A 62,427-nucleotide genomic window follows, 5' to 3' on the forward strand; every position below is an offset into this window, starting at 1 on the left:
ATTAAAATCATATCACTAATTTCTCTATCAGAACCAAGGTGGTAGAAGATATGTTAAGTTGTTAGACTCATGAAGAGGAGTGTGATAACAAAATAGGCTCTTCCTTTTTTTTCCTTTTTTTTCTTTTTTTCTTCTCTCTTTTTTTATTTTTTTTTTCTAAAATTAAAGTTGAAAATCTTTGAAGAAAATTTTGTTTCACATTTTTTTTATTTTTCATTAACTAAAAAACTTTTTTTTAAATAAATTTATTTACCCGGACGAAATTGGGTGTTGACAGCTGCCCCTCTTTACTTAGATTTTACTAGATAATATGAAAATTTGACTTTTCATATTATCGTAGTAAAAGATAAGTAAAGATAAAAACACTAATTTCGTTCGGGTTTCAAAAGAAGACAAATTTTAAGACAAACTTGACCATACCAAGTAGAGGGTCTCGATTTTTACTTTTATTTTTTGAAAAAACCAAGTTAGACCAATCCCTAGGAGAGGGTCTAGATCCAAAGGACTCAGCGACCATTAACATGTAGAGGGTCACAATCTGACAAATCACTTTGTTCTATTATTTTCTTTTCTGACTTTTTGAAAAAACGTATTAGACCAATCCCGAGGAGAGGGTCTATATCGAAAGGAAAGAAATCAATGACCATTGCCTCGCATAAGGTCTTGATGTAAAGAGATCGATGACCATTGCCTCGCAGAGGGCCTCAATGTGACATAAGAAAATCAATGACCATTGATTTGCAGAGGGTCTTAATGTAAAGAGATCGATGACCATTGCCTCGTAGAGGGCCTCAATGTGACATAAGAAATCAATGACCATTGCCTCGTAGAGGGTCTCGATGTAAAGATATCGATGACCATTGCCTTGTAGAGGGCCTCAATGTGACATATGAAATCAATGACCATTGCCTCACAGAGGGTTTTGATGTAAAGAGATCGATGACCATTGCCTCGCAGAGGGCCTCAATGTAAAGAAAGAAAATCTATAACCATTGCCTTGCAGAAGGTCTTGATGTAAACATAAGGAAATCAATGACCATTACCTTGCAGAGGGTCCTGATATATAAAAGGAGAACCTGAAATTTGCTTTTGAAGTGTCGACAAACACCGAGTGAATGTCAAACATTGGTGAGACTTACACAAAAAAATATCATTGTTGACTTTTTTTTAAATGATTTTCACTGATTTTGTGGAGTATGATGGATGATTTGATGATGCGTGAGATGTTATGATTTTCTTTTTGAACCTATATGATGATGCATACATGAATGCGTGGATGCATGGGTGGAATTTGCTTTTTTTCATTTTTCATTTTTCCTTTATTTTAATTTGAGAGCAAGGAAAACTAGGCTTAGAGGCTAGAAAAAAAAAACTGTGAGGCCAGACAAAACTGGATTTAGGGGCCAATGTGGAAACTAGGCTTGAGGTTAGTGTGAAATTTGGGCTTAGGAACTAGTGTAAGAATTGGACTTAGGGGCCAGTGGAAATTGGACTTAGGGTATATTGGTCATTCATATGAATTAAGAGGACCATAAATTTGAGAAACATCATAAAGACAAATTTGGGTATTTTTTTTTTTAATTTTCTTCCTTCTAAAATGAAAGGATTCAATAACTATTCATATGAGTGAAGAGGAATTCGATTGAAAAGGTGAAAAATATTTTATTCAAAAAGATGGATGACACATGTATGCATGACTTAGTATGATGTATGAAAAACCTTATGTGTGATATTCTTTTGCATTTTTTTTAAAACAAATTCGAATTGTTCCCCATTGCATTGTTATTTCGAATTCATGGAATCATTCTACTTTGATATTTTTTTACTTTTTCAAATCATTTCTTTGGTCTAATCAATTTACTAACGAACATTTTTTTTAATCATTTCTTTTAAAACACTATTTGAATGACATCCATGAAATTGCCAAGGGCTTGAAAAGGCTTAGATGAGGTGATGAAGATTAACTAGAGAGTTGCCCCAATTTGAATTGGTCTTAGGGTACAAAATGTGTTTGGGCTTTCCCAGTTATTGATGGTATGAAGAAAATGATGGGGATTTCAAAAAAAAAATAATAATAATATTTTGCTCCTAGTGTGAGAGCCTAAGATGGTCTTAGGGTGCAAAAGCATGTTTGACTTTTCCCAATTTAGGAGATTGAAGAATGACGAGGTCTTCACAAGTAGCCCTTAATGTGATCACAGTCTTTGATGTAAATAAATGCCCCAATTCAGAATGAATTATGGGAATAAACAAAGTGACTGCCCCAATTTGGGTTTGGGATTGATAAAGATGGACTATTGTAAGGTTGGTAAAGGTTTAGGCTTAGAGTGGGGTTATTGTTGGAGCAAGGAGTTTCATGAAGAATGAATTGAAAGAGGACAACCCAAATTTAGCTTAATTATCTGATTGCCCATGCTAATTTTGAAGCTTTGGAAATATGTCATCCAAAATAAACTGCCCCAGTATTTAAAAGCAAATCCATGAACACACTTTTTTAATTTTCTTTTAAATTTTTGTAGAACAAACTTGTTAGCAAATCAAAATTTTCCTTTAAATTAAAAACTTCGAAAGATAACAACGAATCTTTGATCTGTGCGGACTTTAATAGGTTTGTATTGTGGCCAAGGCTAGGGGTATGGAAGTAAATGATAGTAAAGGTCCAAACAAGTGATGTGAGGATTTTTTCAACAAGGATCTTTGAATAATGTTTCATTCATAATTTGTTTGACTTCTTCTTGTTCACCTTTTTTTCTTTCTATATTTTGACCTTTTATTCTCATTCTTCAAACTTTTGCTTTTTTTTTCTTTAATCATATCATTTCTTTCTTTTTCTTTTTTTTTTTTTTTGGATATTTTTGTATTGGTGAACTACCATTCGGATGAAACAAATGCAAACATTATGTCAACCCTTAGTGTGAGGTAATCCTTATTTAAGGTAATTTGAAAGAAATTTTTTGGAAGGCTCAAATTGGGTAGCAAAGGATAATTACTTTTGTTTTTTTTTTTTGGGATAAAGACTCATGGCCACACATAATTTCAAATCATGGTTGTTTTTTTCAACAAAAGCTTTAATTCAAAGGAAAATAATTTATTTCATCTTACAGGATGCCCCTTGTTTGGTTCTCTTTTTTCACTTTTTTTTTGTCTTATTTTTTGCCTAGACTGTCCTTCAAAGTTGTTAGTCTAGCGAACTTTTCTTCCCTTTGTATTTTTTTTTGTGTTTAGAGAATTTATGGTAATCCTTTTTAAGGTATGTGTTCCCTTTATAATGATCCTCTATGGAAATAAAAACAAGGTTTATGGTGAAAGAGGGATGGATAGGAAAATAGATCTGAGCAATTTCATGCATGCAAAATTAGATAAGTACATCAAAAGAAATGATAATAAACAATATTTTATTTCTTAATTAAATCCACTGATTTGACCAAAGAATATTTTATTATTTTCTCATTTTTTATAAGAAAGATTCCGAGAATTTGGTGACAAGCAAAATGGGAAACAATTTGAATTTATTGTAGTGCAATATTTTTTTGTTTATTTTTTTTTTAAATTAGGCATATGCATGTTGAAACTATGAACATGATACCATGGATGACCACAGAATGTGAATGCAAATGCATGTTTGTGCATCGTAGAGCACTTATTCATGTCATATGTTAATGAAATGTATGCTTATGCCTAAGGAGGTATTTTTTTATTTTTTTTATAATGGTGTGATTGTGATGAATTTATTATTATATACAAGGAAGAAAGGTGAGGGTAAAGGACGAAAATATTCTCCCTTTTTTGTCTTAATTTAACATGGGTTCGATGCTTAAATTTATAATAGAAAGTATATGTGCTTACAAGGATAGTTCCCTAATACCTAAAGATCAAGGTCACTAGAGCTATCACCCACTTCATGGCATTTCCCACGACAGTTGGTAAACAACAAGAAGTGGGAGTACCAATGAAGCAAAGAAACTCTAGCTGGGGTTCTCACAATGACCACTTGGGAAGTACATCCACTGTGATATTACAACACAATCCCCTCTAATTCTAAGCAACTCAAACCCGGGTATAGGGCCACGCTCATGTAATGAAGAAAATATGTGTGTGTGAAGGGAGAATACAATGTATACCCAAACCCACACCTGAAAATTATTCCAAATACCAAAATAACAAAGAATGTACACATACAATTATTCCAAATATAAAAAGAGATAAAATACACATACCCAAACAGAAAAAATGAGAAAGAAAAAATATGAAGAAAAACCACATCAATTTTGCACATCCAAATAAATGGTATAACTCTCTAGGGTCCCCAATGGAGTCGCCATTTGTCGCAACCGAAATCGCGATGGGACAACGAACCAAAAATTAAAATTTGTAAAAATAGAGTTTTGAGTTGCCACCATAGTTTATTTTGGAAAACTAAGGAAAAACAAAAAAAAAATAAAACAAGGTCTGCGAAAAACCAGATTATGGGTCCGGGCGTCGGTTACGCGTGGGGAAGGTATTAGCACCCCACAACGTCCGTCCTAAGATGACACCTTTAATTAAATGTACAAAATGATGTAGTTTTCAAAATATTTATTTTTCCCCGAAAATAATAATAAATGAATTTACAAAAGAAACAAAAATATTTTTTTTTGGTTGTTTGGGCCCGACGAGGTTTAATCCCCACTCCTACGTATCTCCATCTCCATGTGAATGGAGAATCAGGGTTACGTAGTTATTTATGAGAAACTATTTGGAAAAATATTTGAAAAATGATTTAATTTTTTTTACAATTTTGAAAACCTTTTTATTTAAATATTTAGTATTATGTTAATATTAGTGTCACGCGACGCGAGCGGCCAAACAGACACTAAAAATAAATTCTTTTTTTTAATCTTTGATTATTTTTTTTCTTTTTAATCTTTTATAATTTTTCATTTTTTTAAAATTATTTAAAAGTGGATGTAAATGTCACTGCGACGTGAGCACCCAGATAGATATTAAAGAGTAAACAAAGAAAACTATTTTTGATTCTTTGATTGATATATATTTTTTAGAAAAATAAGGAACGAAATTCTAGAATGGGTGTCATGCGACGCGCGAGCGGTGGAACAGACACCAAAGAAATGAGAATTTTTTTTAATGATTTAAAAGAAATAATAAAAATTTATAAAAATAAATCAAAAGAAAAAAAAAGTAACTGGTAGTGACGTACCTTCAAAAATGTTCAATATCTCCTCACCTTTTCTCTTTTTTTATTCTTTGTCTCCTTTTCTAATATTTTTCTGTTTTTTTTTCAGAGAGAAAAAATGAGATGGGTATGTATAGGTGGTAATGAGAGAGAAAGAGAGAGTGTAGAGATTGTTTTCTTTTTTTCTACCTCCTTCAATATGTTTTTTTTTAAAGAGAGATAAAAAATTAGGTGTGTATTTGGGAGTGGTGATGGGAAAGAATTAAAGAAGTGTAGAGAATATCTTTTGGTCTTTTTCATATGACAGACTACGTATTTATATTCACATATTGCAATCTCAATGCAATCCTAGGCCTTAATTGTAATGAACAATATAAGAAAATAATTGGTCATGATAGTAGTACATTATTGGGATCAAATCATAGCAAATAAGAGTACAAAATCAATCAAGATCAGTAATATTGATTCTAATTATATGAAGAGATATTACTTTTAATTATCAAAATCATATCACTAATTACTCTATTAGAACCAAGGTGGTAGAAGATATGTTGAGTTGTTAGACTCATGAAGAGGAGTGTGATAACAAAATAGGCTTTTCCTTTTTTTTTCCTTTTTTTCTTCTCTCTTTTTTTCTTTTTTTTTTCTAAAATTAAAGTTGAAAATCTTTGAAGAAAATTTTGTTTGACATTTTTTTATTATTTTTCATTAACTAAAAAGTTTTTTTTTAAAAAATAAATTTATTCACCCGGACGAAATTGGGTGTTGACAGTATTGCATATTTATATACTTACAAAAGTATAATATAAAAATAATATTTTTCAATAAAAAATATTTTTTTCAATTATTTTTTATTTTAAAAAATAAATAAAAATGGGCTAGCAGTCTAAATAGGTCGGCTCAAAAGAGGCTGACGGGCCCAACCCAATTTATAACCCATAATTATAATGTTATGTAAAGATTGTATACAAGTAGATGAAAACCTTTTATATGATTTGACTAGATAGGTAAATATTGACCCAATTACTTTTTTTTGGAGAAAACTTGAAGGGAAATGGTATTTTAGGATTTATAGAGGGTTTAAAATAATGATATTCAATTATTTTAATGTTAAAAAGTTAAAGTATAAATAGAAATTGTACAAATGAGTTTCATTATTTATATGCACATTATCTCTCTAAAAACCTTTTTTCATAATGCTCTCTCATATCTTTATAAGATTTCTCATCCTGTGTTTATCTTTTTGAATTTTGAATGTTAGAGATTACTGAGGTGATCCTTGTAGTGAGTTTGTCACTTTTATCCAATCAATTTCTCCAATTGAGTAAGTTGGTTTTTTACCTTTTCATGGTCAATTGTTCTTCATGTTGCATGTGAGTAATTCTAACTCGCATGTGACATTTGAGTAATCTTTATGAGTCTCTATTGATCAATGGTTCTAATAGTATGTTCTGATCATGTTTGTATTGTTCTTAGGTTCTTAGGTTGAGTTTGTGCATCCTGTTAGCTTAAAGGGGGTTTGATACTCTTTTAGCTATATGAGATCTTTTACAAGCAAGGGAAGTTAATTATAGTGTTTTTAAGTAATAGGAATGTTGAATTGGTAGATTTTATGATCATACTATGAATTGTTTGAGTTCGATCTATGGAATAATACATGATTATGTGAAATTGATGTTTTAAACTTGGGGTTGTTTACATGTGAATAGCAATTTAATTGGTTTTGTAGTGGAGAGTAATTGACACTAGTGTTTGTGGTTAATTTGAGCTTGGTATGTGTTTGGCATTTGTTAAGGTTTTTTAGTTGCTTAGATTTGATTGGGAATGCATAATTATGCAAAATCATGTTCAACAGAATTATGCAGACTCGTTGGTCGTTGAGCGAGAATTTACTCACTGAGTGAACCTAAAGTAAGGGGCTCACTGACTTGGAAGTCGTAGGTCGAGTACCTACTCGCTCAACGAATCCAAAGTCAGAGCGAATCCAAAGTCAGAAAATTTATTGACTTTGTAGTCGTTGGTTGAGAACACCCTTGCTAAGTGAATTTTATAAAGATTTTCCTCATGCAATCTCAATAATACAATCATGGGTGAGTCATCTAGTAGCTTGACAAGTGAACATTTATGAATTTTTCACCTAGTGAGAAAATGATTTTGCTGAGAGAGTGAATTAGAGTCTAAGTAGATGTTAGATGATCGATTGTAAAGGTTTTATGATTTTTGTGAATTAATTGTCTAATAAATTATTTGTATATGAGATGTAATTAAGATTTGTTGATACTAGTGGTGATTTGTAGTAGTGTATGCATTGATGTAGGGATTCAGTTGAAAGTTATCCTAACGCTTTAATAATCATCCAATTCTCAAGTATAGAAGAGTGAGGTATGTGGTGAAAAGAGCAAGAGGTCCTAGTATAAGGACTTTACCTTGGCCAATGGCGTTAACAGACTAATATTGTGTGTGGTAGAGTTAAACCTTTTGTCCATGGCTCTGTAGAGCGTTGGATGTCACCACAATTGTATAGCTTACGAGTGTCTAATATGAATGCATATATTTAGATAATTGAGTTTTGTTTAGGTCCTTGTATGAAATAGGATGACTGATTATGATTTAAGTGATTGTATTCTTTCATGACTAAATCTTTATATACATTAGCTTACCTTTTTTTTGTCTTGTCTTGTTTTCTTTTGATATGATCACATGATTGGAGTGAGTAGATGAAAAAGTTATAGCTGAATCAATTGAAGATCAAGAAGATGCAGTTGTCTAGACAATATTTTAAAACCCTGGTGTGCATATATCTTTTGGAAAACTTTAGTTTTCTTAGTATAATTGTGCAATGAAATATATTTCAGTATATTAGTTCTGGATGACTATAATATTGTAAATACATTTTAGTACTTTATGCTTGTGATTATCAATATGAAAATATTTTTGTTTAATATTTATGCTATTAAGTATGATGTTACAGTCATTTGAAAAATAAAATTATGCTCTTGATATCATGTATGTACAGCCGTCAAAACTAAATAATAGTTCTAAATGAAAGAAAATGTCGTGATGTAAGAAATCAGACGAAAGAGAGATTTAATAAAAGCAAAGGAACTTTATATTATTTGTTTAAGAGATAGAACATATGTATATATAATAGAGAAGATAAATAATGAAAAGAACACATAAAAGACATACAAGCATACACATTGAAGGTACACAACTACACACGTAAACCATGATAATAGTGTTTATATCATGAGACTCCAATTTCTTTTTATTGATTTTTAAATCAACTTGATTTTATCTACAATTTTTTATTGCATCACTACAAGAAAGTTACGTATTAACGAGGGAATAATCCCTAGCTAATCCCTCGCTAATCCCCTGCAAAACGATTTAGCGAAGAATTAGCGAGGAAATAACGAAGACACTATGTCGTAGCTAAAATATAGGTAACTAAGTAGCTAGAGAACCACTTTGTCGCTAATCCCTAGCAAACTAATTGTAGCTAATCCCTAACTAATCCCTAGAAAACTGATTGTAGCTAATCCATAGTTAATTCCTAACAAAGAGGTTATAGCTAATCCCTAGCAAAGATGTTGTAGCTAATCCCTAGCTAATCCCTAGCAAATTGGTTCTAGCTAATCCTTAGATAATCCCTATCAAAGTAGGTGTAGCTAATCCCTAACAAATAGGTTGTAGCTAATCCCTAGCTAATCCTTAGCAAACAGGTTGTAGCTAATCCTAGCTAATCCCTAACAAACGGGTTGTAGCTAATCCCTAGCAAACAGGTTGTATCTAATCCCTAGCTAATCCTTAGAAAATAGATTGTAGCTAATACCTAGCTAATCCCTAGCAAAATGGTTGTAGCTATTCCCTAGCTAATCCCTCGCCAATTGAATAATTTATCTCTAGCTAATCCCTACCAGAATTGTAGCAAATTGCATCAGTCCAAAATATTCCATCTTTTTTTACTTGTACCTTATGGAATGCATTTTAACATAAATATAACATAAAGTAATAAATCTTGCCAAACATTTTATATGAAACATGTCAAATATTATCACATTCAAAATAATAAAAGTAATGAACATAATGAAAGTAGTCTTCACAATTGTCAACATACATCATTAAGTTTAAAAACAAAACAAAACATCATCATCTTCGTATTTTGTTCTCACCATGTTTCTTGACAAATGGTGGTGATGATATCTTTAATGCAAGAAATATTTGTGTCTTGAAAAACTCCATCTGTGTTTGCATTTTCATATGCATTTGTTGTTGTAAAAGTTTTTGCATTTCTATTTGTGCTTGTATTTGTGCTTGGAATTGTCCTTGAAATTGTGCATGCAATCTGCTTGTGCTTTTAACTGAGGTTGCACGTGTTGTGCATGTGCCTCTATTTGTGCTTGTAACTCTATTTGTAGTTGCTTTTGAGATTCAATTTGTAAATCTAATTGTGTCTGCATCTGTTGTTGCATTTGAGACATTTGTGTAGCTATTGCAGTGATTTCTTCTGTTGGAGATGCATGATTTGGATTTGTGGAAGGACCTACAACTGATGAAGATGAACCATTCACACTGATGATGGCAAGTTCCAAGCTACGACCAATACCGTGAATTCTACCTTTCTTATTTTCATCTCCCATTTTCATCCATACTTCAAAATCAACTTTAGGATGCTTTGATACATCTTCTCCATATTTTTCTACCATAGCACTTTAATATGATTCCTGTATGTAGTAAATCAATCATTTTGTAATATAAGATTAAATAAGTAAATAAATTATCTTATTACATGTATACTTACAATGAAATTTTTTGCTTTATTGGAGACATATTGACCGTCTTTTCTTTTATGAACTTTGTTGTATAGTTCACCATAAGAAACAAACCCATTACGCTCCACCTCCTATAAAATAATATGTAACTCTACAAAATTAATACTATAAAAATCAATATGTATTTATGTATATGATTGATACACTAATGATATCCACCAAATCTATACAATATATAAGTATTATTAGAAAGTCATAGATATTACTAGAAAATGAGAAAATGAATACCATCTTTTTCAAGTGTTGTCCAAAACTTATTGACCCTCCAGTGTGCACCATAGCCTCTAGCTTGGCAGCTCTATTGTTTTTACCAGCAATAGATTTCTTTTTCCAGTCTTTTTCATCCATGTGTCAATTAAAGCATCCCACATCTCAGTCCTTATTTCCCTTGGCCCAAAACCTTTTAAGTCTTCTATATTATCTGAGTTTGCTCTTTCTCTTGTCTTTTTTCTTGCCTTAGCTAAAGAGTCAGAATAGCGGTCCATGCATGTTAAATTCCAAACCTTTCTTGCCATGCTACGGTCATAATCTGATGCAAACTGGTACTTATTCTACACCAATACAGATTTATCAAAATTAATGATAAGTAAATGTAATATAAAGATAAAAGATTATAGTAACTTGCCTTAGAATCATTGAATAAGATTTCTTTCACATCAACAAAATAAGTTTTCCATTTCTCAGCTGGATTAGGCATTCTCATCAATACTTCAAATATTATATCTCGAGTCACAAAATCGGGAACAAACCTTCTTCTGCATGTTCAAATAATCATTTTACAAACCAAACATTAACAACATTGAATTGAATGTTTGATTGGATGTACTTACGATCTGCTAACTTTTTATACATATATGACAAGTCTCCTAATATTAATATCAATGAGTATTTAAAAAAAATATTTTAATATCAATATTTAAATATTAAACGAATTTTAAGTGTTTAATTAAATTAAGTTACATATTCATATTTTATAAATAAAATACATACATACAATTTATTTTTATTTATAATGTATCATAAATAATTTATTTCATATTTAAAATTTTTTTAAAAATAAAACATACTGTACCATAAATATAATAATATATAATAATATGTAACAATATAAATTAATTAAATATTTAATAATTCTTTTATTCAAATAAATTAATATAAAATATAAAAAAATAACGTAAGAAATAATAAATAATTATCAAAATAATAACTAATTATTTCATTTTCAATATAATTAATAAAAATGATTTTAATACCTTTATAATAATATTTAAATGGAAAAAGATATTGTATTAGTTAAATGTTAGTTATTATTTTAATATATATATATATATATATATATATATATAATAAACATAATTAATTTACAAATAAGAGATTAATTTATATAATAATAAAATATATTTTTGATAATTTTTTAATATATTTATAGTTTTTAAAAATTTCTTTAATAAATTTATTTTTTAAAGAATAATTTTATAGTTAAAACCATAACTAATGAGATTCAACTTAACTATCATATTATATTGTATCTAATCATTAACTAATTAGCTACAATTTAACTACCATATATTATTTTGCGTCTAATCCCTAGTTAATTAGCTTTAAATTAGCTATCATATCATGTTGTGTCTAATCCTTAACTAATTAACTACAACTTAGCTACAATATTTATGTTGTGTATAATCCCTAACTAATTAGCTACAACGTTTAGCTACCATATTTATGTTGTGTTTAATTTTTAACTAATTAGCTACAACTTAACTACCATATTTATGTTGTATTTAATCCCTAACTAACAAGTTACAACTTAGTTACCATATCTATGTTATGTCTAATCCCTACCTAGTTAGCTACAACTTAACTACTATATTTATGTTGTGTTTAATCCCTAACTAATTAGCTACAACTTAGCAACTATATTATGTTGTGTCTAGTCCCTCCCTAATTAGCTACAACTTTATTATAATATTTGTTTGTCGCTAACTTATCTCTAATTAGTGAGGGATTAGCAAGTAAAATATTTCCTCGCTAATTTTCCTTGCAGATCAACAAATTTCTTGTAGTGCATAACTGTTTTTTACTTTTGGATGCATATATACATGAGTTTTTTTTTTGTACGAATTGTTCTTATTTATAAATATATGCATGTTTTATGATTCGATGTTATGCGGAATACTTTTAACTACTTTTTGTTGTTTATGATATTTTAGGAGACTAATGTTCTTTATGATATGTGAAATTGTGAGGTGAGACATTGATGTATTAGTAAAATTGCTTAGCTAACCAATATTTATAATTATATCATTGTTAGAAATGAGTTGTTTTTGGAACTAGAAAGTATTCTAAAATCAAAACCTACACAGTACCTCCAGCTTTAATCTTAAAGATTTCATATTATATATATATATATATATATATATATATATATATATATATATATATATATATATAATTTACCGTAAATACTCACTTTAAATATATTTTCTTTTATATTTTATCATTTCATATATAAAATAAAATATGATTTCTTTTGTTAATGTACAATTTTCTCCCGTCTTAATAGGTCACATACACATATTCTTGTCCACAAAATACATTAAACACGTACAAAGATGATAATTCATGGAATAGTTTGTTGGGAAAAATATAAAAGAATCACCCTATTTACAAATAAATAAGATAAAAACAAAAAACATGAATATGACATGAAAATCTCCAAAATCAGAGAAAAATCATAACACTAGAGAATAATTATTGTGTGCAAATTTATACAACATACAGAAAACACCCTCAACCATTTGACTCAAGTACACCCACTCCTTCTATAGCAAGAATTTCACTACACCTCACAACACTCTATTATAAATAAGATAATAAGAAAAGTGAAACACTACCTCAAAGTGTCTTTGACTTCAGACAAATAACATCATGGATTTAGAGTCCATTATATAGCCACTAACACCCACACCCTAGGTTATCTTAGGTGATGTGAGCTTTTCAAGATGTGTTATTTTCATTAACCCAACATTCTCCACCCTGATTAAAATAAACACATCCTCATTGCCTATACCAACAATCATACTCCAATATAAAGAGTATCACTTAGAATCAAGTCGTCCCGAGAATTTTCACTTGGAATCAAATTATCCAAAAAATTTCCACTTGGAATCAAACCATCCTAAGAATTTTCACTTGGAATCAAACCATCTCAAGAATTTTCACTCAGAATCAAACCATCCCAAGAATTTCCATTTGGAATTAAACCATTCGAAGAATTTTCACTTAGAATCAAACCATCCCAAGAATTTGCACTTGGAATCAAACCATCCAAAGAATTTCCATTCGAAATCAAACAATCCTAAGAATTTCCATTCGGAATCAAACCATCCCAAGAATTCCACTTCAAATTAAGTCATCCCAAGAATTTCTATGCACTCTGCATCAATGCTAATCAATGCCTGTGTATATCACCACACACATTGCATAAGTATTAGTCAATGCTCGCGCATAAACACTATACACCCTTCATTAGAACCATGTCGCCACCACCGACGCAAAAACACCGAACATTGTGAAAAGCCCCAAATCGAACATCCGCACTTCGCAGCCACCATGTTGTCTGACTCCCTCGTCGGAGAGGCATTACCCGTCGACATAACACATGTTGACATAGCACCACAAGGGCACCACGACATCCCACCGCCAATAAAGCACCAACAATTATCCTTCCATCAAATTTTTCATTACAACTTCAACAACTAAGGAAGATTCTCCAACAACAAGGAATCAATATTTTCTGATGTGGAAGTTCAGACTACGCTGCAACCATAAAGCATACTAAGAGAAAAACCTACCAAACCTGACTCTAATACCACTGTTGGGAAAAAACCCCGAGAATCACCCTATTAACATATAAATAAGATAAAAAAAATGAACATAAAAATATAACGTGGAAACCCCCAAAATCGGAGAAAAAGAGAAAAACCACGACCACCAAAGAATGTTCACTATATACAAATTTATACAATACACAAAAATCACTCTCAACCCTTTGACCCCAAGTACACCCACACCTTCCAAAGAGCAGAAATTTCGCTGCACCTCACAACGCTCTATTACAAGACAATAAAAAAAGTCAAACACTAGCTCAAAGTATCTTTGACTTAGGATAAAAAACGTCATAAACTTAAAGCCCGTTATATAATCACTAAACACTCATTCCTAAATTATCCTAAAGGATGTAGGCTTTTCAAGATGTGTTATTTTTATCATCCCAAGATAGTTGATCGTATGAAATAATCATATGAAATTATATTTAATATGATTAATGCAAAATATAGGATTACAATCTTAAAATTATGAATACGCTGTCCATTTTTGTATTCAAATTTATTAACTAAATTCCCAGAAGGCAAGTATAATAATTTAATTTACTTATACAAATATAACGAAAAATTTCATAAAAACTAAACTTGTAATAAGTTATTTAGTTTTAAACTTAAATAAGTGAAGTTATAAGCATACTTATTTTAGTAAATATGAATTTAAAATAGAATAATACAATTATCTTTTTAATTAAGATATATAAAATCGAAACTAGTTTATATATATATATATATATATATATATATATATATAATTTCAATTCAATTGTTTAGATTTAGATTGAATTTGAATTTAATTCAATTTTAATTATTTAGACCTGGATAACATACATTGTAATTTTAAAAGAATGTCATAATTTATTTATATAAACATGATTCACAATTAATTTTTAATAATAAACAATCACTTAAGAACAAAAATGTAAAATATGAGAAGTTACAGCTTCTTCTATCAATTATTTTTCTTAACAACTATTTTAAGTATTCTAAATACTTAAATGTTTTCATTCAAAATATGTAGTACTTAAATCATACTTGTAACCAGTAATACAACTTAATTTACTTTTATTAAAATACACATAAGAAGTAAATAGAAAATATACTATAATGAAGAAATACAACAAATTACATTAAAAACTTTGTAATGTAGTATTATCTTATAAACAAACAATATACAAAAAAATCATTGAAATAATATTGAGGCATGAAAATAATTAAAAATTTCTAAAAGAGTTACAATGTAAGTATTATTTTTAAATATTTCAAAAATAATATTTAAAATTAAACTTTTTCAATCAAATTTTCAATTATATTTTTAAATACCAAATGTAAAACCCTCTTTTTCTGCCCTAAAATTTAAAGGGGCCTAGCCCTATCTGTTGGGCCTAAGGACTGGTCCATAGGGTGTCCAAAGCCCCTAAGGCAGCCTAATTCCTCTCATTTTTGTCATTCTTGCGAAAACAATACCTTACTCTCTCCCTTTCCCCATCAACAGAAGCTCTGCTAGGGTTTGGTCCCCTCTTGTTCGTGTTAGCTCAAAAGCTCACCTTGTCTCACGTAAGTTGGTCCTTGAACCGTACTCCCTCCTTTCTAAATTTGTTTTTGTGGTTTCTGTTAGGATTCACCGTAGTAACCCTGTTATTCTCTTTGTGCTGCTGTTTGAGTTCGTAAACCTGTTCTTGGAGCTGCTGGGTTCATTGGCTTAAGGGTCACAGTCTGTTATTAACCTCCTTCCAAGTAAGGGAAGCTAGATCCTTTTGTATATTCTGTGAGATCTACTTGTTGTACGTTTATTTCATGATTAAATAGACTGTGTGTGAATATGAGTTGCTGGAATACATGTTTGCACTGTTTGGAGCGTGTTTGGGTGACTGTTGCACGAGAGAACAGTGGTGAGCACTGGTTTTCTCGCCCAAGCGAGTATGTCTCCCCTAGGCGAGACTAACAGAGGCTCGCCCATGCCATTTCATGCGAGTTGTCGCTCAGGCGACTAACCACGCTTTGAGCGAGCGAGTGTCTCGCTCAGGCGAGGGAAGTCTCGCTTAAGCGAGAAGGAGCTGAAGGTCACTGTTCCTGATGTCGAGCTCTCGCCTAGGCGAAAGGAGCTCGCCTGAGCGAGAGTCCCTCTCGCCTGAGCGAGGCCTTTCTGCCTGAGTGAGAAGCTGGGCGAGAATGCAGGCTGTTTGGTTGTTTCTTGGTTCTGAATTGTTGGCTCTATGTTTGTGTTGATCTTGCTCTTAAAGTATGAATTGGGTGATTATGTATGAATGAGATAATCTATAGTTTGTAATGGATGAGTTCAATATGATTTAGGCATGTTACATGTATGGTTGGTTTCATGGATTGAATACGATGAGTTGGGTATGGATTTGATATGAGATATGGAAAGATTCATGGATAAGAAATGATGACTCTTGACATGGTATCGGCATGAGGTACAATTCTATATTCGTAGTTTGGGAAGGATGAGTTATTATTGATTCAACATGGAATATGGATGAGGAATGGGTACAAAGGTTGGCATGAGATTTAAATGCATGATTAATATTATTTGGTTGTTTGAATATATGTAGTATGTGGTCAGTACGTAAATCCATAAGTCTCTAGGTGAGACTTCTGGGTTGTGCTTCAGTGGTCGGGACGTAATTCCATGACCCATGTTAGTGGGAGTCCATGGTGGTGCCCCATCTATATAACTTGGTAAGGATTCAAGGTAAGGATTGCATCCTGACACTCTAAGGAGTCAGTTAGTCTCACTTAGAGCATACTAACTCCTGTGGTGAGAGTAGCAGGAGGCCTGAAACTCGTTAAGTGCTAACCTTGTGCGTGAGGGAAATTGATTCATTGTAACACTTGTAACACATAGCTTGGGGGTGAGCAGCTCGAGGGTGAGCAGAGGTATCCACCACAAGTGCAAGCATCCACTGAATCCGACCAAGTTATATGTATCCGGATGAGTCGAGTCGAATCTTAGTGTATTGATTGAAAGCTCATAACATGTTTGGATGATATATGTATATGAGACTGTGAAGGTATATTTGATTGCATGATAAAAATCTTGTGGGCTCTAGCTTACCCTTTGCTTGTTTGATTGCTGTGTATGTCGTTCTTTTGCGATGATCATCAATTTATTGATGGGAGCAGATGCTAGAGGTACTCGTGGTCAACAGGGGAGAGATGATTTCTCGGGCTGGACTTCCTGTCCTTTTGGGGCTTTCTTTAGGACTACGACCCATGTACTGGTCCGCCTTTAAATTTCTACTTAATTCTAGTAAACTTGATAACTTATTTCTTTTTGGGCATCGTGACGTGCCTTGGATTGTAAGGAGTTAGGTTTAAGTTGCTACTTTATTCAAACGTTTCTTAATTATGCTTATCAATTTTTATTTAAAATTTTTCTAGAACTGTATACATATCAACTAAAAAGTATTACTAATAAAATAAAAATAATATAGGAATAATATTAAAATAAATTATAAAAACAATTTATCATTAGTAATTATAATTCAAATATTTTTAATTTAATAAATTAATATAAAAAAAAAACGCAAAAAAGAGAAAAGGAAAGGACCCTGCAGAGCACGGTCTCAAGCTAGTTTTATTAGGAAATTTAGTTTTACATTTTTCATATATAAAGTATTAATTAAAATATTATCTAATAAGAGAAACCCAAATCGTTTGAGTCGCGTAACCCAAATCTCTGAACCTCGAAACCACGATTCTTGTATCAGTGACTTCAAGCTTCTAGCCCTAGTTGCTGTCACCAATTTTCTCTCATCTGGTACTTTTCTTCTCAAAATCATTCTCCTTTAACTTCATCAGTTTCATTTATCAAAACCATTTCGGTTAAGCTTTTTGGTGTATTAAGTAATGTCTAGGTTTTAATAATTTGTGTGGAAGCTGAGAAGGATAGCATGAAACACTATTTGTGAACAGTTTATCACACATTGAAGCTCAATGTGAAATATTTCTTTTTGAATTGCTTTGTGTTGTGTTTTTTTACTCTGCTTTTGTGGTTTTAGAGTGAATCGTCAAATGGGTTGGAAAGCTGCTGAAAAACTCATTAGGCACTGGAAAGTTGTCAGAGGGGATAATGTAAGCCAAGCCAAGCCAAATTCTCCACCATATATATATTGTTGCTTGTTCTTTCCACTTCCATTTTTTTTTTTTGAAATGATAACGATTATTATTATACAGTCATTCATTTATTCATTTATAACAGGTTATGATAATAAGAGGCAAAGATAAGGGTGAGACTGGGACTATTAAGCGTGTTATTCGCTCTCAGAATCGTGTCATTGTTGAGGGTAAAAATCTGGTGAGGGATGAACACAACTCTCACCATAACAATTTGGGTATTCCTTGTCGAATTTTTGATGAAGTGTTGCTTTTTCAATTCAATTACCGATGTTTCGAATATTAAATACTTTGTTAATTGTCTAATTGAGATTTGGACATTGTTATTGTGTAAATTTGCCTGACTGGTTTCTATTTCCAATGCCGATTGACTTTCTCTTTGCAGGTGAAGAAGCATATTAAGCAAGGGCAAGGTCATGAAGGGGGAATCTTTGCAGTCGAAGCCCCACTCCATGCCTCCAACGTGCAAGTTCTTGACCCAGTAACGGGGTATGCACATTTGTTAAAGAGCATAGCTTGTGATTGCATCTTCTGGGTTTGAGGATAACATATACTGAATTAACAAAGTTTTACTTTTTCAGGAAGCCTTGCAAAGTTGGAGTTAAATATCTTGAAGATGGTACTAAAGTCAGAGTATCGAGAGGAATAGGAGCATCTGGGTCTATAATCCCTCGTCCTGAGATCTTAAAGATACGAACTACCCCAAGACCTACTGTCCGTAAGTATCCCAAAGGCTAATACATGTTTCTTGTCTGAGCTGTTAATAAAAATGGCAAGAACTAAAAGATAATTGACTGAAAGTGAGAAACTGGCTATGCCGAATGTGTGTGAACAAGCTAATGAAATGGCTACCAGAGAAAGAGAGAGACAATAATTACTAAACAAGATTATAACAATTTTTATGTGGAAACAGATCATAATCTCTAAAAATAGTCCAATCTGAACATTTAGATTACTTATTAAATTAAGAAACCTGTGGTGGTGATAGTAGCTGATATTTCTCTTTCAATTCTCTTGATGTACCTCTGCTCTTTTGGGCTACGATTCTGTTAGTCTGCTAGCACATGTGATTATCCATAAGCTTGTTATTATACTTGCCCTTGAAGGGGAGCTTCCTTGCACATTACATTCTTTAAACTGGTCCTTTTTTTTTTGTTGAAGTCCGATATTATGCTAGGATTAGATGAGAGTAGAAGTGCCTTAGAGAAAAATGCTTGAGAGTGTGGGCTCTCATAAGATCTATTTTTATATATGTTAACAGAAATATAAATAGGCTGACTGAAAACCTACACCTAGGACCCTGTATGATTGACAACCACAGCCAAAGCAACTTTAACATAATAACCGAGAAGACAAGAGAAAGCGTTTTTTTCTAACAGTGTTAATAGTCTTTTAGTCAGCATAAGAGCAACAAAAATCCTAAATTCCCCCTCTAATGTAGTAGAGTGGCAACCTAGGTGTCAATCCAAGGAAACTCCAATCTTAGTAACTATATTGTGTTATGTTAATCATGAGAACTGAAAATAATGATGGGGGAAATATAAAATATGCAAACTAGTCTTAAATGATGAATGAAACTAACGCAAAAAGGCTAAAATGATGCAAAATGTATATGCTGTAAACATGACAGTGTTTGTGTGACTAAATGAATGTGAAAATGGTGGATTCAATGGTCAAATGATGTTGGAATGGTGTAACATAGATGGTTTAGATGCAAGACAGCAAGAATTTATGATTGCAATGTGCTCTGAGTCCTAATTCTACCTATAACAGTGTAAAAATGCAGAATCTAAAACTGTTTGTGAAAGTCCCCTAGTTTTCACTAAGTGTTTGATGAAATGCCTAAACAAAGTAAAAATGTAGAATGTGCAAAACTGAAGTATGGATCATGTTTCAATGGATATATGTGTGCATGAGATGTGTTTGAAATTTGCCAAAATGCCCAGAATTCTCAAATTCACCAATCAAACCAAGATTTGACAGCAAAGTGACTAAACCAGTTTTGACAGCAAATGGTTTTTATGCAGATATGGGTTTGAATAAAATGCAATGCATGAATGTGTTATTTTATCATCTAAGCATGTTTGATATGATGCTAATTAACTTCTAAAACAGTGAATTGATCAAAAGAATCAATGAAAAGATGAAATGCCTAATTCTACCTAAGCTTATGAAACCTAACTTCTAAACATGGTTAAAAATCTGTAAAATGCATATAGAGCTGTAATTCTCAATACCAACATGTTCAGAACACTAAACAAACAATTTATGATGCTCATACCTCCTGGAATCACAGAATCACAAAATCAATGGTAAAACCAAAGATAGTAAAAGTAACTATATTACCTAACTTTCAAGAAACTAGAGATTTTAATTTCTAAACCTAAAACTAATGATTGAAACACATCAAAGATCATGAAAATAGATTAAAGACATCAAGAATCAGTATAAACAAAGATCAAAAACTGAAATGTTGAGTTATGAAAACAGAACAATGGATTTTGAGACAAAACCAAGAACTTGAATCTTGATCAATTTGGTTTTCAACCTGACACCAATCAATTCAATGAGAATTATTGAATTGAATTAGTGACATTGCACTACTTAGAAGTTGATCCTGAATCCAGAAATCGATTCTAGAAAAAAAATAAATAAAGGTTGGAACCAATTAATCAAGCTTCAGGAACAAATTTTGACAGCAAAACTGACAAATGGTTTTGGATAACATTGTAATGAGACTTTAGACTTAGAAGAATTCATGAATGAAAGCTATAAATTGCAAGAAACACAAATGGCAACTAAAAGTAGATCCAAAAGCAGTAAATCAATGAAAAACAGTAAAGAGAAAGATAAAATGCTACATTGAATTGAGAATTGAATACAAAAAAAGGTCAAAATCACAATTACTATGGGATAGTTGTAAAAACTCTGCTCACATTGTAGTCTGGTCTCCAACTTCCTTCCAGCAAAAAGCTCTCCAAAACTCCAGAAATCTAAAACTTAGGAACTGCTCTATGCTTGTACGTAAAAACTAAAGTGTGGTATATGATGTTGTTTTTCTTCTATCTACTCTAATCTATTTAAAGAAAAAGAATACAGATAATGAAGAACTAAAAACTCTTTCTCTATACAATGTATATCCTGACCAACTAAGCTCCTCTTTGACCAATCTTTTTGACTTCCTAACTTCTTGATGCCAATTCCATGAATCTATCCAAGTCAGTTTGATGCTTTGTCCATGCTTGCTGCCACCTAGAATTTGTGATGTTGACACTTAAACTTTGGTTTGACAGCTTCTATTCATTGCTCGGCCAGCTTTCTAGGCTTCATTATTCAAATCTCATCTTAGATCCACTGAAAAATACAAATTTACCTCAAGTTAGTCAAGTCAAGAAGGTTAAATGAAAAATAAAATCAAGTTACAACTACACTAAGCTAATTCTAAAGACTCAAAACTTACTAAACCAAAATTTACTCTAAAAACACCCTATTTAACACATTTTCACTAAAACTAGGATTTTTACTAAAAAGAATGAAAATGACCTAAAATCAGAAAATAAAAACAAGAAAACACCCAAAAGAAGTGCTCTAAACTACTAAAAATATGCCTATTTTGAAAATTAACAAACAGCAGTAAGCACTAGAACATAAAAGAAAGCCTTTGGGAAAGGGTGTTGGATGGAGGATGTTAATCATAAAGATTCGGGATTCATAAAGCGCCTTCCATTTCCTTAAAATCATGTTTCTATGTTGTGTGCTTTTGTTAGTTGATCCCCGCTCCTTCATATTGACCCTCTAACATGGTTTTATATGCAGAAGGGTAAGTAAACGCACATTTGTATGGTATAACACTGTAATTTATTGACAGAGTAATTTGGATTGATGGAATAATTCTTCTGTTATATTTGAGTCAGAAGCAAGGTTTAACGTAGTATAGTAAGTGGCACGAGCTCATTCTCCTGGTCATCCTCCATAACTATATTATTAACGTAGTATTGTTAGAAACTACTTATTCCAGTTGTCATAAATATGCAAAATTTGTATGGATATATGGAATTAGAATTCAGTGTGAAACCTATGCCTTTTCAATTCTCAGTCATTTCAAAGATACGTTATAACACATTTTTCTTAAATCCAAAATATTATCCTTTGTTATTTATTTTTGGCAGTTGGTCCTAAAGATACTCCAATGGATCTTGTGCTAGAGAAGACTTACGATGCTAAAACAGGAAGGGGAATGCCTGAGCTTTAAGGATATTATGTACCTTATTCAAATTAGTGAGTTGCTATCACGATGAAAAAGATATGGAAAGAGTTTGTCACATGTTTTGTTTACCGTGATTTTGTGGAATTGCTTTCAAATTTTACTGGTTTAGCCTGTGATTTACTGATAGCTAAAAACCATTAATAATTATTTTATTCTTTTCTATTCAATGGATGTTAGCTTTTCTAAGGATAGTCACATAACTTTCACTCCACAATTGTTAAAGTGAGTGAAACAAAGAATCCCTTTGATAGTTATGGTTATAGTGAGTGAAATTAATTGATTCCATCCATTATTGTTTGATTTGATCTCCTCCCAAAGGCCTCACATTCTATAAGGTGGAACTCATTCACCCAGTTTCTTCGAACCCTATTGTTCAAAATCAGGTTGCATGAAACTGGTAAAACAATTCTGAGGATTGCTAATTTAGAAGACTAACTTATTGGCCAACTTGTTTATTCTGATGACCTTATTTTTACCTTTTGTTGTAAATACTGTTGATTTTTCTGGTGTTAATATATTATATTTGAGAAAACCTTCAATTTGATATTCCAAAGTGACACATGGCACGCCTTAAACCTTGGTCACAGACCAAATTGGACTGACAAAATTTAAATAATTATATTTGTCCTCCAAAGATCGTCAGTAAATTATTCCATGAAGGATTCAATTGGTCAAATTAGTCCCTTAGATACTATATTACCACATTGGTCCTTATATAGGATGACAATGATGACAAAAAGAATCATTAAAACTGTGTTGAGATAAAGCATTTGAAGAGAACAATGTAATTTCACTGTTGACTGGAATTTCATTGCTTCTATTAAATTACTCTGCATTTCAAAATCTGACACTATAAAGCACTTAATCCAAAATGTAAGGGACTAATTTGATGACCAAATTTTTGGAAGATCAATATCGTAGTTTATGTGACGAACAGATAAAACCATTGTTTGCTGTTTACGTGTTTCGGAGAAGGAAGCATGCATCTAAACAAACACATGCCATTAATGTGGGGTAAGATCTAAAGATTAAAAAATGCGAGAAAAAGAAGAAAAATGATAGATCCACAAAGACATAATACGGACATAATTTGATGAAATGCATGGCATCGTATATGTTTGGCTACAGCTATAGCAATAGGAAAAAAAGATAAATTTCAGTTTATTGAGCTTGAAACAAGAATGACTAAACTTAAAAGTCTTAGCTTACGGTAAGCTGGAGAGTTTCATTACACACTGAGATTTTTAAGATACTTTCGATTTTAGAATGGAAGTTAGCTTCTGAAATTAGTATATTAATTTAATTTAATTTAATGTAGGTGGATTTGCTTATGATTGAATAATAAAGTCCAAATAACGCAATAACGCACAGTTTCATTACAGTGAATCTCACTTAACTTTTGACGTTGAAAAATACAGTCCATGAACCATATGACGACATTGGAAATATTCAGACAAATACACAAGGTTTGAATAAAAGGTTGTAATTGATGATTCTACTGTGCAATATTATTGTAGACATTGCATAAAAGGTTGTATTTTTTTTAAATAAAAAAAATACAATCCAAATTATAATTCCGAAGTAAAATTTAGATTTGAGATTAGCAATTTAAAATGCAAGAATTTATGAGGGTGCATGAAGAAAATTTTGGAGGTGCAGGAAGAAAGTGCATTTGATTGACATGGACCATATATTATATATGTATGTTACAGGAGTGATTTTAATTTAGTGGCTGAAGAAGAGAGATATTGGCACAGAAAAAATGGTTGGTGAAGGAGACAGAGGAAAGGCAGTGATAGTGGGAGGAAGCATAGCAGGTTTATCATGTGCACATGCTCTTACCTTAGCCGGTTGGAATGTCCTTGTGCTTGAGAAAACACCTTCACCTCCAACCGGAAGCCCCACTGGTGCTGGTCTTGGACTCAACTCTCTCTCCCAACAAATCATTCAATCATGGCTTCCACACTCACAACAACAACTCCTACTCAACACCACTCTGCCTCTGACCATTGATCAGGTCTTTCATCACTTTTATTAATCTTTTGTCAAATTTTTAACGGATAAATATCATTTTAGTCACTAAATTTTGAATGATTTTACACGAAATTGAATATAGAAATCAATTGTTGATGTGTCAAATGGATTTTATATTAACATGTGAGTTTTTACATCATTGATGCATTCTCGTTTCATTTAACGTTTAATATAATCTCAATTTCTTTTTTGGTGATTTCTTTCAATTTTAAATTTCTTTCATTTTCAATTTCCTGTCAAGATTCTGGAATTAAAAACATATTTAATCTTTTTTAATATTGTGTTTTCGCTTGATAATTTCTTTCTTTTGCCGGATTGTGGTGTACCAAATTTATGTATTAATTATGAGTGATTAGATAAATCAATAAAAGGATCCTTTTGATCTTGATGTATGATTCTGCTAAGAGAAAGTTTTATATGCATAATAGAAAAAGTTATTGTTCTTGTTATGATTTTCTTGTTTGCCTGAGCAGAACTGTGTAACTGACAGTGAGAGGAAGGTTCACAGTACATTGACAAGGGATGAGAGTTTGAATTTCAGAGCAGCACATTGGGCAGACCTTCATGGCCTTCTGTACAATGCACTGCCATCAGATATATTTTTATGGGGTCATCTTTTTCTCTCTTTCCATGTTCTACATGATAAGGGTTCTGTCATAGTAAAGGCCAAGGTTCTACAAACTGGTGAGGTTGTAGAGATACAAGGGGATTTGCTTGTTGCAGCAGATGGTTGTCTCTCTTCCATCCGTCAGAAATATCTCCCTGACTTTAAACTCAGGTTTGTATTTCAACCCAGTGGGATAAGACTTTTGCTGTCGTTTGTATTTCAAAATGCTTGATTTTCTCTATCCTTCAATCTGAAAATGTAAATGATATTTGTACAATAAATTTAATGCACAAATTTACAACTTATAAGAAAAACAAGACCCTGAAATATTGAATCTTAAGATTTTATGTTGGAGTTAGTCTCAGGTTTATTATATGAGCAACTCAGACATCACATGTGGTCAATTTTTCCAGTCCCAGTAAGAAAAAAAATCTAACACAACTAATAGAAGAAAAAGAGATATAATAAATTGTATGAGAGAGATGGACACAGAATTGTGTATAAATAATTGCTGTACGAGTTGTAATATGAACAATACATCTAATCTTGAAAAGGTCATTAATAAGATCTTGTATCTTTTACAGATATTCAGGCTATTGTGCATGGAGAGGAGTTCTTGATTTTTCAAAAATTGAGAATTCAGAAACAATGACTGGTATCAGAAAGGCATACCCTGATCTAGGAAAATGCTTGTACTTTGACTTGGCCTCAGGTTCACACACTGTGCTGTATGAGCTGCACAGAAAAAGACTCAATTGGGTTTGGCTTGTGAATCAGCCTGAGCCTGAAGTGAAGGTAACTTTGTTGCTCATCCTTTTACTTACAATATTAAAAACCTGATTGCTAAAATCCTGAAATGATTTTTCTGTCATTGTTGATGCTTCCATTTGTTGGCACTTTTTCAGGGGACATCAGTGACAATGAAGGTAAATAGTGAGATGATCCAGAAGATGCAGGAAGAAGCAGAAAAGGTTTTGATTCCTGAAATGGTAAAGGTGATAAAAGAAACAAGGGAACCTTTCTTGAATTTCATATATGATAGTGATCCCTTGGAGAAGATGGTTTGGGAGAGAGTGGTGTTGGTAGGTGATGCAGCTCACCCCACCACTCCTCACTGTGTTAGAAGCACAAACATGTCCATATTAGATGCAGCTGTGTTAGGAAAATGCATGGAGAAGTGGGGACTACAAAAGCTTGAATCAGCTTTGGAAGAGTATGAGTTGATTAGGCTACCTGTGACCTCGAAGCAAGTTCTGCATGCAAGGCGTCTTGGTCGGTTGAAACAAGGGTTGGTTCTACCTGATAGAGAACCTTTTGACCCAAAGTTGGTTAGGCCAGAGGATCATCAGGAGCTTCTAGTGAGGAACACACCATTTTTTAATGATGGGCCTTTATCACTTGGTTTAATACCATCTGATTGCTTGTAGAATTATCATTCAAAATGACATCTTCACAGTTGGTTCGCTGTTTAAAATGTTCGTTTAGTTAAATCTCTACAAAGACTCAGTCACCACAGTGTTTTCGAAAATAAACGAATAATAAGTAAAAGTGGTGACGTTAATTATCATTTAAGAATGTTATTCCGACAATCATTCGTAAAAATTGTATCACCCAACATTCATAATGCCACTCCCAATCACAAGTAAATTTCAATCCCAAATTTAACATGAACATTATCTTAACCCACATTTCAACAAAACTGCTTGTTGAGTTTATTCACAAGCCCAAATAAATTCAATTTTATTATTGATTAATAAAAGATTTGGTCCTCCAAAAATATTGAAATTCAACCAACAGACTGACATATCTGATGATACACAAGACCTTCTAACAACTCATGGGTAAATAATACAGCCTACAGTTGTAATGGAGGCAAACTATTAACTGGATTTTACATTTCTACCAACAGGAAACAGAGAAAACTTAAATCCCGGGCAGTACAGAAGATATATAGAGCTCTACCATAATTGCTTTCCACACCACATTCTGACACAGTGGAAACTAAACTTTTGTTGGCCATGTTGCTTGTGCTGACATAATAATTCCAACGATCACTCCAAATAGCCCAAGCGCGCTACCAAAGATCTCAATCACAAGAATTTTCACGAAGAGGGAGGAATTCTGAGCATCAGATAAAGCACAGCTGCTTCCAATGATTCCTACACACAACCTGCAAGAGAGGGCAAAATTGAATATGTAACAACAGCATGGAAAAGGCCCCCTGCATTGGGAGATTTTCCTGCATAAATATGAGAGGTAGGTAACAAAGAATACACACCCACAAACAAGATTTGCGAAGCCCACGATTAATCCAGAAGCAAAGATAGCATATCCAGCCCTAAGAGACTCTGGGTCGTAGATATTTGCTGCTGGAACGCTTTCTAATTTTGTTTGAAGAATAATAGCCACAATAACACCATATATAGCCACAGCTTCACAAAAGATTACACTGAAATACAATAAACATCACCAACCATAATGTCAAGATGGCACAAATGTTTATATTTGAAACTATATCAGCCATACCGAGATATACTATTATTCCAATACTACATGCAAAATGAACATTAACATTCACAGCACTCAAATAGAACCGTCTTGAGTTCAGAGTGAAAGTTTTGATATTCACATTAAAAACAGGGTTTAACAATTTATTTTAAATTGTAATTTGGGTCAATCAATCATTATAATATGATTAAGTGCGAATTAGTTTATTATGTATTCAAAACAGCTTATAATCAAACATCTTATTGATAGAGGTAGTAAAACTAAAATCTCTACATAATTGAGACAAAAGATAACTAAAAGCCGAAAGATAACATTTTGAGCTCAACTGTAACTGCAATTCCAAGCCCTAATATTAGGCAAACTAACTTTTAAGATCCTTACTTGAGCTGGCACAATAATCCCAAGAATAAACAAAACACAAAAACAGAGGTCCAGAGAAACTGTGAACAGAAGTTGACATAGAAACAAAATATTTTCTACCCCAGCTACAATGCCAGAGTGTGGTATGCCATGCTCGACCAAACACGACAATATTGAAGGTTGCATTGAAGTTGAGCAGTTAGAGTGTTCATTCCAGATTGACTTGAAAAAGGGTAAGCAATCTCGACCCAAAAAACCAGGCAGAATATGCACATGAGAATTTTTACCTTGTCAAGAAAAAATAAACTTAAAAGCATTCTCTTTATTTGAAATTAAAATATCAGTATTAATCTTTCAGCTTTTGCATCTGACCTCGGACAAAAAGTAGATGGATTTTGAAATGGAGAATAAAATTCAGTGCAAGAAGCTCTCTAGATCTTCATTTTTTTTTTCATGTATTAGATAGTTATTCAATAACCCAGTAGGTTTCAGACCATACGATCACTTACCCCCTATTATGAAGAAAAATTATCAGTGCTTATTATGTGGGGGGCGAGACTAATGCCCAATACCCAGTAAAAGCACCTTACACTCAAAGTTAAATCACGGTTATCATAATTTTAATACCTATAAATCGCTATTTACCAGAGAAACGAGCATTAAGCCACCAATAAAGTAACATCGTTTAATAAAGATCCACTGGAAGTCACCAACAGAAGAGGACTTATAGACAGATTACTCAATCTTCCAATCCGACCTAAGTCTATCCGTCAGCATCACTAGGAACAACCATCGCGTTCCTGAGATATTGTTTACTTTGAAGCATGAAACTCAGTCACGATTTTGTCCTTAAAAGACACATCAGAGGGTGGTTAAACTGCACTTGACCACTCCTATGCAATGTGGGACTTATTGGGTGTACCGGAACACACAACATCAAATACTTCAATTTACCATAACAATTCTCTTTTCCTTTCACAAGTATTAAAACAAAAAAAAAAAAAAAAACCTTTGTCGATCACTGTTTTCGTGTGTGAAAGCTGCGAACCGCCACTGTGCAATTGTGATTTATAAACTTGTAATACTGCAATAGGTATGCACTCACACCTTCCTCCCTCACCAGCACACTCAGTGCCACTCGCTCAGAACTTCTCATTATTCTATAAAAACTATAACAAGAAACCTATATATAATTTTGGCTAACTACACAGCAGAATTTTTTTTTATTCTGTTTTGAAACAGTTGTTACAAAACTCTAACACAAACTGCCACAATTCTCTCCTATTTAGCAACTTAATCTCCTAATCTAAACCGAATGAATCCAACTTAGAACTACATAAATCAAGGTAAAATCAACAGAAACATAGACTTCCAATACCGTAAAATTTCTCATCAACCTAATTCAGAACAAAAAATTACTGAAAAAAAAAAAGAGAGTAGGAAACGCCTAAAGTAAACATCCGTAGTCCAATTAAAAAAAAAAACAGTGGAAACAAAATTGCAATTAGTTTTACCTAATGAGATTTTTGGAAGTGATTCGAGGAGCCTTAATTGCAGCGCCGATCAAGCTACTACCGGTGATGTAGATCCCCCTGCAAGCGTGGGCGAAGCGATTCCAGAACTGAGAACAACGGAAACGGAAGCTGAAAAACGGATATCGAAGGTTTACCAAGCGGCGCCGAGGACGGAGACGCCGATTGCGACCGCGATACCGATGGCGGAGAAGGTGTAGGGCGAGATCGCGACAAGAGCCCTGCTCCAAGAACTCGAATGCGCCACAATCGTCGAAGACATTGTGAACGTGTTGCCAACGGAAGGGAATGGATGATTGTTTGTGATTGGATCTCTGAGTTGTACTGTTAACCACGGAGCCACAATGGAAGGGACCAAATGCACTGTCGTTTAGATGCTATTGAATTATTGAATCTCAAAAAAACAAAAATTTTATGAAAAATATAAAATATTTATTTCTAATTGTCGAATATGTAACCTTATACATAACATTTTACTTATATAATTTTTTAAATGATAGCTCTAAAAGTAAATTTAATTTATTATTAATTATCTGATAAACTCATTGATATTATCTTTGCTCTGTTTTGGATAGAATTAACACATTAGTTACTCTGTTGTTTACTCTGTTGCGTGTTTCTTTAGTTTAGAGATATTGCGTATTTATTATTGTTAAATGTGTTATTCAGTCTAATAGTGTATTTATTATTTTTAATAAATAAGATGATCAAATTTTTTTACAATCTGTTTTAATTTTAATATATTATATATTTAAACTTGTATTGCTTTTAATATTGTTTTTAATTTTTAATTTTTTTTTTCGTGACCATGTCATTACTAAACTAAATAGAATTAATAATTAATAATAAAAGCTAAAACAATAAAAAAAGTAGAAAAAAATAAAAAATTGAGGAACTATCAATGTCTTATCAAAGAGAATGTCCCATAAACAAAAAAGTAAAAATGTAGAAAACTTTGAAGAATATTTAACATGTCTTATAATATTTAAAAGTTTGAAATGACCTGATTGATCGAATGAAGGTGAATAAAATTTAGTAGATGGCACATAAAAATTTCAAGTATACATTTATTGAGAAAATGCATGGTATGTTTATAGTTAAATAAGCATACATATAAATAACATAATATTGATAGACTAATATGATACTGTCTTACCGGAAAACTACTCACTCAAACCAGGTGTATGAAAAAAAAACTTCTTTCAAAACTAACAGTTAAAAAAAACTTAACACATTAGTACATGTTTTCACTAATAATTTATATATAAATTGCCAAAATTATGATTAGAACACTCTCATATTTTTTAAAATATTTTTACGGATACAAAATGTAACATCCTATTTAATAGTTTTTACACTATTAAATAAAATATTATATCATGATCAAGCAAAGCAGATAGTCAGAATTAAGTCAATATGGAGTGTTGATACAATCATCCAAAATAACCATATAAGTCACTAACTATATGTGCAACCTACACTAGAAAAGAGTTAACTTGAACATCCAAAACTCTAGTACAAAACATGAACAAAAACAACTACGGCTGGATATCCCAAGCCACGGTCAACTCCTGTCCAAGAGGGGAGTGTCTTCGCTTAGATCTTTCTCTGCTCACACCAATAGCAGGTGATCATTGCAAAGGAGAAAAACACACAAGGAGAACAAACACAAGCACGAAAAGTAAGCTAACATAATTAAGAGAAATCATGCAGTTCAATTATGAATGTTAAGCAAGAACTTTTCACATTCATCAAAATTACTCACACTACCGCAACATAGCACAAATACATTACTCTAGACTCAATATCCAGATTATGTAAGTGACATTGGATCTCTTGGTGGTGTGCACCTGTGAAGGTTCCCAAACTCTGCACAGTTTGGGCTCAAGGGGTTATCACCCAACCACTCCCAGGGTAAGTCCCCTTCGCATCTAAGACTGATCAGGTCCAAAGACTAGGACCTCATGCTACTCCTCACGACATAATCCATTATACTCTACATGAGCCTTAATGGTTATTGGAGCGTCAGGATACTAACCAAAACTAAGTCCTTATGTCCTTACATATACTAAAACATTCCCCTTAGAATTTCCCTTGAAATCCTAGTTCAACCACATCTTCTCATATTCCAACTTCATACAATTTCACCACTATGTCATTAGTAACAACAATGCAAGCATATGATAGGCTAATTGCACATTTTCTCATTCAAACATATAATTTCATCCATTAAAACAGAGAATTCAACACTCAGTTGCAGTGGTTGTCGCTCAAGTTAGAAGATCTAGCCTAGGTGAGAGGCTATCTCGCTTAGGTGGGTCATTCTCGCCTAAGCGAGGCTCCAAACAGTGGGCAATTAAAAATCTGAACGAATTCTCGCTCAAGCTAATTTGTTTCGCTTAGACGAGAGTGTCTCTCGCTTAAGCGAGACCAGCTCGCTTAGGCGACAATTCGCACAGGAACAGGGGTGGGTTTTCTGGCGTTTTCACTCAGGCAAGAGTTGCTCGCCTAGGCGAAAATACTAGATTTCCAATCTGTTCCCACATGCAGGAACCTAGAATTTTTGCACAAATCAATCACACACCCAATTATACAGTCCAAACACCAATTCAACACTCAATCATGCAATCCAGAGCCATCAGAATAGATTTCTATACGAAAATTAAGAAAATGGTTAGTTTCCCTTACCTTTTTTTGATTTTAAACTTGGCAAGACACCACCTCAACAGTGAGGGCACATAACCTCAATTCGACCTAAAGAATTTCGTCGCTAGAACACAGGGAGAGGAAAAACCTATGATTAAATCCAGAACAGAGGCAAAATTTCGAATTCAAAGCTAAAAAGTATCAAACATGGGAGGATTGACTTACTTTGAGGAAGGAAGTTGGAAGTGGAATCAATTGGGAGCTTTGAACATTTGATTTCATTTGCATTCTTACAATTTTATAATTTCAAATAGATTTCATTCAAAGGTAAAGAATAATTTGAGAAGGATGAACTAGAGAAAGGCTTTATGAAAATATATAATAACAAAACTGATATTCCTATAATTTTTCTATTCTATTTATGTAAATTTTTTATGAAGTATTTTTTAATTAATCATTTTATGAAATATTATTTTAAAAGTCATATTCTACATTAATTGAAATTAAATAGTTAATACAAATATCTAACGAGAGTTATGATTGAAATAAAATTGTTGTTATAGTTATTAGACAAGGACACCTAAGTCAATACCTAGATATATCAGCCAATTCCACCTAAGGATCATAAGACTTTCAACTAGAATTTTTCGATCCAAAAGGCTAATATACTAGTGAGTCAAGCAAGAAGACACCTCGTCATGCATGTCCACATAAGTCAAGGAGGAGGACGTTCCAGCCTACACTATAGTGTAATGGTTGGACTAGGACACCTAGGTCAATACCAATGCACATTGAAGACCCAAAGACAAGTACACCTCAACCTGTACCAAGAAGCCAAAGTCATGTATGTCACAACTACGGTATGAATTCACCTAGGCAAAAGGAGAAATCACAGAGTGATTAAGGACATATAGACACATGAAGAAACCCTAAGACGAGTTAAACTTGCAAACCTTAGGCCCAACAAGGAGGGCCTATCCAAGTAATATAAATAATATTGTAATGAGATAAGTCAATGATTTCATTTATTGCAATCTCACAATTACTGTTAGTAACTAATTTGAGCATCCTGAGTGTCTTAATAGGCTCCCCGTCGAGGTCACACCACCTTCATCAAAAAGGAACATCTCGACAAGAGTAATAAGTAAGGCTCGTGATCAGGAGGATATAAAGAAGAGTGGTCTTGACCGAAGTAATGAGCAAGACTTGTGATCAAAATGATAGGAAAAAAAAGTGATCAACTAAAAAGCACAAAAAGAAGTATACACTAAAACTATCTGATACGTCTCGACATAAATAAAATATTTGTGTTCCTTTGGATACATTTGGCCAGCAGGAACAATTTTGTTGACATACTATTTCCTCGCTAGAAGAAAAATATTAAAATGATGTTACGTATAAGAGAAAGAAAAAAAAATTATATAATATATAGTTAATCTAAAGCTATATTTTCTAACATACACTTTGTTTAATGGTAATTTTGTTCTAAATTAAGTGATATTTCCTCGTTATTTTTTTTACTTTTTTTTTGTTGCTGATGACATCCGTTTCAGAAAATCGTGAAACTGATTTCAATACCTGTTTTATTTTATTTTTTTTTTGCTTGTTTTCGTGTTTTGATCGTGTTGTGTGTGTGTGTGGTGATGGAATTGAGTAGCGGGAGATGAGGCGGTGCAGAGAGTGATGAAGCGCTGGCTGGAGCGCGAGCGAGGGCGGAGGGAGGCCACCGCGAATGTTGAACCGGAGATGGAGGAGCTCATGACCGTATTTGAGAGGAAGTATCGACCTCACTTGGTCATGGCGATTGCTATCCCACTTTTTCAGCAGCTTACGGGCATCAACATTGTCGCATTCTACTCCCCTAATCTTTTTCAGTCCGTGGGATTGGGACACAATGCAACTTTACTTTCTAGCGTAGTCCTTGGACTTGTCAACCTTGTTTCCATCATCGTCTCATTTTTTTTTGTTGATGAGTTTGGTAGAAGGTTCTTATTCATTTGTCATGCTTGTCTGTCAGGTAAGTAAATATATATCAAGCATTAAATGAATGAGTTTACAACCTTTTTTTGTTCATTTACTCTGCTTTGGAAATGTGTCAGAAGAGCTAGTGAAGCAGCCCTCAAAGAGATTACACCTCATTCTCATAAGGCAATTAAGAAACCTCAGAGGGCCATTGGGATGCTAGGTGTGAGAAAAAAAGGCTTATCAGAATGCAAATTACTTTGTACATTGAATTCTATAATTTCTAATTTGTGTTCATATTTAAGTCAATGACTTAAACTAGGTGTGGAGGAACAATTCTTGGTCACTAAAAATACAAATTAACAAGGCCATAATTAGAGGGACTAATAACACACTTAATCCATCAGAAAACACAAGCAGAACATTCAAATGAACACATTGATGAAGAAAAGGTTTATTGGCTGAAGTAAAACATGCATTAAAATGGTAATATACTTAATCCACAAAAAACACCAATAGGGCATTCTAATAAACTGTCATTAATAAGTGAACTAGAACATGCATTAAACGGCTTATCTTCATCAAAGCATAGAGTTGTAATTTCATTATTATGGTCAAGTTTGCCGAAGAGGAGAATTTTTTTTTACAAACACACACCATCAGAAGAAAAAAAGTTTACCTATACCTATTACTGTGGCCAAGGAGAGTATCTATCATATAATCAGAAAACAATCACTTCAGGCAAAATTTTCATTCCAAGTCATGAATATTTAGGTTTGAGTCCCTACAGTAGTAAACTGCTCGTTACTAGTAAGGAATTCATTCCTTGTAAACATTATATATGTAGAAAACAGAAGATAAATTTGATTTCCCTATACCTAATACTCTCATCTTTAAGTAGCTTTTTGTAGATTCTTGCGTTGACTTTGAAAAGTATCATCCATGCAAAAGAATTCATCACAATTATGGGGTTTTTCCCTTATAGGCAATTCACTCTGCATTATTACGGAACTAGGCAGTTTTTAAAAAAATTACGGAAATGGACAAATCGTTTGGGGGAGCACATTTTCGTATGAAGAAATCGTGTAGCCCCCAAACATTGTGGTCAAAATTTGTCAGCAGGCAAAATCGTGTGGGGGTGAACGATCTTTAAAGAAAATCGTTGTGGGGCTGTACGTTTTTGCATGAAATCGTGCAAGGGGGTAACGTTTTTCATGCAGTAATCGATTATCGTATGCTGTAATCGATTACTGCATGTGTTACAGTTTTCTGGGTGTAATGTAATCGATTACAGACGAAGTGTAATCGATTACATGGTTAATGCATTATGTCCAGGTGAAATGTAATCGATTACAAAGGTATTGTAATCGATTACAGTCCCAATTTTTTTTTAAAAAAAAGTGATTAAATTAGAATTGGATACAGAGGCAAGCATAATAATTTGTAATGATTTTATAGAGTTTTTTGGTCCATCAAAGAATAAAGTATTTCAAATTATAGTTGATGAAGGCATAAGAAATATTAATGTTCATAAAAAATTGTCTTAGTTTTGACGTTGTAGAAAGAAGAAAAAAACATTGAAAAGTAAATTAATTGAAATAAAAAATGTACAAATTATTGGCGAAATAGACATTGTCCCCTATGATGACCCTCAATGCGACAATAAAAGAATTTTTTTGGCTTATCCGTAACGGAATGATCCATTTCGTTATGGATCCTAGTCGTTGGGGGTCTGGATTGAAATTAGGACATGTATATGTTGACCAATAGTCCTCATTTCGCAGGGGGTGGAATTGGACTTGATAAGCCTTATTTATGTAATCAAGGCTGTAAACTGGATCGATAAAATTTGAAAGTGGCATATGACCAAAAGAACAAACAACCATGACGTGAGGACAGGGTAACCGACTAGCTTGGAAGTGACCACAATCACACCCCCCAATCATTTAATCTGATAGTGAATGAGATTGGTTTTGACCGATATTGATGGGGGCTCGATATCTCTTGCACCTCGAATTCTGAATTATCTCGATCGTAGCGTTGAACATGACAATATGCAGATTTCTGGTGATTTTGTTGTTGCAAGGCAGTGACATCTTCTGGATATTGATGACCAGCTCTTAACATAGAGTCTGCCTTTAAGCCGCGTTCAACAAACCAAACATTTATATTTTGAAATGTAATTTTCAATAGTGCACAAATAGGTAATGACCGAGCCCCCTTAAGCACAAAGTTCATGCACTCCGCTAAGTTTGTTGTCATGTGCGTGTACCTGCGCCCCCCATCATAAGCCTGAGACCACTCATGTAAGGGGATTTTATCAATCTAAGCTACTGCTTGTGGGAATTGGGACCTCATAGCTGAAAGTGTTTCTTGCATGGTAGGTTGTTTGACTTCGTAAGCTGTGAGAAAGAAATATAAAATGAAATGAAAAAATATTATGTTTAAAGGAAATATTTTGTGCATGTGGAATGTAAAGTTAGGAAAATGTCGTACCCAAGTTAATGAATTGTTTCTTGAGATCGACATTTTTGAAGTGGTTGTTGAAGTTGGAACCCAGATAACGTATGCAGTAGACAGAGTGAAGATTGTCTGATTCTCAGTCAATTTCTTCCGATCGTAGGGCGGACAAAATGCCCTTGCCTCTATCAGTAATTAGGCATAGATTTGGTTGAAGAGTAACATGCTCTCGTAGTAGTTGAAAAAACCAAATCAATGCCTCTTTTGTCTTACCTTCTACTATTGCAAATGCCAAAGGAAATATGTTTCTATTTTCATCATGAGAAATTGCAATTAGCAAGGTGGCATGATATCTGCCTGTTAAAAAGGTTCCATCCACTTGAACAACAGGTTTACAATACTTAAAGCCTTCAATGCATGGTCCAAATGCCCAGAAGCAACGTTTCATAATGTATGTGGATGTCCCATCCTCAACCTCAACATTAATTGGAGGACCGGAAAGTTAAAAAATTGTCCCAAGATTGGTTTGTTGGGCAGCTAGTAACCATCTGGGAACTTCATTATAAGATTGGTCCCAATCACCATACTCCATTATAATTGCTTTTTCCTTCGCAATCCATGCTCTTCTATATGTGACCGTGTATCCGTAACGACTTTTTATGTCAACGACTAAGCTTTTGATGCGAATGCTTGGATTTGTGCAGACCAAATGAAAAACAATGGAAACAATTTGGGTGGAATCCAGATTGTAGTGATCTTGTGAAATTAATGTAGAGAAACAAGTATGTGTACCATGTATGGATTTGATTTCCCAATGATGTCTGATTTTACTATAACTAGCTCTCAGACGCCATTGACATCCATTGTTGTAATTGATGCATCGTGCAACATAAAGATGTGGTTTTGATTCTACCACATTGAAGTTGTATCCATTGGTGATGTGATAATGTTTGATGGCAGACACCGTTGCCTCTTTTGAATCGAATTGCATGCGTTCTTGTAGTTTGACTTCCCCATATGGATTGTAATCCATAGTAGGAACCGGAACAATTTCTTGATCGTCTGTATTGTCTTCATAAAAATCATCGGAAGTAAACTCTTCGACAATGTCTGGAATGACAGGTTCGTCTTCGATTGGATTAGACGAAGAAGATCCTCCATAATTCCATGAACTCATTATGAACACGTTGGTATGGAAATATAGATTAGAAGATTTGAGATGTGAAGCTTGGTATGCAGAGAAGTATTGATAGAGGAACCAATGGTAGTGTGCATGGATATATAAGCGTTTCAGTTTCCAGAATCGAAAGGAGTGGGTTGGGGGTGCGAAAAGAAAAAAAATTGGTTTTAAAGAAAACGTGCACCCCCATACGTTTTCTTAAAGAAAACGTCTACCCCCCCACATGTTTTTTCTAATAGAAAACGTGTACCCCCCCATACACTTTCTATTTAGAAAACGTGCACCCCTTACACTTTCAATTTAAAAACGTTTGTCCCCATGACGTTTTCTTCTTACACCTTTTGATTTCCCCGCTTCACCGTGATTCCTGGACTACTGCACCTGTCATAATACTATTTCAACTTCACGCTTCTGCACTCACAATAATTCACGCTTTTGCAAATGCTATTAAAAATAATGCATGCTTTCTCTTCTGCACAATACTATTCACAATAATGGTGTGAGAGAGAATCTTTCATGCACCTACAACTTTGAAAAATGGTGTGAGAATCTTTCAGAAGGTTATTATTATTGAAGAGAAAGGTGTGTGTGGTGAATAGAAGAAGCCATGTGGTGGTGTGCATAGAGGTATAGGACAATAGGCTGCCATTGGTGAGACAACTCATTTGGTACGTGAGAGAGAGAAATATGAAAAGGGAGGCATGTGAATGAATAGTATAATGATGTATTTTAAATAGGCATGTTAGGTGCAAGAGTTATTTCACATCACAGAATACTTCATAGCTTTGCTATTGTAGTTGGATTTGCAACATATCAAAATTAATTTCTCATCCGTTAATCTAACAGGTTCGGTCATTTTTTTGATTTTCTTTTTGTGTTTTTTTTGTTATTCATCAACTTTAAATGATATTCTGGTAATCTTTTCATATATTTTTACGTAGTTTATTATGGCTCAGAACAACAACTTGTCAGCAAACTTTTCCGTATTGCGTCATCAAGACGATCACATCACCAACCAGATTTGGGAAGGAAACGAGAGGGTCCTCCGGCCATGACGCCATTCTATATGGATTTTAAAACATACAGATCTTATTGACCCTAGGGTCAGAATGTTAATTGATGCAGCTGGTTTTGGTCACGTTTTGAAAATGAGTAATGTGGAGATTAACCACCTCATGGTAATAACATTATATGAAAGGTGGAGGACTGAAACTCATACCTTCCATATGCCACTAGGAGAAATAACTGTTACCCTACAAGATGTTTCACTACAATTGGGGGTGCCAATTGATGGTGAATCCGTCACCGGTGGAAGTTTCGAAAACCTGCTGCAATTGTGTTAAGATTTATTGGAGGATATTCCACCCGAAAATATAATCACAGGGAACCGCATAAAGCTATCATGGCTAAATAGCAGATTCCGAGAATTATCGGATGACGTAAACCTGACAACAGTTTGACAGTATGCACGAGCACACATCCTCATACTGATTGGCAGCATGTTGATGCTAGATACATCAGCCAGTCTCGTGCATTTTATGTTCTTGCCATTGTTAAGAGAATTGGATCATATTTCAAATTTTAGTTGGGGGTCCGCAGTATTGGCATGCATGTATCGTGCACTAGATCACAACACAAAATTCCAACAAGACAATATTGTTGGAGACATGTTATTGCTGCAATGTTGGGTGTGGGAGAGATTCACATGTATCTCTCCAGAAATACAACCAGTCACAGAGGATGAGATTGTGGCTGGCCTTGCGTTACACTTAAGTGTGAGGTGGTGTCGGCAAACACATTTCGTCTTCCATGACCAAACTACTGTGGTGGAGTTTCGAAAAAAATTTGATCATATTCAACCAAAGCAGGTTCATTATCACCAATGCTCTACTACTTTGTTTGTTGAAATTTCCTTTGTTTTTTTTATGTTTAACATTAACCTTAATTTTTGCAGTTTTTATGAACATCATATCGACAACCCCATGTTAGTCGCATGATAATCATAAATGTTTCTCCCATAAGTCGGGCATTGGTTCCTCTTATATGTTTTGCGACTGTTGAATTTCACCAAGTCGACCGGGTAGTCAGACAGTTTGGTTGGCGACAGAGCATCCCAGCTGACCCGATGAACTTGGATGAGGTTCACCGAATTGATCCCCGAGGAAGGGGGAAATTAATTGGAGGCAATATCACCATCAGTTTATAATGCTATGGAATAATCGTCATAATTCCATTGTTTAGGGCGAATCTTTCACCAAAAGTGGTCATCTGCGTGATAACTCGCCCTACATGCAATGGTACATAAATCATACCATTCGTTATATCTCGGCTATTGCGCAATGATCCGATGATGAAGTGAGAATCATTTATTTCATGCACAACATTTAAATTAAACTTTTTATTATTATTGATTTTCAAACATATCAATTAATTATTAATTTTCTTTTAGTATGACATGCTCGAGCAATATCAGAATCCGCCTTCACATGAGCAGCTTCGTCCGGATAGACCCTTTTCAGGCTTCCTTCACTCAAAAAATCTAACTCCGGGTTTTGGGAATTGGCATCAAAGAATGCATCCTCCATCGTCATCTCAGCAGGTCCCGACTTCATATGGTTTTTTCCCACCGCCATCAAACTTTGGAGCGGGTCCATCCCAATATTATGGTGGTTCATCTGGCCCATAATTTTCCAGCTATGGGGGTGTTCCATCACAAATGTTTGGGACATCATCACTGACTCCACCATCGGCATACCGAGGCCCGTCATCTTCACAACAATACTACAGATCTGAAATTCCATTTAATGTTTCAGAAGAAGGTTCTCAATCTGTGGAAGTGGAAGATACTGATGACGAAAGTGAGTCACCCCCTCCTCCCCCACAACCTGAGAGACGACCTCTACGACCCACACGGAAGCCACCATGCGGCACAGGCAACCATCGTTGAACAATGTTATTGTCAAATAAAATAATCACATTATGGGAGAATATTGTACTATGTATTTGTACTATTTGAATATGACAATTGCATATGTACGTAATGAATTGAAGCTCTATAATTTTTTCTTTGTTTATTCACTCAATAATGGTGCAACTACTATGCTTATAAATACCACATCCCTACACTACATGAAATGCAAACTTTCAAGTGTCCAACACATCTATTGCTTGGTATCTCCTTCTACCTTTTCTTTCTTAATTGAAAACCGTAAGATGGAACATTTTCCCCCTGAAATGTTTGGCATCATAGAGTCTCAGGATTTCACCAATTCTTACATAGTTGCCTTATACATAAACAGTGAAATGAAACTCTGTGAGGATGGTGTGAAGTTCATATGTCAGAGTCCCCAGATATTTCGCATTCCATACAACTGCACATACAACATGCTCAACCAAAGAGTTTGTGCAGCCATTCCATGCTAATCAAACACATCCATAAACAACCTATACTTTAGACGACCCACCATGACTTCTGAAGGAAATATTGTCTATGACGCATTTGAATTAAAGACAGATAAACATGTTTTTCAAATGTTGCAATGTATGTCTTCTTTCCCTTTCAACACAATGATTGAATTGTATGTCACCTTCACAAGATCACCTGAAGAAATCATTTCTCTTTTAACTACAAACACCCCATCATCATTATCCTCAAACTCTGTCCAAACTTCACCAATTATTCTTTATTATGGTGGACCTTTAAGGGGTGCTGGTATCACAGAGAGTCCATCTGCTTTTGGTCTTGAGTTTGGTTCGGATGCCACAAAAACCTTCTCCATCAGACATGATTGCACTTACAATGAATTATTAGAAACCGTAACTCAATTAGTCGGGTGTGGTGATCGTAGAGTTGTCAAACAAATTGATTATCGTCGCCCTTCAACAATACGCAACAGGCGACTATTTCATGACACCGCAGAAATCAAATGGGACTTTGATGTGTCACAGATGATCAGTCGTTGGAAACACGTACAAAGTCTAGACTAATCTGTCAAAAAACCGCGTATCTCTTCCTATATCGAGATTTTCATCCAAACTAGAGACATCAGACCACCAACATCTGCCGAAGAATACAAAGATATCAATTATGTATGGTTTGTGGATCACCGGGGGAGAAGAAGATACAGATGGTTGTCGTAATTCATTTAGTTTATTTTCTTTGCTTTCCATTTTAAGTTATGTGCAACTTGTTAATCATTTTATTTTTCTTTAATTAGTGGAATATTTTAAACTTTTTTATTAATGGAGTAGAAATGCTATAAAAAAATGTTATGCTGTGATCAATTATATGGACCATGTTATCCATCACCACAATTAATTTGGTGTAAAAATGTGTACTGTAAAGTGTAATCGATTACCATCAACAAAATTTGGACATCAGATGCGAAGGTAATCGATTACAAAGTAAGTTAATCGATTATGTGTGACCTTAATCGATTAAATAATCGATTACACAAGTCTAAAATTGTAAAATGTAATCGATTACACAAAGCCTGTAATTGATTACTGAACTAACATGAGCCCCCCAGAAAATGAATCCTAACTTGGTAATCGATTACAAAAGCGCTGTAATCGATTAACGAACTAACAGGAGCCCCTGGAAAATAATTTATTGCTTCGTAATCGATTACAGAAACTATGTAATCGATTACGAACTAACAGGAGCCCTGGAAAATTATTCCTAGCTTCGTAATCGATTACAGAAACCCGGTAATCGATTAACGAACTACCACGAGCCCTGGAAAATAATTTCTAGCTTCGTAATCGATTACCGAAATCTTGTAATCGATTAACGAACTAACAGGAGCCCTTGGAAAATAATTTCAGCCTTGGTAATCGATTATAAAAATCCTATAATCGATTACACCTCTAACAGGAGCCCCTGGAAAATAATTTCTGCCTTGGTAATCGATTACAGAAATCCTATAACCTCTATCAGAAGCCCTTGGAAAATTATTTTTAACTTGGTAATCGATTACAGAAACCCTGTAATCAATTACACCTCGTCTTCCACTATAAATACAACATTTTCTCTCTTCGCCGCTGCACACCAAATACCCAACTCGCGCCCCCTTTGCCTCCTTCGTGTTTTCACCATTGTGCCTTCATTTCTTAACCAAATCACCTCCCATTCATTGCAATCTTTCTCATTTTCAATTCTCTACAAAACCCACCGATTAAAATCTTCAAAAACACCCAAAAATGGTTGAATCTTCAAGGAAACACAAGACTTAAACCGATGCTCACCGCCGCCGTGGTGCCACCGTCAACGAACCTGAAGAAATAATTGCACCTTCACAACCACAAAGACTCTTCTCTTTCGTAGCACAATATGAAAGGTATACTTAAAAATTTTCTAGCAGAGATATTATTGAACCCAGATATCCTGATGATTTTATTGCTGAGCAAAACTTTGAGTGCTATGATATACTGCACAACTTGGGATTATTACCTTTTTTTACTAATCGTCAATGTTATTATCCGGAGTTAGTTAGAGTATTTTATTCTAACTTACAAATTACTGATGAAGGGGTTATTCTTAGTGAAGTTAAGCATGTCAAGATTAGAATGGATATAAATATGTTTTATCATATAACCCAGTTGGGCACTCAAAGGATCTGTTTTGAGGGAAACATGATGGAGGAATGGAGAGATGATTATTCGAGTCACAATGCAAAAGTAATGATTTGTCGTGACAATGTAAATATTGGAGGAAGAATACTGACAGACCAAATGAAAGTGGAAACACGTATCCTGCACTACATCTTATGTCGATGCCTGGTGCCCCGATCAACTAACCTTGCCCAAGCTACTGAAGAAGACATTATCTTAATGTGGGCAATGCTGACCGGAAGGCAACTTAACTGGGGTCATCTGGTTAGATATCGCATGAAAAAGGCATTAAGAGACCATGCCCCTTTACCATATGCAAATCACATTATTGACATTTTAATTAAGTTTAATGTTCCTCTAGAAGATGAACCATTTGAGGAGGTTAATTGGAGAACAGGTCCAATTGGTGTTGAAGTTATTCATTCCTTTGGTTTTGTAGAAAACCAAAATGGTGAATGGATTCATAAACGTGATATGCAGGATGCACCTATTCATGATGACCGCGCACCATCTCCACCACCTCAACCTACCCAGGATGCATCTGCTGCTATGCTTAATGATATTATCCACGAAATTCGCAATCTCCGGGCTTTTGTTGGTTCAAGGTTTGACAGTATAGATACTCGGGTTGGTCAACTTGAGGAAGACATGGCTTATGTGCGGCGCCAATTTCCTCCTTCTTAGATGCATTTTGATGTTTATTTCATTCAAAAACTTTGTATTTGTTTAATGCACTTTTACATTGACATTATTATGTTAGTACTTTAATTGATTGTAATGTTTTTTTTTTCATTATTATCATTGTGTTTAGTTTCATATTCAACTATATCATATGTCATTGCTTTCCTATCCAATAAAATGTTTGTTAACGTTTTTTTTCAAAAAATTACGCATGTAATCGATTATAGTTCGTGCGTAATCGATTACATAACACCCAGAAAACTGTAAAGCATGCAGTAATCGATTACAGCATACGGTAATCGATTACTGCTTCAAAAATGTTACCCCTGCACGATTACAACATGCAGTAATCGATTACAGCATACGGTAATCGATTACTGCATGAAAAACGTTCACCTCCCACACGATTTCGCCTGCTGACTGACTTTGACCACAAAAACGTTTGGGGGCTACACGATTTCTTCATACGAAAACGTGCCCCCCAGAACGATTTGTCCATTTCCGTAATTTTTTTAAAAACTGCCTAGTTCCGTAATAATGGAGAGTGAATTGCCTATAAGGAAAAAAAACCCAATTATGGAGTATGCAGTACCAAGACAAGGTTTATTAGTTCTTACCAAGTGTAACACAAGCAAGTTCAAGCATTAACCTTTGATTGGTTTGATTTCGTTATTTGATTTTAATAATCTTTCGTATCGTTTAATTATATATATATATATATATATATATATATATATATATATATATATATATATATTCGTTTGTAGCATGTTAATACATAATATGATGAAGGATTTGGTTACTTGGGAGTATGCAAAATACGGGTATGGAAGAAGCAAGGTCACAAGGCAAGCAAGAGCACCTAAGGCGGTGCTAGCTGCCAAGCGCAAAGGGTGCATCAGAGGATCAGTGAGAACACCATTATCGTACGCCACCACGTACACCAACACTATCTGACCCAATGCTAAACGTTTAGCTAACAAATGCCGCCGAGTGAGGCCAAAGCAGGACCACCACAAATGCGGCCAGCGCAACCGCCACGGCGGTGCCCACTTTGGAGAGCCTGCATGGATGGAAAAAGGTTGCGGGAGTGGAAGAGGAGCTTGCCCAATGAAGGGGTGTGTGTGCACTGAGACTGAGATATATCTCAAAAGTCTAAACAAAATGTTAACATCCGTAATGAGGTTATGTTTTGAAAAAAAAATAAAATTACGTTACGGAAGTCCACCCACTGTGAGGAGAGAGAATTATTTAGTTTTGGCTTAAATACCTTTTTCGTCTTAATTTTCGTAGTGTTTGTTACGGATGGTCCTGGTCTTCATTTTTATCAAATGTTTAAAATGATCATTATTTTCACGATTCGTGTTTTATTTGATCATTTTCCGTGACGCCGTTTAAATCAGTAATGGAGCACTGTACAATACACGTAACACACCCCAATGCAACGTAATACAAATAGGGTCACCTATATAATGTTCCATCATTGATTTAAACGACGTCACGGAAAAGAATCGAATAAAACACGAATTGTGAAAATGAAGATCATTTTAAACATTTGGTAAAAATGAGGACCATCCGTAACAAACACTACAAAAATAAAGACGAAAAAAATATTTAAGCCTTTAATTTTTTTACCTTTTACTGTAAGGACAAAAGGAATTAAAAATCTTTTTGGAGATACAGAACAAACGTTGAGATATAAGGAGAAGTCCCCTAAATTTAGAAGGACTAATATATTTATAGTCCAACTCTCTCTCCATAAAATGTAATATAACACTCTCGTCTGACGGTATTAATATAATGTATATGTATATTTAAATTCTTAATTTACACCATATTAATTTATTGTAATTTGTTTTAGTAAAGAAAATTTGAGTCTGATCACTGAAAGTATTTAAAACATTTTTTCTTTCCTCCATGTCCTATCGTGTGTTCCTCTTTATCCTATCTTCTTAGTCCTCCCAAGCTCCTTTATCCCTGCCTCCTTAAGATTGCTATACACACCCCCTAAGATTGCTAATCACGTTCCAACCCATTATCACAAACCCTGACGCACACACCTAACAATACTAAACAAACTAGGGGTTTTCTTTCTGCACCCCCAATATTTCTTCTGCACCTCCAAACTTTTCATAAATTCTAAAACTACCCTTTTAGTATTTTTAAATTTTAAATCAATTAATTTCTATTTCTCTCTCCTATTTAATGCTTCACTTGTTTCACTGAACCCTAGCAGCCGCACACCCCCAATCTCTCATCTGCCCACACTCACCACTCTAACGTGCTTCACTCTCTGGCCCACTCCTTCTAATTTTTTTTGTCTGCTCTTCCTCTTCCCTTCCCCATTCCTCTCCTCTCCAACAGGTAAAGCTAAAACTATCCCGTTGTATATTTTAATTTTATAATTTATTGATTGTTTCTGCCATCTTTGCTTTGCTGTACGTAATTATTATTTTTTATTTGAATATAGATCTGTAAAAACACAAAAAGCTGGAAGTCGTGGAACCAGGTTGGGAAGAAAAAAAAAATGGCACTTACGGAAGTCGACATCAATACCGGAAGTCGACTTCCGTAGTTAGTAAATATTGATTTCCGTAAGAGCAGTTCCACTTCCGTAGGCCAGTGCAACTTCCGTAGGGGAGTTCGACGTTCGACTTCCGTAGGCGAGTTCGACGTTCGACTTCCGTAGGCGAGTTCGACGTTCGACTTCCGTAGGCGAGTTCGACTTCCGTAGGCGAGTTCCACTTCCGTAAGGTGAGTTCCACTACGTGTTCCGCAATTTTTTTTACTTAATTTTAATTTTAATGTAAATAATTTTGATATTAATTAATTTTAATTATTATTAAATTTAATTAATTATAATTTTAAAAAAGTAAAATTTAGAATAATTAAAATTTTAGTTATTTACGATTTTGAATAATTTTAATTTTATTTAATTTTATTATTGAGTAAATACAATTTTAAAAAATTATAATTTAAAATAATTAGAATTTAAAATAATTAAAATTATAGTTATTTATGATTTTGAATAATTTAAATTTGAATTAATTTTATTATTGAGTAAATATAATTTTAAATAATTATAATTTAGAATAATTAAAATTTTAGTTATTAACGATTTTGAATAATTTTAATTTTAATTAATTTTATTATTGAGCAAATATAAATTTAAATAATTATAATTTTAAATAATTATAATTTAGATTAATTAAAATTTTAATTGGTTTATGATTTTGATAAATTTTAATTTTAATTAATTTTATTATTGAGTAAATATAAATTTAAATAATTATAATTTGAAATAATTATAATTTTGAATAATTATACATAAACACTCAACCATAAAAAAATAAAAAAAAATTAAATTCAATCAATAAAAATTAAAAATATTCATTCAAAAATATAAAACAAACACACAATAAATAAATAAATAGTAAACTTAAACAAATAATAATTAAAACATACAAAAGTATAAACAAAAAATAAATATTCATGTAAATAAAAGTTAAATAAATAATATAAATAAATAATAAATAAAAAATAAGTTATTATTCAAACCGTAACAAAATTATAAATTACAAAATAAAATAAATTAAAATATTACTAAGTCTAAAAGCATGGAAGTAGAAAAGTGAAAGAAAAAAGAAAAAAGACAACTTAGTATAGCGAAGTGGAAAACTGAAAAACAAAAAACAAAGAAAAAACAAAGGTTAGCCATCTACGGAAGTCGAGTGGAAAACTGAAAAAGAAAAAACAAAGAAAAAACAAAGGTTAGTCATCTACGGAAGTGGAGTGGAAAAATGAAAAAAAAAAGAGAAAAAAAGCATGGTAGAATAGAGAAAGCATCGGAAGTGGAAAAAAAGAAAAACAACTTGACTTCCGGGCGAAATATTCACTTTAAAACCGGAAGTCCACTTCCGTAACACTATAAACATTTACTTCACCGGAAGTCCACTTCCGATTTATTCATACACTTTCGGAAGTCGACTTCCGTAGAAGGAAAAAAATTATTAAATTTTACTTGCCTCCGGAAGTCGACTTCCGTTTTACATATACACTTCCGGAAGTCGACTTTCGTATATGGAAAAAATAACTTAAGTTCTACATGACACTTCCGTAAATAAAAATGACTTTATGAAATATTAAAAATGCACCAACATTTATCTCACACATAAACTTATCAAATATAAACTTCTATTCTAAACAGGTGTACCTCTTTTTCTGAGAAGAAATGAAGCAGATGGAATTTCACACCTCAACCACGAAATTTTTTGCAGTGACCACGAAATTTTTTGCAGTGAAACTGAAAGTGAAACTGAAAGTGAAACTGAAGAGGGGTGCAGGGTATATAAAAGACTGGCCGGTAATTAATTCAGACAGCCAACTAACTCTGCCATTCATAATTGCGTCTACCTAATTAAACTTTTTTTATTTATTTAATTTTCCAAGGGCATAAATGGAAGAGCATGAATATTTGGAGGTGCAGAAGAAATATTGGGGGTGCAGGAAGAAACCCCCAACAAACTACTACTAACTCACGGGACCCACACCCTCTTTCTAAAACCCAAAACGCACACACCTTACAAATCACTCGCCCTAAACCTTCATTCACGCTCACCTCACTCACGCGCACACATCACAGACGACACTCACCTCTAACACTAAGACTCACTCATCCCACAGTCTCTCCCTTAACGCTTCACTAACCAACGCACACTTGATTCACTGGGGAACACGATAAAAGCAGAAGAAAAGGAAGAAATAGGGGTTGGAGAAGTCACGAAGGTGTCCGTTCTTAATCTCCTATATAGTTTCTATTGAATTTTATTTTGAGTTGTCTGTTTCAATTGCTCGTTTATTTGGTGGATTCGCGTTGATTATTCGCTTTAATTTATACATTCATCACCTACTCATTTGCATTAGATTTCTGTTGTCTGAAGTTTAGTCTCAATTAGATTTACATTCCTATTCAATTACTTTTATTTCCACCGATTATGATGCTTGCTATTAGGGTTTCATTGCTCAATTCTTGATTTGTATTCACGTTTTATAATTTTAGTTCATTTTCTGGTTTTCTGTCCCAGGTTTAATTTTTTTTGTTTCGCCTTATTCACGTTTTTAGAATTTTCTTTTCGCTCAAGCAAATCCACTGATTTTCTGATTTTATAATTTTCTGGTTTGCTTGCTATTCACGTTTCATTGCTATTAGTTGCTTTCTTTTCTGTCTTAGTTGATTTGTATTCACGTTTTATAATATTAGTAACTAGGATCAATTGCTAATTCTCTATTTTCATTTCAATTTAAGCCTTAATATGTTCGATATCTAGGTTAGGATAGTTATTTTACCCTGTTAGATAATAATCTGAGTTTTAGGATGTGACTTTTAGATTTTGCCTTTTAATCATAATTCTAATCAGAAATTTACTATGTTTTATGAATTCCAAACGTGTTTGCATTGCCAATTGCCTCCTTGATTCATCATACACAAATCTCACCTTTCCTTGATAGTTTAGGTTTTCTAGAATGTGTAAATTTGGGGATATGAACCAAAACTTGCGTTTTTGAAATAATTGTTCTAGTAGGTCATTAGCACCATTCTAGCTAGATTTAGATGTTAAAATCATGATTTTATTTACCCATTTCGTTTTAGTTAGTTAAGTGCTCCTTTCTAGCTAGATTTAGATGTTAAAATCATGATTTTATTTACTCATTTCCTTTTAGTTAGTTAAGTGCTACTTTCACTGTTGCTATCAAAATTCATTCTGGTGCCTTATTTTAAGTACCTTTTGTTGCATAATCATGGTTTGCATAGTGAGTTCGTGATTCCATTGCACTGGAACAATTCTGATTGCATTTCACGCATAGTGGTGCTCCTTTCTTTATTTGTATTTGTCTGTTTTATTTGATATTTTGGAGAAAAACAAATATTTGAAAATTTTATTAGTTTTGCATACTTAATTGAAGGGAACCGTATTAGTTTTTCATAGTTTTCCTTGATAAACTAGTGGTGACTCCCTTTACTAAATTTATATATTATAAATTGTGTTTTGGTCGCCATCCAGATGCAATTTTGCGATTGCAACACACATAAAATGAAAAAATTGTGATAAACAGCAATACTTAGCTCATGCTTTTTGTGATAACAGTTGTTTATGCACATCTAGTGAAACAATAGATCTTTGTGACAATATATAAAGGAGGCTTTGAAGATGCTGCTTCCGAAAAAAGCTGAAAAAAAGTTTGACTTTTGCATCACTCAAATGGTTTTAGCTCTTGCACGTTGCACCCCCAACCCTAAGTCACAGTGTACAGTCAATTCAAAGATGCAATGAAATAAGTTTCTTCTTTTTCTACTCTGTTCAAAATGGAATCGAAAAATTCATTACTAATATTCTATCTGTCTTTTCTTGTGATATTTTACCTGTTACAATAATCTGGTTAGTTGAACGATGTCAAAATGTATGGAAATTGTCAATCTTTGGGATATAAAATTATGATCTAGTTAGTTGGACTAATATGTCAATGAATTGACATTGTCAAATATTTGGGATATAAAAATTATGATCTGGGTCTGATTCTTACTTCTATACTCATTACGAATACATGTATAATGTGTTGATTCCTGTTTAAAGGCACTGCTAGCTGATTCGGTGCTTTTACATGAACGTGCTTTTTAGTTTACCATGTATGACTTCATTTAAATGGAACAAAAGAGTACCCGGTACATCACGTTGTACATTTCTTGCAATTATAACAATGATTCGTTTGGCTTTTTGTAGGATAAAGAATGGGTGACAAGAAGAAGAAAGCTCAGATGTTTGTAAAACTAGTTTCTGCTGCCGGCACTGGGTTCTTCTATGTTAAGAGGAAGCCAAGGCAATTTACTGAGAAGCTTGAGTTTCGAAAATTTGATCCTAGGGTTAATCGTCATGTTCTGTTTACAGAGGCCAAGATGAAGTGATTTGGTATCTTTTATGGCTTCATTTCCATTGTAACTGGATCAGATCATTCTGATACTTCTCTTTGAAACTCTTTTCTAATCTAGTGTTAATTTTTTAATCATGCCAATCTTTTCACTGTCTCTATATTATATTTTGAGTTTTTACTTGTTTCTGCTGTGTGTGTGTAATTATTATTCAATATCTTAATTAAATTAGAATTCCAGAAAATCAATATCTCAATTTTAAGTGACATCTCCCACATAAATGGATACTTTCTTTCTGCACTCTCTCTCTCTCTCTCTCTCTCTCTCTCTATATATATATATATATATATATATATATATTTTTTTTTTTTTTTTTTTTTTCATTTTATCCTTTGTGGATTGTATAATTTGAAAGTTATTTTTTGACTTCTACATTTTACAATTCCAAAAATCTTCTCGGAAACTAAAAATGATTTCCAGATTTTAGATTGTATTGCATGAAAAGATTTCTTTTTAAGGAAAAAAATAATTTTCATAATGTATAATTTGGAAGACATTTTTAGCACAATCTGGAAAGAACAATACGACTGAAAACATTGAGTATATTAACTTCTGATCTATGTTTATTTCCCTAAGTTGTATGATGTACACTGTAAAGACTCTCGTGTTTCTTATGCCTAATACACGCATTATAATTTTGTTGTGCATGCTAAAAATAAATAAACATGTTTATTAATTAAGCAGTTTTCAACACATTTAATTTTGAAATTCAACTTTCTCCACATGTTCATTTTAACAAGTTAATGACATTTGCCTAAAGGGGACTAAGATCGAGATCTGCAACTATTACAAACATGCTAAACTAGAGCAAGTGAAGTGCATATTTGAATTTTAGTTGGAGACTTCCTTTTCAGAAGTAACAAATTCTCATCCATCTTGTATTTTGGAAATCCAAAAATTATTTTCTTAATTTTAAGAGAGTTCCGAAATCTTGTACTATTTGCATCATTGATGCGAAATTGTTATTTTAATTGGAGAACAAAATCATTATGATACCCCATGTTAAGTTTTCTTAAAGATTTTGACAACATACATGACTCATGAATGATTCTATGAGCTCTGTTTTTTACATGTGTTTGAGAGTTCACCAAAGTTGCAAGAATATCGTCAAGAATTATTGAGATTGTGAAAAACCATGCACGCATATGATACTTCAAATTGCACACATATAGTGTAAACCCCAAAATCAAGCCAACATTCAAGGCTCATGAAAGCATCATTTCCTCATGTATTAGTGGGTTGTTTTTTCTGGTATGCATGAAAACTTAGTTTCCCTTAGAAATAGTTGAATTCCATGCACCTTTTCATTTCCTTCAATGTCATGACTGAGTTATGCCTAAAACTAACACATCTATAAAACCCCACACATGTAAACATCATTATCACATCCCCAATCATATCTGTTGAAATGGCCTCAGAAGTAAGTTACATCTGCAAAAGAACTGTGGTGAGCACCAAGGCAGTGGAGCCAGGAAAATACTTTCCCTTATCAGCTTTGGATCACCACATGGAGCACAACCACATTAGGTTGGTGTGCTATTACCAAGGTTTACGAGAAGTAATGGAGCTTGGAGAAATAACCAAGAAATTGAGAGAGAGTTTATCAGAAATGCTGACCCATTTCCCTATGGTGAGTGGAAGGTTGACAAGAGATGAAAGAGGGAAATGGAAGATCAAGTGCAATGATGCTGGTGTGAGAGTGGTGGAGGCCAAAGCCAAAGGGAGTGTGGAAGAATGGCTTGCAAATGTTGATAGGGAAAAGGAACTCCAACTTGTGCATTGGGAGGACATGTTCCACAAACCTTATTATTGGTCCACATTTTATGTTCAGGTTAGGATTCTTTTAATCAATTTGGATTCTCTGTTAGTTTTTTTTATGCTATTTTTCTGTTATATTTTCAAAATACATTGGTTTTGATATTTTCAAAGTACCAACATCATAGTATTTTTAATTTTCAGTAAAGAACAAAAAAAAAATCCATTAGAGAATCTTGACTTATTTTTTTTATATCCAAAGAGTGAATCCATTGAATTTTGATATAAATTTCAGGTGACTGAATTTGAAGAAGGTGGATTAGCAATTGGCCTAAGCTGTGTTCATCTCTTGGCAGATTCCACTTCTGCAACTTCATTCATGAAAGCCTGGGCTGACATTTCAATGGGCAACAAAATCATTACTCCTCCACTGTTCCACCCTTTACCTCTCACAACACAAGCAAACAAAAACACCAATCATCACCCTCACATGGGATTAATACACCACTACAAGTCATTAATTGAAAAAAAACCCATTTGTTTGAAGGAAGCAAAATACACTACCATTTCCCTGGGCTTCTCAGCCCAAATGGTTCAGGCCTGCATGTCCATGGCCCAATTCAACGGCCCAATAACACCCTTTGAGGCCCTAGCAGGCTTGTTTTGGGTCTCTTTGAGCAGAGCCAAGGGCCTGAGAAATGAGCTTGTTGACATGTCCATATGCTTGGACATGAGAAAAGTGTTGGGCCTGGATACTGGGTTCTTTGGGAACTGCATGGTGTATAATAAGGTCCATGAAGTAGAAGGGGAGAATCAGACATTGAAATTTGCAGAAGCTGTTAGGGCAATAAGTGATGTTGTGGCTAGAATGGATTCTGAGGGTGTGATGGATTTGATGGAGTGGCTAGAAAATGGTGATGTGAATTCACCTACCATGATGAATGGTCATGATCTTGTTTGTGGTAGCTTGGAGGGTGTGGACCCTTATTTTGTGTTTGAAGATAGGTTGAAACCCATTCATGTTTCTTGTTATGTGGAACCAGTTTTGGGAGAAGGACAAGTTTTGATACTCCCTGGCCCACCTGGGGAGGGTCCCTTAAGTAGAGTGGTCATGGTGACCTTAAGAGAAGAGGAAGCAACTAAACTTTGTGAAGATGAACTTATCTCACAATTCTCTCCCACTACCCTAATCAAATTTTGATGAAAAACTTTAACAATATCTTAATTTAGTCACTGTCATAGGTTGGTACCACACTATTATCATCACCTACTACATATGTCATTGCTCCTATTTTCAAAATTCACCATTCAATCTTCTCCAACTTTTTCTTCTTTTTGATACATGTGTTCTATCAAATTGTTTCATTTCATGTTTTTTTCTTCTTCTTATCATAAGCAAATATTAATTTTATCGTAATAACAAATAAATAATTAACTAAAATTACTTTTAATCATTTATAGATAATTGACAACTAACAACAAATGGTTGGGGATATATATTGATCTGAATAGATAACTTCTTCAACAAGACAAAGATCAACAATTTTGTTGTTGCTTGTAACAACAAAATGCTGTAAATATGAAACTTCATCTTTTCTACATGGGATATGCATGAATTGTGTATAAAATTTCATCTTTCACAAGTTATTTCTTCATTGATTCATGAAGACTTGACATAGGGTAGTAAGCATATTTTGCATTAGTGATTATATATATATATATATATATATATATATATATATATATATATATATATATATATATATATATAAAGAGTATAAATAACTATGCATTAAATATAAAATAGTTTTAATTATCAATTAATTAATTTGACTTTTAAATCTTGTATATATATAAAAATAAATAAAGAAAGAGAAAAAGAATCAATTGGTAGCTTACTTCAGGAACAACATAATGTTTTTATGAGAATTTTAATATTAATTAATATTTTAAAGCCATAAAAAATTATTATATTGATCCTGTTTTTGAAAATATATTACTTATATAAAATTATATGCACTTTTTGTTTATTATCTCTCAACCAATAACAAAAGTAAATGAATTTAATTAACCTTTAATCTCAAGCAATACGTTTTATTAGTGTTAGTTTGGTTACTTTTTTATGGACATATAATTAAATTTAGTTTATTAATTAGTCATTTTCTTTCGTATTTACCTGACCACATGTAGAATTCATAAATTTTAAATGTAATTAATTATTTTCTTTTGAGTTATTTGATATTTTGCTAATAGCTTGTAATTTAGTATACATTGAACGCGTGTAATTTATCTTTGATTTATGATACATGTTGTTCCAAGTATAATACAGTATGTGGAATATTACTTAGAAAAAGGAATCCTTGGCACAATTAATTAAAAAATATTAAAGTCATAATTTTTATTTAGTTGTTACATATTAATAGTTTTGAGTTCTATTTTTTCATTACTATGTTACTTTTATATGTGGAGCTCTTAATCAATCATAACACTAAAATAATATTTATCACGTAATAACCAATAATATCTTTAAAATTAATATATGCATAATATTTATCACGTACATGCTTAATTAATTCGTCAATTTTTTCTTTCTTATTTTAAAAGCATAAATTTCCTCATTTTTTTTCTTCTTATTTTAAAACTTTCCTCGCGTATCACCTCATCCAAAGTAGCTTAGATTTTAGACTTTCCTCGTCTCCTTTATTCACTCCTCCAGCCTCACTTGACACAAATGAAACGAAACAATCCCACATAATTATTCATTGCTCAAAGTCATTTTAATTCATTAAAACAAATATCTAATAAACTAAAATGTTATTTGTAATTATTTCAGACTCACATAAAAACATTTTTAGAGATTATCGATATTTAATCAATAAAAACTTTCTATCAATGAGATAAGTTAAAATAACATTCTAATAACAATTTGAAAGATCAAACTGTTCAAAGAAAAACTTAAATTCAATCGTAAGTGTAACACCCCATTTAATTAATGATCTTAATTAAAAAAAATGTTACATAGAATAGTATAAGAAGAAAAGTCATAGAGTGCAAATATCACTCCTTACAAAAATCTCCGATACGTAGAGAAAAGTCTAAGACACACCATGATGTCATTGACTAAACAAGATAAAAGTAGAAGAGTACTTAAAATAAATGCCCAAAGAACAAGGCAAGACATGGGCTACAACCCTAAAAGAGAACTCAGAAAAGATAGGATCCTAAACCAAGACGAGCTAAGCAGCGAAACCTCCATCACCCTGATGACCACGAGGAGTTCTCGCATATGCTCACATCAATAAATTGATGATCATCACAAAAAGAGAAAACCATGCACAGAACACACAAACAAGCAGAAATGGTAATCTAGAGTAGAAAATGATTTATCATGCCATTTCATGCATTTCATGTAGCTAAAGATACACACATCAACCAAGCATGTGATGACTCGCAAACAATACATTAAGACTCAAGACACAGACTTTTTTCGGATACATATAATTAGTCGGATTCACCGGATGCTTGCACTTGTGGTGGCCTCTACTGCTCTGTAGAGCCAATTGCCAATGGGTTTCACCCTACCACTCACAAGGTTAGCCTTCAAAGATCTAAGGCCTCCTACTACTCTCACCACTTGTGTCAGTACGCTCTACGTGAGACTAACTGACTCTTTAGAGTGTCAGGATGCAATCCTTACCTTGAATCCTTACTAAATTATATAATGAGGCACCACCACGAACTTCGTGGAATTACATCCTAAGAATGAGGCACCACCATAAGCTCCCACTAATAGGGGTCATGGAATTACGTCCTGACCAATGAGGCACCACCCCGCAACCATCGTGGAATTACGTCCTGACCAATGAGGCACCACCACACAACCATCATGGAATTACGCCCTGACCAATGAGGCACCATCATGAGATCTCACCTAGAGATCCATGGAATTATGCCCTGACCAATGAGGCACCACCACGAAACCTTCATGAAATTATGTTCTAACCATACTAACATCATGTTTCATCAACCAATATAAGATCATTGTTCATACCAATTCCATGTCACTTTTATAACCAACCATCCCATACATGTCACATGCCAAGATCATGTCAAACTTATTAGTTCCAGCCGATAAACTATCCATTACATGCAAAATCACTCATTTCATGCTTTAACATAATAAATCCAACCAAACAAGTGGCAAGCATCCAAAAACAGAGAAGAAAACAGAACCCGACACATTCTCCCACAGTTCTCACTCAGGTTGAAAGGCCTCGCTCAAGCGAGAGGGTTCTCTCGCTCAGGCGAGCTCCTTTCGCCTAGGTGAGAGCTTGAAAAGTGGAACAGTGGTGTTGTCGCGTTCTCTCGCTCAGGCGAGACCTCCTCACCTGAGCGAGATGGCCTCTCGCGCAACACCTGGGAGGGGTTTCTGATCCTTTCGCTTAGGCGAGACCTCTCGCTTGGGAGAGGATATCAAATTCCTTCCACTGTTCACGCAGGCCAACACAAATATTCAACCAGAGCAATGCACGATTCATGTTCATATCATTTTAAATCATACATCAGAATTACGAAACAGACCCAAAAATAGGCAAGGATCGATTTAAAATACGAAACCCTAGCTTCCCTTACCTGAAAAGAGCTAGAACAAATTTCAACAGTTAAGCCAACAAACCCAACAGCTCCAGGAGCAGATTTAACAGTGACACAGAAGGAAAACGAGGTTACTACTGTGAACCTCTAATAGGAAGTACGAAAATCCAGCTGAAGGAGAAAGAGTATGGGCTGAAGAACAACTTACGTGGAGTAGAGCAGGAGTTGAACTAACTTGAAGAGGACTAGTAATCGAACCCTAGCAGAGCTTCTATTGAGAGGCAGGAGAGGGTAAGCAAAGTACTGTTTTCGCAAAATGGCATAAATGAGAGAATTTAGGTTGCCTTAGGGGCTTTAGACACCCCATGGATCAACCCTAGTCCCAACTGATTTGGAGCAGTTCTTAAAATAAGGGCAGAAAAATAATTGAACCTTACACTAATAAATACAACATTCCCTCGACAAATCTAAGTCATAAATCTTTAGGAATTTTAAAGGAATGGTTGGATTCATCAAGTCTATCCTAGCTCGAACAACACCAACATAAATTATCAATAATATTCTATATATAATATTTATTTGAAAAGTAAAAAAAATGGGACTTAGGTACTAAGGTACATACGCTATTACAATTATTTTCTATTTTTTCTTTTGTCAAAATTTTTATGAAAATCCGTAAAAGGGAATTTCTTACTAATTTCATGAGTTTTGTAAAGCTACATATTTGTTAGAAAAATCTTACTAAATATAAAATTATACATAATTTTTCTTTATCTATATAAGTTTTTAAATAATGATTCTAAAATAAATTTAGTTTATCATTAATTATTTAAAAACAAAATTAACCAACTCATAGCACCTAAAGGCAGGATGTGTAGATTGATTTGGGCTTTGACAAGAAATTAGTTTAAAAATATGTGAATTTGATTGGTAGACATTGAGTGTGAAGACTACTAATTTATAATTCATGAAAACAACAATGAATGCTCCGACATAATTTACACAAGGTAGAAGAACGAGATTATAATGACAACAACACTATTTAATCCTTCATCAATTCACAAGTTAGATTTGTGAAACAATATAATAACACTATGTACTATATATATAAGATTCCTAACGTAAGTTATAGTGCACTAGTGCTACCTCCTATTCTTTTCAAATTTTGTTTTCCTATGTTTTAATTAATAGATAGTGATGGCTTCCTTTTTTTTTTTCCCTCTTTTTTATTGTGGTGATCATGTTTGGAAAAAAGTGCTAAGAGAGATATAATCAATTGGTATTAATAGTTGTTGATACATTATGTTTTTTTTTATTCCATGAGTTGAAAATATGAATATAAAATTGATGATTCAAATATAATAAAACAATTTATTTGGACACTAATAACGATCACCATTATTGGTGGCTCTTCCTTCTTGTTACCGGTCAACTTTTACTACCTCCGATGTCAATAATCCTATAAATAATGATATTAAGAATCCTATGAAAAATGATTTGTTTGAATATTAGTGATTAAAAACATGTATAGATAAATAGAGATTAATTTTTTTTAGTCAAAATATTGGTAATTAATGTTAATGATCTTTTTAAAGACCAATTTATATTAAAAACTATTTTAGTTATCAATTTAGAAATCAATTATTCTTTTTTGAAACTATTTTAATTATCAATAATTTTTAGTTTATCAATTAGTATGTAAATTGATCACTCTAATGACTAATTATTTTCTCATTAAAATTGGTTATTATTCAAGAATTTTATTGTAAGATTTTTATTATTATTTTGAGAAAAATAAATTATATAATAGGTTAAATATTTTCCTTTCTAAACTATTATAAAATTTTGTGGTTCATTTTTAAATTAAATTATAAAATATATTGTTTCTGTATTTTATGAAAGTCATATTAGATCTCTGATGATTGATATGTGAACGTTATATTATATTTCACTATAAACCTTTGTTTGTCATATAAAAAAAAACTCCAATACAGAAAATGAATATTTCATAATTTAATTTATGAATGAAGTACAATTTTTATAATAGTTTGAAAATGAAAAACATATTTAATCATATATAATAAATTATTATAAGATAATTTTACATCAGTGCAGTAAGGACTTTTTGCCCCGGTTATTTTCCTCATTTTGCCTCGGGTCTGGAATCGAGGCATATGGGGATGAGGCCAAAAGACACTCCTTTTGGCCTCGGTTGTTACCCGAAGTCATAGTGTTCCATTTTTTCCTCGGGTTAAAATAGAACCGAAGCCATACGGTAAAACTGCACCCACGACTAAAACGTATTAGCGCCACCATCTTCCTCGCACACGCAACTGTAGCGCCGTCACCCACACCACCGTACTGGGCTGTTGTCTCACCCTCCAGGTGCAATCCCTGTCTCAATGCAAAACCCTCAAAACCTTCGAAACCGCAAACACACGAAATCCATTTGGCTCCTAAGGAGAAAATGTCTGTGCACGGGGAAAAAATCAGTTCAAATCAAAGAATCAACTCAAGAATCCAAATCTCAGACATCACAACAAGAAAGAAATTACAAACTTCACAACGTTGCTAATCACATCGCACCAAATAAGTGGATTCTGAACCAAACACCAGCATCGCTACCGGTACTAGTAACAGCAACAACAACAATTGCGGCTGCGAAATCCCAACGGTTTCACAATTCCAACTCTCACAGAGTTACAAGCGCAGTGAGAGTACTGTTCACCTAGGGATTTCACTTTCCCCGTGCTAAACCCTAACAATCCAATCACAAAACTAAAACTCGCAAACGGCGTCGCAGAGGAAGATTCGCCGCGCGACTCGTTAGAGGTGTTCCGGCCACCAGACAAGCCAGCGCCAAAGCCGCTGAACTTCCCGTTCCCGCGAACCAAAACAGCCACCATTGAAGCTTCTATGCAACGCGCAGTCATGAACCTTCACCAGTTAACCACCACCATGAACAACGCCAGCCAGATCGGAGAAGAAGACCTTGATGGAGGAGGAAGGTGGTGGCAGCGACGGAGGAAGGTGGTGGCAGGGAGAGAGACGAGAGAGTGACGAGAGAGAGACGAGAGAAGCGAAAGGGTACTGTTGCAGAGAGGGGCGCGGGGAAGAAGAAGAGAAAGGGGGCTCGCGAATTTGGTGCCCTAATTAAACCATATGGCATCGGTTATTAATTGAACCGAGGCATATAGCCCTATTTGGCACTAGTTCAGTCCCACCCGAGGCAAAAGAGGTAACGACTGGTGGGTTTTTGGCTTCGGGTTTGTGTAACCGAAGCATATGAGCCTCCTTTGGCACCGGTTTTTGACGAACCGAAGCATATACCTCTCTTTTGTTTCGGGTTAAGCTGAGCCGAGGCATAAAAATTGTTTGAAATTGCAAAAATGTCACCGCGCCATTATATGCTTCGATTCTTGGACAACCGAGACATATAAGACGAGGTAGAAATCAATTTTTGCACTAGTGTTAAATTTTTTCTATAACCGAATATATATCTATCTATCCATATATATATATATATATGTATATATGTATATATGTATATATATATATATATATATATATATATATATATATATATATATAATTTCATTTGTTAATCGACCATCTCACATTATGCATTTATTTCTTGTACATTTCTTAGTTAAATGTTAAAATGTATGTGATAGCGCAAACTACCTTAATATAAAATAAAAGAAAAAGGAATCTCCAAAGTTAAAGAGAAAAAGAAAGACGTATTAGTTATATAGAAGAAAGATACTTTTTTTAAGATCTTGTAAAAATTGGCATAGACTTTTGTAAGAATATTTTTCAATATAGTTTTCTGAATTATTTGTTTTTTAAATTATCTAAAAGCCAATGAAAAAGTTATTTTACTTTGTTAAAAAGTATTTATAGAAAAAGCTGTTTCAAACATTGCACATCGAAAGAATTATTATAAAACAAAAACACTATTGTAAAAATATTATATTCGATTGATATAATGGGAAACCATTATAAATTATCCTAGAATTTTTTTTATTCAACTAACATTTATCTTGATTTGTATATATTAAAAAGTTGTATTGATCAGTACATAAAGAATAAAAGGAAACGTTTTAGGGAATTAAAGATTGCGTGAAAGAAATAATTTAGTAAGCATGGGTGAGTGAACTTGGGTCCACTACCAAAATTATTGATCTTAATCAATGTTTTCCTTGGTGAAGATGAGTTGTTAAAATAATTAACGTTAATTAATTTTCATACTTTTTCCTTTATGGCACATAATAATTTCCACACTTTGTTTCCACATTACTGTTCAAAGCTTCAACGCTTTCCTAACAATAAATTATAGAAAAAGAAAAGTGAGTTTGTAAATATCTTTCCATGAAATTCAATGGATTGGTGAAAACTTGGATGGGTTCTTTAAAATATATTAACTATAATATTTAAAAAAACATTTTTTAATATATCGGGATTAATGCATTGTGAAAGTACAATAGAGAAATAATAAAAGAAAATCCAATAAATAATATGAACTTTGAAACTTTTAAATTTAATTATCCTATTTTTCTTGTTGACCCGTAATTGTGAAACAGTAAAATTTATTAGATTCATTATAAAAATAGTTGCGTTAAAAGAAGAAAATGTAGGATTGTTTTATGTTGATATACTCTTACCCAACAAAACTGTTGGTATACATAATATATATTATTTTTATGTACATAAATTTTAGGGGTTAAATATGTTTTTATTTCTTAACTTTGAGTGAAAATTAGAATTAGTCCTTCTTTGAAATTTTTTTCCAATTTAGTCCTCTAATCTTAGAAATGTATGGATTTAGTATTTTTAACCAAATTTTGTTAAGTTTATTTGACGTTTCAAACGTATTTCATGATAGCATTTGAGTTATTTATACTATTTGACACATTTATGTTTTAGTGATAGTTGAGAAACGTCAAACAAATTTAATATTTTTTTGTTAAAAGGACTAAATCTATGATTAAAAATATTAAATTCATGCATTTCTAAAATTGAGGGGTTAAATTGGATTAAATTTTCGAAGATGAACTAATTTCAATTTTTAATGAAAGTTAAGAGACAAAAAACATATTTAACTCTAAATTTTATAATTTTTTTCTACTTTTACTAATTAAAATGTTAAAGAACCTTTTACACGTAAATTTTTTCTTGGTCTTCAGAAACAATTTGACAATTAATTTCAAAGATA

General features: G+C 33.3%; 5 protein-coding genes and 1 long non-coding RNA gene across 6 annotated transcripts; 5 read left to right on the top strand and 1 right to left on the bottom strand.

Moving 5' to 3' along the window:
• Positions 1-17,518: 17,518 nt before the first annotated feature.
• Positions 17,519-22,585, top strand: LOC114193323 (50S ribosomal protein L24-like). The gene is made up of 6 exons (XM_028083062.1): positions 17,519-17,673; positions 17,915-17,987; positions 18,115-18,210; positions 18,415-18,518; positions 18,611-18,747; positions 22,199-22,585. The coding sequence occupies exons 2-6, from the start codon at positions 17,928-17,930 to the stop codon at positions 22,279-22,281; spliced, it is 480 nt and encodes a 159-aa protein (XP_027938863.1). The 5' UTR covers positions 17,519-17,673; positions 17,915-17,927; the 3' UTR covers positions 22,282-22,585.
• A 1,428-nt stretch (positions 22,586-24,013) lies between these two features.
• Positions 24,014-26,427, top strand: LOC114194533 (6-hydroxynicotinate 3-monooxygenase). Its single transcript, XM_028084834.1, has 4 exons — positions 24,014-24,313; positions 24,804-25,108; positions 25,522-25,732; positions 25,843-26,427. Exons 1-4 carry the CDS (start codon positions 24,059-24,061, stop codon positions 26,362-26,364), a joined length of 1,293 nt encoding a protein of 430 aa, XP_027940635.1. The 5' UTR covers positions 24,014-24,058; the 3' UTR covers positions 26,365-26,427.
• Positions 26,428-26,652: 225 nt separating this feature from the next.
• On the bottom strand, positions 26,653-29,703 carry LOC114194534 (V-type proton ATPase subunit c''2-like). The gene is made up of 4 exons (XM_028084835.1): positions 29,475-29,703; positions 29,320-29,397; positions 27,216-27,386; positions 26,653-27,107 (listed from the first exon to the last, which is right to left on the bottom strand). The coding sequence occupies exons 1-4, from the start codon at positions 29,597-29,599 to the stop codon at positions 26,939-26,941; spliced, it is 543 nt and encodes a 180-aa protein (XP_027940636.1). The 5' UTR covers positions 29,600-29,703; the 3' UTR covers positions 26,653-26,938.
• Positions 29,704-46,098: 16,395 nt separating this feature from the next.
• LOC114193703 lies at positions 46,099-48,665 on the top strand. Its single transcript, XR_003606293.1, has 4 exons — positions 46,099-46,243; positions 46,350-46,633; positions 48,087-48,242; positions 48,329-48,665. It is a non-coding gene; the product is annotated as an uncharacterized LOC114193703 (long non-coding RNA).
• A 1,993-nt stretch (positions 48,666-50,658) lies between these two features.
• On the top strand, positions 50,659-50,960 carry LOC114193702 (50S ribosomal protein L33-like). The gene has a single exon (XM_028083598.1). The coding sequence runs from the start codon at positions 50,667-50,669 to the stop codon at positions 50,838-50,840; it is 174 nt and encodes a 57-aa protein (XP_027939399.1). The 5' UTR covers positions 50,659-50,666; the 3' UTR covers positions 50,841-50,960.
• A 1,270-nt stretch (positions 50,961-52,230) lies between these two features.
• LOC114193284 (protein ECERIFERUM 26-like) lies at positions 52,231-53,820 on the top strand. The gene is made up of 2 exons (XM_028083014.1): positions 52,231-52,695; positions 52,915-53,820. The coding sequence occupies exons 1-2, from the start codon at positions 52,273-52,275 to the stop codon at positions 53,818-53,820; spliced, it is 1,329 nt and encodes a 442-aa protein (XP_027938815.1). The 5' UTR covers positions 52,231-52,272.
• Positions 53,821-62,427: the final 8,607 nt, after the last annotated feature.

Source organism: Vigna unguiculata, chromosome 8 (assembly GCF_004118075.2).
Source record: "Vigna unguiculata cultivar IT97K-499-35 chromosome 8, ASM411807v1, whole genome shotgun sequence".
Classification (NCBI taxonomy): domain Eukaryota; kingdom Viridiplantae; phylum Streptophyta; class Magnoliopsida; order Fabales; family Fabaceae; genus Vigna; species Vigna unguiculata.

What these genes read in the sequence shown, in the direction of transcription:
- LOC114193323 (XM_028083062.1), top strand. Translation starts at nt 17,928, where the DNA reads ATGGGTTGGAAAGCTGCTGAAAAACTCATTAGGCACTGGAAAGTTGTC. An exon ending in GTTCTTGACCCAGTAACGGG is followed by an intron (nt 18,519 to 18,610) that starts GTATGCACATTT and finishes TTACTTTTTCAG; the next exon opens with GAAGCCTTGCAAAGTTGGAG. An exon ending in TACCCCAAGACCTACTGTCC is followed by an intron (nt 18,748 to 22,198) that starts GTAAGTATCCCA and finishes TATTTTTGGCAG; the next exon opens with TTGGTCCTAAAGATACTCCA.
- LOC114194533 (XM_028084834.1), top strand. Translation starts at nt 24,059, where the DNA reads ATGGTTGGTGAAGGAGACAGAGGAAAGGCAGTGATAGTGGGAGGAAGC. An exon ending in CTCCCTGACTTTAAACTCAG is followed by an intron (nt 25,109 to 25,521) that starts GTTTGTATTTCA and finishes TATCTTTTACAG; the next exon opens with ATATTCAGGCTATTGTGCAT. An exon ending in AGCCTGAGCCTGAAGTGAAG is followed by an intron (nt 25,733 to 25,842) that starts GTAACTTTGTTG and finishes GCACTTTTTCAG; the next exon opens with GGGACATCAGTGACAATGAA.
- LOC114194534 (XM_028084835.1), bottom strand. Translation starts at nt 29,599, where the DNA reads ATGTCTTCGACGATTGTGGCGCATTCGAGTTCTTGGAGCAGGGCTCTT. An exon ending in TCCGTCCTCGGCGCCGCTTG is followed by an intron (nt 29,398 to 29,474) that starts GTAAACCTTCGA and finishes CCACGCTTGCAG; the next exon opens with GGGGATCTACATCACCGGTA. An exon ending in ACTTCCAAAAATCTCATTAG is followed by an intron (nt 27,387 to 29,319) that starts GTAAAACTAATT and finishes ATTGTATTTCAG; the next exon opens with TGTAATCTTTTGTGAAGCTG.
- LOC114193702 (XM_028083598.1), top strand. Translation starts at nt 50,667, where the DNA reads ATGGGTGACAAGAAGAAGAAAGCTCAGATGTTTGTAAAACTAGTTTCT.
- LOC114193284 (XM_028083014.1), top strand. Translation starts at nt 52,273, where the DNA reads ATGGCCTCAGAAGTAAGTTACATCTGCAAAAGAACTGTGGTGAGCACC. An exon ending in GGTCCACATTTTATGTTCAG is followed by an intron (nt 52,696 to 52,914) that starts GTTAGGATTCTT and finishes TATAAATTTCAG; the next exon opens with GTGACTGAATTTGAAGAAGG.